This window comes from Phyllobates terribilis, unplaced genomic scaffold (assembly GCF_046119375.1).
Source record: "Phyllobates terribilis strain yellow unplaced genomic scaffold, ASM4611937v1 Scaffold_24__1_contigs__length_18792416, whole genome shotgun sequence".
NCBI lineage: Eukaryota > Metazoa > Chordata > Amphibia > Anura > Dendrobatidae > Phyllobates > Phyllobates terribilis.
Window position 1 is genome coordinate 8309565 of NW_027362784.1, and position 72089 is coordinate 8381653.

The window sequence follows — 72089 nt, forward strand, 5'->3', positions numbered from 1 at the left end:
ATATTCTACCCACAAACATTTGGAATTCTCCTGGGGTACCCTCACACATATTATTCCCTCATTTAGTGGATATTTTCACAAAAAAGTGAAATTTTCAAAAATCCAAAATATTAGCTGAAAACGACTAAATATCAAGGACTCATTGGGTGAATTTATCTGGAACTGAATTCGGAACGCTCACTGACATTTTCCCTATCTGAAAGTCTGATAAACGCCGGAAAAATGACTAAGTCCAAAAAAAATTTTTTTTCAACTTTTTTCAATTTTACCCCCATGGGATAAATATTCTACCCACACACATTTGGAACTCTCCTGGGGTACCCTCACACATATTATTCCCTCATTTAGTCGATATTTTCACAAAAAAGAGAAATTTTCAAAAATCCAAAATATTGGCTGAAAACGACTAAATATCAAGGACTCATTGGGCGAATCGCTCTGGAACTGAAATCGGAATGCTCACTGACATTTGCCCTACATGAAAGTCTGATAAACGCCGGAAAAATGACTAAGTCCAAGAAAAAAATTTTTTCAACTTTTTTCAATTTTACAACCGTGGGATATATATTCTACCCACACACATTTGGAACTCTCCTGGGGTACCCTCACACATATTATTCCCTCATTTAGTGGATATTTTCACAAAAAAGAGAAATTTTCAAAAATGCAAAATATTGGCTGAAAACGACTAAATATCAAGGACTCATTGGGCGAATCGCTCTGGAACTGAAATCGGAACGCTCACTGACATTTGCCCTATCTGAAAGTCTGATAAACGCCGGAAAAATGACTAAGTCCCAAAAAAAATTTTTTTCAACTTTTTTCAATTTTGCCCCCATGGGATAAATATTCTACCCATACACATTTGGAACTCTCCTGGGGTACCCTCACACATATTATTCCCTCATTTAGTGGATATTTTCACAAAAAAGATAAATTTTCAAAAATCCAAAATATTGGCTAAAAACGACTAAATATCAAGGACTCATTGGGCAAATCGCTCTGGAACTCAAATCGGAACGCTCACTGACATTTTCCCTATCTGAAAGTCTGATAAACGCCGGAAAAATGACTAAGTCCAAGAAAAAAAATTTTTCAACTTTTTTCAATTTTACCCCCGTGGGATATATATTCTACCCACACACATTTGGAACTCTCCTGGGGTACCCTCACACATATTATTCCCTCATTTAGTGGATATTTTCACAAAAAAGAGAAATTTTCAAAAATGCAAAATATTGGCTGAAAACGACTAAATATCAAGGACTCATTGGGCGAATCGCTCTGGAACTGAAATCGGAACGCTCACTGACATTTGCCCTATCTGAAAGTCTGATAAACGCCGGAAAAATGACTAAGTCCAAAAAAAATTTTTTTTCAACTTTTTTCAATTTTACCCCCATGGGATAAATATTCTACCCACACACATTTGGAACTCTCCTGGGGTACCCTCACACATATTATTCCCTCATTTAGTCGATATTTTCACAAAAAAGAGAAATTTTCAAAAATCCAAAATATTGGCTGAAAACGACTAAATATCAAGGACTCATTGGGCGAATCGCTCTGGAACTGAAATCGGAATGCTCACTGATATTTGCCCTATCTGAAAGTCTCATAAACGCCGGAAAAATGACTAGGTCCAAAAAAAAATATTTTTCAACTTTTTTCAATTTTACCCATGTGGGATATATATTCTACCCACACACATTTGGAACTCTCCTGGGGAACCGTCACACATATTATTCCCTCATTTAGTGAATATTTTCACAAAAAAGAGAAATTTTCAAAAATGCAAAATATTGGCTAAAAACGACTAAATATCAAGGACTCATTGGGCGAATCGCTCTGGAACTGAAATCGGAACACTCACTGACATTTGCCCTATCTGAAAGTCTGATAAACGCCGGAAAAATGACTAAGTCCAAAAAAAAATTTTTTTCAACTTTTTTCAATTTTACCCCCGTGGGATATATATTCTACCCACACACATTTGGAACTCTCCTGGGGTACCCTCACACATATTATTCCCTCATTTAGTGGATATTTTCACAAACAAGTGAAATTTTCAAAAAATCCAGAAAATTGGCTGAAAACGACTAAATATCAAGGACTCATTGGGCGAATCGCTCTGGAACTGAAATCGGAACGCTCACTGACATTTCTCCTATCTGAAAGTCTAATAAACGCCGGAAAAATGACTAAGTCCAAAAAAAAAATTTTTTCAACTTTTTTCAATTTTACCCCTGTGGGATATATATTCTACCCACACACATTTGGAACTCTCCTGGGGTACCCTCACACATATTATTCCCTCATTTAGTGGATATTTTCACAAAAAAGTGAAATTTTAAAAAATCCAGAAAATTGGCTGAAAACAACAAAATATCAAGGACATAAGTCGAATCGCTATGGAACTGAAATCGGAATGCTCACTGACATTTCCCCTATCTGAAAGTCTGATAAACGGCGGAAAAATGACTAAGTTAAAAAAAATAATTTTTTCAACTTTTTTCAATTTTACCCCCGTGGGATATATATTCTACCGACACACATTTGGAACTCTCCTGGGGTACCCTCACACATATTATTCCCTCATTTAGTGAATCTTTTCACAAAAAAGTGAAATTTTCAAAAATCCAAAATATTGGCTGAAAACGACTAAATATCAAGGACTCATTGGGCGAATCTCTCTGGAACTGAAATCGGAACGCTCGCTGACATTTCCCCTATCTGAAAGTCTGATAAACGGCGGAAAAATGACTAAGTCCAAAAAAAAATTTTTTTCAACTTTTTTCAATTTTACCCCCGTGGGATATATATTCTACCGACACACATTTGGAACTCTCCTGGGGTACCCTCACACATATTATTCCCTCATTTAGTGAATCTTTTCACAAAAAAGTGAAATTTTCAAAAATCCAAAATATTGGCTGAAAATGACTAAATATCAAGGACTCATTGGGCGAATCGCTCTGGAACTGAAACGGAATGCTCACTGACATTTCCCCTATCTGAAAGTCTGATAAAAGCCGGAAAAATGACTAAGTCCAAAAAAAAATTTTTTTCAACTTCTTTCAATTTTACCCCCGTGGGATATATATTCTACCCACACACATTTGGAACTCTCCTGGGGTACCCTCACACATATTATTCCCTCATTTAGTGGATATTTTCACAAAAAAGTGAAATTTTCAAAAATCCAGAAAATTGGCTGAAAACGACTAAAAATCAAGGACTCATTGGGCAAATCGCTCTGGAACTGAATTCGGAACGCTCACTGACATTTTCCCTATCTGAAAGTGTGATAAACGCCGGAAAAATGACTAAGTCCAAAAAAAAACCTTTTTCAACTTTTTTCACTTTTACCACCGTGGGATATATATTCTACCCACACACATTTGGAACTCTCCTGGGGTACCCTCACACATATTATTCCCTCATTTAGTGGATATTTTCACAAAAAAGAGAAATTTTCAAAAATCCTACATATTGGCTGAAAACGACTAAATATCAAGGACTCATTGGGCGAATCGCTCTGGAACTGAAATCGGAACGCTCACTGACATTTGTCCTATCTGAAAGTCTGATGAACGACGGAAAAATGACTAAGTCCAAAAATAAATTTTTTTCAACTTTTTTCAATTTTATCCCCGTGGGATATATATTCTACCCACACACATTTGGAACTCTCCTGGGGTACCCTCACACATATTATTCCCTCATTTAGTGGATATTTTCACAAAAAAGTGAAATTTTCAAAAATCCAAAATATTAGCTGAAAACGACTAAATATCAAGGACTCATTAGGCTAATCTCTCTGGAACTGAAATCAGAACGCTCACTCACATTTCCCCTATCTGAAAGTCTGATAAAAGCCGGAAAAATGACTAAGTCCAAAAAAAATTTTTTTTCAACTTTTTTCAATTTTACCCCCATGGGATAAATATTCTACCCACACACATTTGGAACTCTCCTGGGGTACCCTCACACATATTATTCCCTCATTTAGTCGATATTTTCACAAAAAAGAGAAATTTTCAAAAATCCAAAATATTGGCTGAAAACGACTAAATATCAAGGACTCATTGGGCGAATCGCTCTGGAACTGAAATCGGAATGCTCACTGATATTTGCCCTATCTGAAAGTCTCATAAACGCCGGAAAAATGACTAGGTCCAAAAAAAAATATTTTTCAACTTTTTTCAATTTTACCCATGTGGGATATATATTCTACCCACACACATTTGGAACTCTCCTGGGGAACCGTCACACATATTATTCCCTCATTTAGTGAATATTTTCACAAAAAAGAGAAATTTTCAAAAATGCAAAATATTGGCTAAAAACGACTAAATATCAAGGACTCATTGGGCGAATCGCTCTGGAACTGAAATCGGAACACTCACTGACATTTGCCCTATCTGAAAGTCTGATAAACGCCGGAAAAATGACTAAGTCCAAAAAAAAATTTTTTTCAACTTTTTTCAATTTTACCCCCGTGGGATATATATTCTACCCACACACATTTGGAACTCTCCTGGGGTACCCTCACACATATTATTCCCTCATTTAGTGGATATTTTCACAAACAAGTGAAATTTTCAAAAAATCCAGAAAATTGGCTGAAAACGACTAAATATCAAGGACTCATTGGGCGAATCGCTCTGGAACTGAAATCGGAACGCTCACTGACATTTCTCCTATCTGAAAGTCTAATAAACGCCGGAAAAATGACTAAGTCCAAAAAAAAAATTTTTTCAACTTTTTTCAATTTTACCCCTGTGGGATATATATTCTACCCACACACATTTGGAACTCTCCTGGGGTACCCTCACACATATTATTCCCTCATTTAGTGGATATTTTCACAAAAAAGTGAAATTTTAAAAAATCCAGAAAATTGGCTGAAAACAACAAAATATCAAGGACATAAGTCGAATCGCTATGGAACTGAAATCGGAATGCTCACTGACATTTCCCCTATCTGAAAGTCTGATAAACGGCGGAAAAATGACTAAGTTAAAAAAAATAATTTTTTCAACTTTTTTCAATTTTACCCCCGTGGGATATATATTCTACCGACACACATTTGGAACTCTCCTGGGGTACCCTCACACATATTATTCCCTCATTTAGTGAATCTTTTCACAAAAAAGTGAAATTTTCAAAAATCCAAAATATTGGCTGAAAACGACTAAATATCAAGGACTCATTGGGCGAATCTCTCTGGAACTGAAATCGGAACGCTCGCTGACATTTCCCCTATCTGAAAGTCTGATAAACGGCGGAAAAATGACTAAGTCCAAAAAAAAATTTTTTTCAACTTTTTTCAATTTTACCCCCGTGGGATATATATTCTACCGACACACATTTGGAACTCTCCTGGGGTACCCTCACACATATTATTCCCTCATTTAGTGAATCTTTTCACAAAAAAGTGAAATTTTCAAAAATCCAAAATATTGGCTGAAAATGACTAAATATCAAGGACTCATTGGGCGAATCGCTCTGGAACTGAAACGGAATGCTCACTGACATTTCCCCTATCTGAAAGTCTGATAAAAGCCGGAAAAATGACTAAGTCCAAAAAAAAATTTTTTTCAACTTCTTTCAATTTTACCCCCGTGGGATATATATTCTACCCACACACATTTGGAACTCTCCTGGGGTACCCTCACACATATTATTCCCTCATTTAGTGGATATTTTCACAAAAAAGTGAAATTTTCAAAAATCCAGAAAATTGGCTGAAAACGACTAAAAATCAAGGACTCATTGGGCAAATCGCTCTGGAACTGAATTCGGAACGCTCACTGACATTTTCCCTATCTGAAAGTGTGATAAACGCCGGAAAAATGACTAAGTCCAAAAAAAAACCTTTTTCAACTTTTTTCACTTTTACCACCGTGGGATATATATTCTACCCACACACATTTGGAACTCTCCTGGGGTACCCTCACACATATTATTCCCTCATTTAGTGGATATTTTCACAAAAAAGAGAAATTTTCAAAAATCCTACATATTGGCTGAAAACGACTAAATATCAAGGACTCATTGGGCGAATCGCTCTGGAACTGAAATCGGAACGCTCACTGACATTTGTCCTATCTGAAAGTCTGATGAACGACGGAAAAATGACTAAGTCCAAAAATAAATTTTTTTCAACTTTTTTCAATTTTATCCCCGTGGGATATATATTCTACCCACACACATTTGGAACTCTCCTGGGGTACCCTCACACATATTATTCCCTCATTTAGTGGATATTTTCACAAAAAAGTGAAATTTTCAAAAATCCAAAATATTAGCTGAAAACGACTAAATATCAAGGACTCATTAGGCTAATCTCTCTGGAACTGAAATCAGAACGCTCACTCACATTTCCCCTATCTGAAAGTCTGATAAAAGCCGGAAAAATGACTAAGTCCAAAAAAAAATTTTTTTCAACTTTTTTCAATTTTACCGCCATGGGATATATATTCTACCCACACTTGGAACTCTCCTGGGGTACCCTCACACATATTATTCCCTCATTTAGTGGATATTTTCACAAAAAAGAGAAATTTTCAAAAATCCAAAATATTGGCTGAAAACGACTAAATATCAAGGACTCATTGGGCGAATCGCTCTGGAACTGAAACGGAATGCTCACTGCCATTTGCCCTATCTGAAAGTCTGATAAATGCCAGAAAAATAACTAAGTCCAAAAAAAAATTTTTTTCACCGTTTTTCAATTTTACCCCCGTGGGATATATATTCTACCCACGCACATTTGGAACTCTCCTGGGGTACCCTCACACATATTATTCCCTCATTTAGTGGATATTTTCACAAAAAAGAGAAATTTTCAAAAATCCAAAATATTGGCTAAAAACGACTAAATATCAAGGACTCATTGGGCGAATCGCTCTGGAACTGAAATCGGAACGCTCACTGACATTTGCCCTACATGAAAGTCTGATAAACGCTGGAAAAATGACTAAGTCCAAGAAAAAATTTTTTTCAACTTTTTTCAATTTTACCCCCGTGGGATATATATTCTACCCACACACATTTGGAACTCTCCTGGGGTACCCTCACACATATTATTCCCTCATTTAGTGGATATTTTCACAAAAAAGAGAAATTTTCAAAAATCCAAAATATTGGCTAAAAACGACTAAATATCAAGGACTCATTGGGCGAACCGCCCTGGAACTGAAATCGGAACGCTCAATGACATTTCCCCTATCTGAAAGTCTGATAAATGCCGGAAAAATGACTAAGTCCAAAAAAAATTTTTTTTCAACTTTTTTCAATTTTACCCCCGTGGGATATACATTCTACACACACACATTTGGAACTCTCCTGGGGTACCCTCACACATATTATTCCCTCATTTAGTGGATATTTTCACAAAAAAGTGAAATTTTCAAAAATCCAAAATATTGGCTGAAAACGACTAAATATCAAGGACTCATTGGGCGAATCGCTCTGGAACTGAAATCGGAACACTCACTGACATTTGCCCTATCTGAAAGTCTGATAAACGCCGGAAAAATGACTAAGTCAAAAAAAAAAATTTTTTCAACTATTTTCAATTTTACCCCCATGGGATATATATTCTACCCACACACATTTGGAACTCTCCTGGGGTACCCTCACACATATTATTCCCTCATTTAGTGAATCTTTTCACAGAAAAGTGAAATTTTCAAAAATCCAAAATATTGGCTGAAAATGACTAAATATCAAGGACTCATTGGGCGAATCGCTCTGGAACTGAAACGGAATGCTCACTGCCATTTGCCCTATCTGAAAGTCTGATAAATGCCAGAAAAATAACTAAGTCCAAAAAAAAATTTTTTTCACCGTTTTTCAATTTTACCCCCGTGGGATATATATTCTACCCACGCACATTTGGAACTCTCCTGGGGTACCCTCACACATATTATTCCCTCATTTAGCGGATATTTTCACAAAAAAGTGAAATTTTCAAAAATCCAAAATATTAGCTGAAAACGACTAAATATCAAGGACTCATTGGGCGAATTTATCTGGAACTGAAATCGGTACGCTCACTGACATTTCCCCTATCTGAAAGTCTGATAAAAGCCGGAAAAATGACTAAGTCCAAAAAAAAATTTTTTTCACCGTTTTTCAATTTTACCCCCGTGGGATATATATTCTACCGACGCACATTTGGAACTCTCCTGGGGTACCCTCACACATATTATTCCCTCATTTAGCGGATATTTTCACAAAAAAGTAAAATTTTCAAAAATCCAAAATATTAGCTGAAAACGACTAAATATCAAGGACTCATTGGGCGAATCTCTCTGGAACTGAAATCGGAACGCTCACTGACATTTCCCCTATCTGAAAGTCTGATAAAAGCCGGAAAAATGACTAAGTCCAAAAATAAATTTTTTTCAACTTTTTTCAATTTTATCCCCGTGGGATATATATTCTACCCACACACATTTGGAACTCTCCTGGGGTACCCTCACACATATTATTCCCTCATTTAGTGGTTATTTTCACAAAAAAGTGAAATTTTCAAAAATCCAAAATATTAGCTGAAAACGACTAAATATCAAGGACTCATTAGGCTAATCTCTCTGGAACTGAAATCAGAACGCTCACTCACATTTCCCCTATCTGAAAGTCTGATAAAAGCCGGAAAAATGACTAAGTCCAAAAAAAAATTTTTTTCAACTTTTTTCAATTTTACCGCCATGGGATATATATTCTACCCACACTTGGAACTCTCCTGGGGTACCCTCACACATATTATTCCCTCATTTAGTGGATATTTTCACAAAAAAGAGAAATTTTCAAAAATCCAAAATATTGGCTGAAAACGACTAAATATCAAGGACTCATTGGGCGAATCGCTCTGGAACTGAAACGGAATGCTCACTGCCATTTGCCCTATCTGAAAGTCTGATAAATGCCAGAAAAATAACTAAGTCCAAAAAAAAATTTTTTTCACCGTTTTTCAATTTTACCCCCGTGGGATATATATTCTACCCACGCACATTTGGAACTCTCCTGGGGTACCCTCACACATATTATTCCCTCATTTAGCGGATATTTTCACAAAAAAGTAAAATTTTCAAAAATCCAAAATATTAGCTGAAAACGACTAAATATCAAGGAATCATTGGGCGAATCTCTCTGGAACTGAAATCGGAACGCTCACTGACATTTCCCCTATCTGAAAGTCTGATAAAAGCCGGAAAAATGACTAAGTCCAAAAAAAAAATTTTTTCAACTTCTTTCAATTTTATCCCCGTGGGATATATATTCTACCCATACACATTTGGAACTCTCCTGGGGTACCCTCACACATATTATTCCCTCATTTAGTGGATATTTTCACAAAAAAGAGAAATTTTCAAAAATCCAAAATATTGGCTAAAAACGACTAAATATCAAGGACTCATTGGGCGAATCGCTCTGGAACTGAAATCGGAACGCTCACTGACATTTGCCCTACATGAAAGTCTGATAAACGCTGGAAAAATGACTAAGTCCAAGAAAAAATTTTTTTCAACTTTTTTCAATTTTACCCCCGTGGGATATATATTCTACCCACACACATTTGGAACTCTCCTGGGGTACCCTCACACATATTATTCCCTCATTTAGTGGATATTTTCACAAAAAAGAGAAATTTTCAAAAATCCAAAATATTGGCTAAAAACGACTAAATATCAAGGACTCATTGGGCGAACCGCCCTGGAACTGAAATCGGAACGCTCAATGACATTTCCCCTATCTGAAAGTCTGATAAATGCCGGAAAAATGACTAAGTCCAAAAAAAATTTTTTTTCAACTTTTTTCAATTTTACCCCCGTGGGATATACATTCTACACACACACATTTGGAACTCTCCTGGGGTACCCTCACACATATTATTCCCTCATTTAGTGGATATTTTCACAAAAAAGTGAAATTTTCAAAAATCCAAAATATTGGCTGAAAACGACTAAATATCAAGGACTCATTGGGCGAATCGCTCTGGAACTGAAATCGGAACACTCACTGACATTTGCCCTATCTGAAAGTCTGATAAACGCCGGAAAAATGACTAAGTCAAAAAAAAAAATTTTTTCAACTATTTTCAATTTTACCCCCATGGGATATATATTCTACCCACACACATTTGGAACTCTCCTGGGGTACCCTCACACATATTATTCCCTCATTTAGTGAATCTTTTCACAGAAAAGTGAAATTTTCAAAAATCCAAAATATTGGCTGAAAATGACTAAATATCAAGGACTCATTGGGCGAATCGCTCTGGAACTGAAACGGAATGCTCACTGCCATTTGCCCTATCTGAAAGTCTGATAAATGCCAGAAAAATAACTAAGTCCAAAAAAAAATTTTTTTCACCGTTTTTCAATTTTACCCCCGTGGGATATATATTCTACCCACGCACATTTGGAACTCTCCTGGGGTACCCTCACACATATTATTCCCTCATTTAGCGGATATTTTCACAAAAAAGTGAAATTTTCAAAAATCCAAAATATTAGCTGAAAACGACTAAATATCAAGGACTCATTGGGCGAATTTATCTGGAACTGAAATCGGTACGCTCACTGACATTTCCCCTATCTGAAAGTCTGATAAAAGCCGGAAAAATGACTAAGTCCAAAAAAAAATTTTTTTCACCGTTTTTCAATTTTACCCCCGTGGGATATATATTCTACCGACGCACATTTGGAACTCTCCTGGGGTACCCTCACACATATTATTCCCTCATTTAGCGGATATTTTCACAAAAAAGTAAAATTTTCAAAAATCCAAAATATTAGCTGAAAACGACTAAATATCAAGGACTCATTGGGCGAATCTCTCTGGAACTGAAATCGGAACGCTCACTGACATTTCCCCTATCTGAAAGTCTGATAAAAGCCGGAAAAATGACTAAGTCCAAAAAAAAATTTTTTTCAACTTCTTTCAATTTTACCCCCGTGGGATATACATTCTACCCACACACATTTGGAACTCTCCTGGGGTACCCTCACACATATTATTCCCTCATTTAGTGGATATTTTCACAAAAAAGTGAAATTTTCAAAAATCCAGAAAATTGGCTGAAAACGACTAAATATCAAGGACTCATAGGGCGAATCGCTATGGAACTGAAATCGGAATGCTCACTGACATTTCCCCTATCTGAAAGTCTGATAAACGCCGGAAAAATGACTAAGTCCGAAAAAAAATTTTTTTTTAACTTTTTTCAATTTTACCCACATGGGATATATATTCTACGCACACACATTTGGAACTCTCCTGGGGTACCCTCACACATATTATTCCCTCATTTAGTGGATATTTTCACAAAAAAGAGAAATTTTCAAAAATCCAAAATATTGGCTAAAAACGACTAAATATCAAGGACTCATTGGGCGAATCGCTCTGGAACTGAAATCGGAACGCTCAATGACATTTCCCCTATCTGAAAGTCTGATAAATGCCGGAAAAATGACTAAGTCCAAAAAAAAATTTTTGTCAACTTTTTTCAATTTTACCCCCGTGGGATATACATTCTACACACACACATTTGGAACTCTCCTGGGGTACCCTCACACATATTATTCCCTCATTTAGTGGATATTTTCACAAAAAAGTGAAATTTTCAAAAATCCAAAATATTGGCTGAAAACGTCTAAATATCAAGGACTCATTGGGCGAATCGCTCTGGAACTGAAATCGGAACACTCACTGACATTTGCCCTATCTGAAAGTCTGATAAACGCCGGAAAAATGACTAAGTCAAAAAAAAAAATTTTTTCAACTATTTTGAATTTTACCCCCATGGGATATATATTCTACCCACACACATTTGGAACTCTCCTGGGGTACCCTCACACATATTATTCCCTCATTTAGTGAATCTTTTCACAAAAAAGTGAAATTTTCAAAAATCCAAAATATTGGCTGAAAATGACTAAATATCAAGGACTCATTGGGCGAATCGCTCTGGAACTGAAACGGAATGCTCACTGCCATTTGCCCTATCTGAAAGTCTGATAAATGCCAGAAAAATAACTAAGTCCAAAAAAAAATTTTTTTCACCGTTTTTCAATTTTACCCCCGTGGGATATATATTCTACCCACGCACATTTGGAACTCTCCTGGGGTACCCTCACACATATTATTCCCTCCTTTAGCGGATATTTTCACAAAAAAGTGAAATTTTCAAAAATCCAAAATATTAGCTGAAAACGACTAAATATCAAGGACTCATTGGGCGAATTTATCTGGAACTGAAATCGGAACGCTCACTGACATTTCCCCTATCTGAAAGTCTGATAAAAGCCGGAAAAATGACTAAGTCCAAAAAAAACTTTTTTTCAACTTCTTTCAATTTTACCCCCGTGGGATATATATTCTACCCACACACATTTGGAACTCTCCTGGGGTACCCTCACACATATTATTCCCTCAATTAGTGGATATTTTCACAAAAAAGTGAAATTTTCAAAAATCCAAGGACTCATTGGGCGAATCGCTCTGGAACTGAAATCGGAACGGTCACTGACATTTCCCTTATCTGAAAGTCTGATAAACGCAGGAAAAATGACTAAGTCCAAAAAAAAAATGTTTTCAACTTTTTTAAATTTTACCCTCGTGGCATATATATTCTACCCACACACATTTGGAACTCTCCTGGGGTACCCTCACACATATTATTCCCTCATTTAGTGGATATCTTCACAAAAAAGTGAAATTTTCAAAAATCCAGAAAATTGGCTGAAAACGACTAAATATCAAGGACTCATTGGGCGAATTGCTCTGGAACTGAAATCGGAACGCTCACTGACATTTCCCCTATCTGAAAGTCTGATAAACGCCGGAAAAATGACTAAGTCCAAAAAAAAAATTTTCAACTTTTTTCAATTTTACCCCCTTGGGATATATATCCTACCCACACACATTTGGAACTCTCCTGGGGTACCCTCACACATATTATTCCCTCATTTAGTGGATATTTTCACAAAAAAGTGAAATTTTCAAAAATCCAAAATATTAGCTGAAAACGACTAAATATCGAGGACTCATTAGGCTAATCTCTCTGGAACTGAAATCGGAACGCTCACTGACATTTCCCCTATCTGAAAGTCTGATAAAAGCCGGAAAAATGACTAAGTCCAAAAAAAAATTTTTTTCAACTTTTTTCAATTTTACCGCCATGGGATATATATTCTACCCATACACATTTGGAACTCTCCTGGGGTACCCTCACACATATTATTCCCTCATTTAGTGGATATTTTCACAAAAAAGAGAAATTTTCAAAAATCCAAAATATTGGCTAAAAACGACTAAATATCAAGGACTCATTGGGCGAATCGCTCTGGAACTGAAATCGGAACGCTCACTGACATTTGCCCTACATGAAAGTCTGATAAACGCCGGAAAAATGACTAAGTCCAAGAAAAAATTTTTTTCAACTTTTTTCAATTTTACCCCCGTGGGATATATATTCTACCCACACACATTTGGAACTCTCCTGGGGTACCCTCACACATATTATTCCCTCATTTAGTGGATATTTTCACAAAAAAGAGAAATTTTCAAAAATGCAAAATATTGGCTAAAAACGACTAAATATCAAGGACTCATTGGGCGAATCGCTCTGGAACTGAAATCGGAACGCTCACTGACATTTGCCCTACATGAAAGTCTGATAAACGCCGGAAAAATGACTAAGTCCAAGAAAAAAATTTTTTCAACTTTTTTCAATTTTACCCCCGTGGGATATATATTCTACCCACACACATTTGGAACTCTCCTGGGGTACCCTCACACATATTATTCCCTCATTTAGTGGATATTTTCACAAAAAAGAGAAATTTTCAAAAATGCAAAATATTGGCTGAAAACGACTAAATATCATGGACTCATTGGGCGAATCGCTCTGGAACTGAAATCGGAACGCTCACTGACATTTGCCCTATCTGAAAGTCTGATAAACGCCGGAAAAATGACTAGGTCCAAAAAAAAATATTTTTCAACTTTTTTCAATTTTACCCCCGTGGGATATATATTCTACCCACACACATTTGGAACTCTCCTGGGGTACCCTCACACATATTATTCCCTCATTTAGTGGATATTTTCACAAAAAAGAGAAATTTTCAAAAATCCAAAATATTGGCTGAAAACGACTAAATATCAAGGACTCATTGGGCGAATCGCTCTGGTACTGAAATCGGAACGCTCACTGACATTTGCCCTATCTGAAAGTCTGATAAACGCCGGAAAAATGACTAAGTCCAAGAAAAAAATTTTTTCAACTTTTTTCAATTTTACCCCCGTGGGATATATATTCTACCCACACACATTTGGAACTCTCCTGGGGTACCCTCACACATATTATTCCCTCATTTAGTGGATATTTTCACAAAAAAGTGAAATTTTCAAAAATCCAGAAAATTGGCTGAAAACGACTAAATATCAAGGACTCATTGGGCGAATCGCTCTGGAACTGAAACGGAATGCTCACTGCCATTTGCCCTATCTGAAAGTCTGATAAATGCCAGAAAAATGACTAATTCCCCAAAATTTTTTTTTTAAACTTTTTTCAATTTTACCGCCATGGGATATATATTCTACCCACACTTGGAACTCTCCTAGGGTACCCTCACACATATTATTCCCTCATTTAGTGGATATTTTCACAAAAAAGAGAAATTTTCAAAAATCCAAAATATTGGCTGAAAACGACTAAATATCAAGGTCTCATTGGGCGAATCGCTCTGGAACTGAAATCGGAATGCTCAATGACATTTCCCCTATCTGAAAGTCTGATAAACGCCGGAAAAATGACTAAATCCATAAAAAAATTTTTTTCAACTTTTTTCAATTTTACCCCCATGGGATAAATATTCTACCCACACACATTTGGAACTCTCCTGGGGTACCCTCACACATATTATTCCCTCATTTAGTGGATATTTTCACAAAAAAGAGAAATTTTCAAAAATCCAAAATATTGGCTGAAAACGACTAAATATCAAGGACTCATTGGGCGAATCGCTCTGGAACTGAAATCGGAACGCTGAATGACATTTCCCCTATCTGAAAGTCTGATAAACGCCGGAAAAATGACTAAATCCATAAAAAAAATTTTTTCAACTTTTTTCAATTTTACCCCCATGGGATAAATATTCTACCCACACACATTTGGAACTCTCCTGGGGTACCCTCACACATATTATTCCCTCATTTAGTGGATATTTTCACAAAAAAGAGAAATTTTCAAAAATCCAAAATATTGGCTGAAAACGACTAAATATCAAAGACTTATTGGGCGAATCGCTCTGGAACTGAAATCGGAACGCTCACTGACATTTGCCCTATCTGAAAGTCTGATAAACGCCGGAAAAATTACTAGGTCCAAAAAAAAATATTTTTCAACTTTTTTCAATTTTACCCCCGTGGGATATATATTCTACCCACACACATTTGGAACTCTCCTGTGGTACCCTCACACATATTATTCCCTCATTTAGTGGATATTTTCACAAAAAAAGAGAAATTTTCAAAAATCCAAAATATTGGCTGAAAACGACTAAATATCAAGGACTCATTGGGCGAATCGCTCTGGAACTGAAATCGGAACGCTCACTGACATTTGCCCTACATGAAAGTCTGATAAACGCCGGAAAAATGACTAAGTCCAAGAAAAAAATTTTTTCAACTTTTTTCAATTTTACCCCCGTGGGATATATATTCTACCCACACACATTTGGAACTCTCCTGGGGTACCCTCACACATATTATTCCCTCATTTAGTGGATATTTTCACAAAAAAGAGAAATTTTCAAAAATGCAAAATATTGGCTAAAAACGACTAAATATCAAGGACTCATTGGGCGAATCGCTCTGGAACTGAAATCGGAACGCTCACTGACATTTGCCCTACATGAAAGTCTGATAAACGCCGGAAAAATGACTAAGTCCAAGAAAAAAATTTTTTCAACTTTTTTCAATTTTACCCCCGTGGGATATATATTCTACCCACACACATTTGGAACTCTCCTGGGGTATCCTCACACATATTATTCCCTCATTTAGTGGATATTTTCACAAAAAAGAGAAATTTTCAAAAATGCAAAATATTGGCTGAAAACGACTAAATATCAAGGACTCATTGGGCGAATCGCTCTGGAACTGAAATCGGAACGCTCACTGACATTTGCCCTATCTGAAAGTCTGATAAACGCCGGAAAAATGACTAAGTCCAAAAAAAAAATGTTTTCAACTTTTTTAAATTTTACCCTCGTGGCATATATATTCTACCCACACACATTTGGAACTCTCCTGGGGTACCCTCACACATATTATTCCCTCATTTAGTGGATATCTTCACAAAAAAGTGAAATTTTCAAAAATCCAGAAAATTGGCTGAAAACGACTAAATATCAAGGACTCATTGGGCGAATTGCTCTGGAACTGAAATCGGAACGCTCACTGACATTTCCCCTATCTGAAAGTCTGATAAACGCCGGAAAAATGACTAAGTCCAAAAAAAAAATTTTCAACTTTTTTCAATTTTACCCCCTTGGGATATATATCCTACCCACACACATTTGGAACTCTCCTGGGGTACCCTCACACATATTATTCCCTCATTTAGTGGATATTTTCACAAAAAAGTGAAATTTTCAAAAATCCAAAATATTAGCTGAAAACGACTAAATATCGAGGACTCATTAGGCTAATCTCTCTGGAACTGAAATCGGAACGCTCACTGACATTTCCCCTATCTGAAAGTCTGATAAAAGCCGGAAAAATGACTAAGTCCAAAAAAAAATTTTTTTCAACTTTTTTCAATTTTACCGCCATGGGATATATATTCTACCCATACACATTTGGAACTCTCCTGGGGTACCCTCACACATATTATTCCCTCATTTAGTGGATATTTTCACAAAAAAGAGAAATTTTCAAAAATCCAAAATATTGGCTAAAAACGACTAAATATCAAGGACTCATTGGGCGAATCGCTCTGGAACTGAAATCGGAACGCTCACTGACATTTGCCCTACATGAAAGTCTGATAAACGCCGGAAAAATGACTAAGTCCAAGAAAAAATTTTTTTCAACTTTTTTCAATTTTACCCCCGTGGGATATATATTCTACCCACACACATTTGGAACTCTCCTGGGGTACCCTCACACATATTATTCCCTCATTTAGTGGATATTTTCACAAAAAAGAGAAATTTTCAAAAATGCAAAATATTGGCTAAAAACGACTAAATATCAAGGACTCATTGCGCGAATCGCTCTGGAACTGAAATCGGAACGCTCACTGACATTTGCCCTACATGAAAGTCTGATAAACGCCGGAAAAATGACTAAGTCCAAGAAAAAAATTTTTTCAACTTTTTTCAATTTTACCCCCGTGGGATATATATTCTACCCACACACATTTGGAACTCTCCTGGGGTACCCTCACACATATTATTCCCTCATTTAGTGGATATTTTCACAAAAAAGAGAAATTTTCAAAAATGCAAAATATTGGCTGAAAACGACTAAATATCATGGACTCATTGGGCGAATCGCTCTGGAACTGAAATCGGAACGCTCACTGACATTTGCCCTATCTGAAAGTCTGATAAACGCCGGAAAAATGACTAGGTCCAAAAAAAAATATTTTTCAACTTTTTTCAATTTTACCCCCGTGGGATATATATTCTACCCACACACATTTGGAACTCTCCTGGGGTACCCTCACACATATTATTCCCTCATTTAGTGGATATTTTCACAAAAAAGAGAAATTTTCAAAAATCCAAAATATTGGCTGAAAACGACTAAATATCAAGGACTCATTGGGCGAATCGCTCTGGTACTGAAATCGGAACGCTCACTGACATTTGCCCTATCTGAAAGTCTGATAAACGCCGGAAAAATGACTAAGTCCAAGAAAAAAATTTTTTCAACTTTTTTCAATTTTACCCCCGTGGGATATATATTCTACCCACACACATTTGGAACTCTCCTGGGGTACCCTCACACATATTATTCCCTCATTTAGTGGATATTTTCACAAAAAAGTGAAATTTTCAAAAATCCAGAAAATTGGCTGAAAACGACTAAATATCAAGGACTCATTGGGCGAATCGCTCTGGAACTGAAACGGAATGCTCACTGCCATTTGCCCTATCTGAAAGTCTGATAAATGCCAGAAAAATGACTAATTCCCCAAAATTTTTTTTTTAAACTTTTTTCAATTTTACCGCCATGGGATATATATTCTACCCACACTTGGAACTCTCCTAGGGTACCCTCACACATATTATTCCCTCATTTAGTGGATATTTTCACAAAAAAGAGAAATTTTCAAAAATCCAAAATATTGGCTGAAAACGACTAAATATCAAGGTCTCATTGGGCGAATCGCTCTGGAACTGAAATCGGAATGCTCAATGACATTTCCCCTATCTGAAAGTCTGATAAACGCCGGAAAAATGACTAAATCCATAAAAAAATTTTTTTCAACTTTTTTCAATTTTACCCCCATGGGATATATATTCTACCCACACACATTTGGAGCTCTCCTAGGGTACCGTCACACATATTTTTCACTCATTTAGTGGATATTTTCACAAAAAAGTGAAATTTTCAAAAATCCAAAATATTGGCTGAAAACGACTAAATATCAAGGACTCATTGGGCGAATCGCACTGGAACTGAAATCGGAACACTCACTGTCATTTGCACTATCTGAAAGTCTGCTAAACGCCGGAAAAATGACTAAGTCCAAGAAAAAATTTTTTTTTCAACTTTTTTCAATTTTACCACCGTGGGATATATATTCTACCCACACACATTTGGAACTCTCCTGGGGTACCCTCACACATATTATTCCCTCATTTAGTAGATATTTTCACAAAAAAGCGAAATTTTCAAAAATCCAAAATATTGGCTGAAAACGACGAAATATCAAGGAATCATTGGGCGAATCCCTCTGGAACTGAAATCGGAACGCTCACTGACATTTCCCCTATCTGAAAGTCTGATAAATGCCTGAAAAATGACTAAGTCCAAAAAAAAAAATTTTCAACTTTTTTCAATTTTACCCCCATGGGATATATATTCTACCCACACACATTTGGAACTCTCCTGGGGTACCCTCACACATATTATTCCCTCATTTAGTGGATATTTTCACAAAAAAGAGAAATTTTGAAAAATCCTACATATTGGCTGAAAACGACTAAATATCAAGGACTCATTGGGCGAATCGCTCTGGAACTGAAATCGGAACGCTCACTGACATTTGCCCTATCTGAAAGTCTGATGAACGACGGAAAAATGACTAAGTCCAAAAATAATTTTTTTTCAACTTTTTTCAATTTTATCCCCGTGGGATATATATTCTACCCACACACATTTGGAACTCTCCTGGGGTACCCTCACACATATTATTCCCTCATTTAGTGGATATTTTCCCAAAAAAGTGAAATTTTCAAAAATCCAAGGACTCATTGGGCGAATCGCTCTGGAACTGAAATCGGAACGGTCACTGACATTTCCCTTATCTGAAAGTCTGATAAACGCAGGAAAAATGACTAAGTCCAAAAAAAAAATTTTTTCAACTTTTTTCAATTTTACCCCCGTGGGATATACATTCTACGCACACACATTTGGAACTCTCCTGGGGTACCCTCACACATATTATTCCCTCATTTAGTGGATATTTTCACAAAAAAGTGAAATTTTCAAAAATCCAGAAAATTGGCTGAAAACGACAAAATATCAAGGACTCATAGGGCGAATCGCTATGGAACTGAAATCGGAATGCTCACTGACATTTCCCCTATCTGAAAGTCTGATAAACGCCGGAAAAATGACTAAGTCCGAAAAAAAATTTTTTTTTAACTTTTTTCAATTTTACCCCCATGGGATATATATTCTACGCACACACATTTGGAACTCTCCTGGGGTACCCTCACACTTATTATTCCCTCATTTAGTGAATATTTTCACAAAAAATTGAAATTTTCAAAAATCCAAAATATTGGCTGAAAACGACTAAATATCAAGGACTCATTGGGCGAATCGCTCTGGAACTGAAACGGAATGCTCACTGCCATTTGCCCTATCTGAAAGTCTGATAAATGCCAGAAAAATGACAGAAAAATGACTAAGTCCAAAAAAAAAATTTTTTCACCGTTTTTCAATTTTACCCCGTGGGATATATATTCTGCCCACACTTGGAACTCTCCTGGGGTACCCTCACACATATTATTCCCTCATTTAGTGGATATTTTCACAAAAAAGAGAAATTTTCAAAAATCCAAAATATTGGCTGACAACGACTAAATATCAAGGACTCATTGGGCGAATCGCTCTGGAACTGAAATCGGAATGCTCACTGCCATTTGCCCTATCTGAAAGTCTGATAAATGCCAGAAAAATGACTAATTCCAAAAAAAAAATTTTTCACCGTTTTTCAATTTTACCCCCGTGGGATATATATTCTACCCACGCACATTTGGAACTCTCCTGGGGTACCCTCACACATATTATTCCCTCATTTAGTGGATATTTTCACAAAAAAGTGAAATTTTCAAAAATCCAAAATATTAGCTGAAAACGACTAAATATCAAGGACTCATTGGGCGAATCTCTCTGGAACTGAAATCGGAACGTTCACTGACATTTCCCCTATCTGAAAGTCTGATAAAAGCCGGAAAAATGACTAAGTCCAGAAAAAAAATTTTTTCAACTTTTTTCAATTTTACCCCCGTGGGATATATATTCTACCCACAAACATTTGGAACTCTCCTGGGGTACCCTCACACATATTATTCCCTCATTTAGTGGATATTTTCACAAAAAAGAGAAATTTTCAAAAATCCAAAATATTGGCTGAAAACGACTAAATATCAAGGACTCATTGTGCGAATCGCTCTGGAACTGAAATCGGAACGCTCGCTGACATTTCTCCTATCTGAAAGTCTGATAAACGCCGGAAAAATGACTAAGTCCAAGAAAAAATTTTTTTCAACTTTTTTCAATTTTACCCACGTGGGATATATATTCTACTCACACACATTTGGAACTCTCCTGGGGTACCCTCACACATATTATTCCCTCATTTAGTGAATATTTTCACAAAAAATTGAAATTTTCAAAAATCCAAAATATTGGCTGAAAACGACTAAATATCAAGGACTCATTGGGCGAATCGCTCTGGAACTGAAACGCAATGCTCACTGCCATTTGCCCTATCTGAAAGTCTGATAAATGCCAGAAAAATGACTAAGTCCAAAAAAAAATTTTTTTCAACTTTTTTCAATTTTACCCCCGTGGGATATACATTCTACGCACACACATTTGGAACTCTCCTGGGGTACCCTCACACATATTATTCCCTCATTTAGTGGATATTTTCACAAAAAAGTGAAATTTTCAAAAATCCAGAAAATTGGCTGAAAACGACAAAATATCAAGGACTCATAGGGCGAATCGCTATGGAACTGAAATCGGAATGCTCACTGACATTTCCCCTATCTGAAAGTCTGATAAACGCCGGAAAAATGACTAAGTCCGAAAAAAAAATTTTTTTTAACTTTTTTCAATTTTACCCCCATGGGATATATATTCTACGCACACACATTTGGAACCCTCCTGGGGTACCCTCACACATATTATTCCCTCATTTAGTGAATATTTTCACAAAAAATTGAAATTTTCAAAAATCCAAAATATTGGCTGAAAACGACTAAATATCAAGGACTCATTGGGCGAATCGCTCTGGAACTGAAACGGAATGCTCACTGCCATTTGCCCTATCTGAAAGTCTGATAAATGCCAGAAAAATGACAGAAAAATGACTAAGTCCAAAATAAAAATTTTTTCACCGTTTTTCAATTTTACCCCGTGGGATATATATTCTGCCCACACTTGGAACTCTCCTGGGGTACCCTCACACATATTATTCCCTCATTTAGTGGATATTTTCACAAAAAAGAGAAATTTTCAAAAATCCAAAATATTGGCTGACAACGACTAAATATCAAGGACTCATTGGGCGAATCGCTCTGGAACTGAAATCGGAATGCTCACTGCCATTTGCCCTATCTGAAAGTCTGATAAATGCCAGAAAAATGACTAATTCCAAAAAAAAAATTTTTCACCGTTTTTCAATTTTACCCCCGTGGGATATATATTCTACCCACGCACATTTGGAACTCTCCTGGGGTACCCTCACACATATTATTCCCTCATTTAGTGGATATTTTCACAAAAAAGTGAAATTTTCAAAAATCCAAAATATTAGCTGAAAACGACTAAATATCAAGGACTCATTGGGCGAATCTCTCTGGAACTGAAATCGGAACGTTCACTGACATTTCCCCTATCTGAAAGTCTGATAAAAGCCGGAAAAATGACTAAGTCCAAAAAAAAAATTTTTTCAACTTTTTTCAATTTTACCCCCGTGGGATATATATTCTACCCACAAACATTTGGAACTCTCCTGGGGTACCCTCACACATATTATTCCCTCATTTAGTGGATATTTTCACAAAAAAGAGAAATTTTCAAAAATCCAAAATATTGGCTGAAAACGACTAAATATCAAGGACTCATTGTGCGAATCGCTCTGGAACTGAAATCGGAACGCTCGCTGACATTTCTCCTATCTGAAAGTCTGATAAACGCCGGAAAAATGACTAAGTCCAAGAAAAAATTTTTTTCAACTTTTTTCAATTTTACCCACGTGGGATATATATTCTACTCACACACATTTGGAACTCTCCTGGGGTACCCTCACACATATTATTCCCTCATTTAGTGAATATTTTCACAAAAAATTGAAATTTTCAAAAATCCAAAATATTGGCTGAAAACGACTAAATATCAAGGACTCATTGGGCGAATCGCTCTGGAACTGAAACGCAATGCTCACTGCCATTTGCCCTATCTGAAAGTCTGATAAATGCCAGAAAAATGACTAAGTCCAAAAAAAAATTTTTTTCAACTTTTTTCAATTTTACCCCCGTGGGATATACATTCTACGCACACACATTTGGAACTCTCCTGGGGTACCCTCACACATATTATTCCCTCATTTAGTGGATATTTTCACAAAAAAGTGAAATTTTCAAAAATCCAGAAAATTGGCTGAAAACGACAAAATATCAAGGACTCATAGGGCGAATCGCTATGGAACTGAAATCGGAATGCTCACTGACATTTCCCCTATCTGAAAGTCTGATAAACGCCGGAAAAATGACTAAGTCCGAAAAAAAATTTTTTTTTAACTTTTTTCAATTTTACCCCCATGGGATATATATTCTACGCACACACATTTGGAACCCTCCTGGGGTACCCTCACACATATTATTCCCTCATTTAGTGAATATTTTCACAAAAAATTGAAATTTTCAAAAATCCAAAATATTGGCTGAAAACGACTAAATATCAAGGACTCATTGGGCGAATCGCTCTGGAACTGAAACGGAATGCTCACTGCCATTTGCCCTATCTGAAAGTCTGATAAATGCCAGAAAAATGACGAAGTCCAAAAAAAAATTTTTTTCAACTTTTTTCAATTTTACCCCCGTGGGATATAAATTCTACACAAACACATTTGGAACTCTCCTGGGGTACCCTCACACATATTATTCCCTCATTTAGTGAATATTTTCACAAAAAATTTAAATTTTCAAAAATCCAAAATATTGGCTGAAAACGACTAAATAGCAAGGACTCATTGGGCAAATCGCTCTGGAACTGAAACGGAATGCTCACTGCCATTTTCCCTATCTGAAAGTCTGATAAATGTCCGATAAATGCCAGAAAAATGACTAAGTCCAAAAAAAAAATTTTTTCACCGTTTTTCAATTTTACCCCGTGGGATATATATTCTGCCCACACTTGGAACTCTCCTGGGGTACCCTCACACATATTATTCCCTCATTTAGTGGATATTTTCACAAAAAAGAGAAATTTTCAAAAATCCAAAATATTGGCTGAAAACGACTAAATATCAAGGACTCATTGGGCGAATCGCTCTGGAACTGAAATCGGAATGCTCACTGCCATTTGCCCTATCTGAAAGTCTGATAAATGCCAGAAAAATGACTAATTCCAAAAAAAAAAATTTTCACCGTTTTTCAATTTTACCCCCGTGGGATATATATTCTACCCACGCACATTTGGAACTCTCCTGGGGTACCCTCACACATATTATTCCCTCATTTAGTGGATATTTTCACAAAAAAGTGAAATTTTCAAAAATCCAAAATATTAGCTGAAAACGACTAAATATCAAGGACTCATTGGGCGAATCTCTCTGGAACTGAAATCGGAACGTTCACTGACATTTCCCCTATCTGAAAGTCTGATAAAAGCCGGAAAAATGACTAAGTCCAAAAAAAAAATTTTTTCACCGTTTTTCAATTTTACCCAGTGGGATATATATTCTGCCCACACTTGGAACTCTCCTGGGGTACCCTCACACATATTATTCCCTCATTTAGTGGATATTTTCACAAAAAATTGAAATTTTCAAAAATCCAAAATATTGGCTGAAAACGACTAAATATCAAGGACTCATTGGGCGAATCGCACTGGAACTGAAATCGGAACACTCACTGACATTTGCCCTATCTGAAAGTCTGCTAAACGCCGGAAAAATGACTAAGTCCAAGAAAAAAATTTTTTTTCAACTTTTTTCAATTTTACCACCGTGGGATATATATTCTACCCACACACATTTGGAACTCTCCTGGGGTACCCTCACACATATTATTCCCTCATTTAGTGGATATTTTCACAAAAAAGCGAAATTTTCAAAAATCCAAAATATTGGCTGAAAACGACGAAATATCAAGGAATCATTGGGCGAATCCCTCTGGAACTGAAATCGGAACGCTCACTGACATTTCCATAATCTGAAAGTCTGATAAATGCCGGAAAAATGACTAAGTCCAAAAAAAAATTTTTTTCAACTTTTTTCAATTTTACCCCCGTGGGATATATATTCTACCCACACACATTTGGAGCTCTCCTAGGGTACCGTCACACATATTTTTCACTCATTTAGTGGATATTTTCACAAAAAAGTGAAATTTTCAAAAATCCAAAATATTGGCTGAAAACGACTAAATATCAAGGACTCATTGGGCGAGTCGCACTGGAACTGAAATCGGAACACTCACTGTCATTTGCCCTATCTGAAAGTCTGCTAAACGCCGGAAAAATGACTAAGTCCAAGAAAAAATTTTTTTTTCAACTTTTTTCAATTTTACCACCGTGGGATATATATTCTACCCACACACATTTGGAACTCTCCTGGGGTACCCTCACACATATTATTCCCTCATTTAGTGGATATTTTCACAAAAAAGCGAAATTTTCAAAAATCCAAAATATTGGCTGAAAACGACGAAATATCAAGGAATCATTGGGCGAATCCCTCTGGAACTGAAATCGGAACGCTCACTGACATTTCCCCTATCTGAAAGTCTGATAAATGCCTGAAAAATGACTAAGTCCAAAAAAAAAAATTTTCAACTTTTTTCAATTTTACCCCCATGGGATATATATTCTACCCACACACATTTGGAACTCTCCTGGGGTACCCTCACACATATTATTCCCTCATTTAGTGGATATTTTCACAAAAAAGAGAAATTTTGAAAAATCCTACATATTGGCTGAAAACGACTAAATATCAAGGACTCATTGGGCGAATCGCTCTGGAACTGAAATCGGAACGCTCACTGACATTTGCCCTATCTGAAAGTCTGATGAACGACGGAAAAATGACTAAGTCCAAAAATAATTTTTTTTCAACTTTTTTCAATTTTATCCCCGTGGGATATATATTCTACCCACACACATTTGGAACTCTCCTGGGGTACCCTCACACATATTATTCCCTCATTTAGTGGATATTTTCACAAAAAAGTGAAATTTTCAAAAATCCAAGGACTCATTGGGCGAATCGCTCTGGAACTGAAATCGGAACGGTCACTGACATTTCCCTTATCTGAAAGTCTGATAAACGCAGGAAAAATGACTAAGTCCAAAAAAAAAATTTTTTCAACTTTTTTCAATTTTACCCCCGTGGGATATATATTCTACCCACAAACATTTGGAACTCTCCTGGGGTACCCTCACACATATTATTCCCTCATTTAGTGGATATTTTCACAAAAAAGAGAAATTTTCAAAAATCCAAAATATTGGCTGAAAACAACTAAATATCAAGGACTCATTGTGCGAATCGCTCTGGAACTGAAATCGGAACGCTCGCTGACATTTCTCCTATCTGAAAGTCTGATAAACGCCGGAAAAATGACTAAGTCCAAGAAAAAATTTTTTTCAACTTTTTTCAATTTTACCCCCATGGGATATATATTCTACGCACACACATTTGGAACTCTCCTGGGGTACCCTCACACATATTATTCCCTCATTTAGTGAATATTTTCACAAAAAATTGAAATTTTCAAAAATCCAAAATATTGGCTGAAAACGACTAAATATCAAGGACTCATTGGGCGAATCGCTCTGGAACTGAAACGGAATGCTCACTGCCATTTGCCCTATCTGAAAGTCTGATAAATGCCAGAAAAATGACGAAGTCCAAAAAAAAATTTTTTTCAACTTTTTTCAATTTTACCCCCGTGGGATATAAATTCTACACACACACATTTGGAACTCTCCTGGGGTACCCTCACACATATTATTCCCTCATTTAGTGAATATTTTCACAAAAAATTTAAATTTTCAAAAATCCAAAATATTGGCTGAAAACGACTAAATAGCAAGGACTCATTGGGCAAATCGCTCTGGAACTGAAACGGAATGCTCACTGTCATTTTCCCTATCTGAAAGTCTGATAAATGTCCGATAAATGCCAGAAAAATGACTAAGTCCAAAAAAAAAATTTTTTCACCGTTTTTCAATTTTACCCCGTGGGATATATATTCTGCCCACACTTGGAACTCTCCTGGGGTACCCTCACACATATTATTCCCTCATTTAGTGGATATTTTCACAAAAAAGAGAAATTTTCAAAAATCCAAAATATTGGCTGAAAACGACTAAATATCAAGGACTCATTGGGCGAATCGCTCTGGAACTGAAATCGGAATGCTCACTGCCATTTGCCCTATCTGAAAGTCTGATAAATGCCAGAAAAATGACTAATTCCAAAAAAAAAATTTTTCACCGTTTTTCAATTTTACCCCCGTGGGATATATATTCTACCCACGCACATTTGGAACTCTCCTGGGGTACCCTCACACATATTATTCCCTCATTTAGTGGATATTTTCACAAAAAAGTGAAATTTTCAAAAATCCAAAATATTAGCTGAAAACGACTAAATATCAAGGACTCATTGGGCGAATCTCTCTGGAACTGAAATCGGAACGTTCACTGACATTTCCCCTATCTGAAAATCTGATAAAAGCCGGAAAAATGACTAAGTCCAAATAAATTTTTTTTTAAACTTTTTTCAATTTTACCGCCATGGGATATATATTCTACCCACACTTGGAACTCTCCTGGGGTACCCTCACACATATTATTCCCTCATTTAGTGGATATTTTAACAAAAAAGAGAAATTTTCAAAAATCCAAAATATTGGCTGAAAACGACTAAATATCAAGTACTCATTGGGCGAATCACACTGGAACTGAAATCGGAACACTCACTGACATTTGCCCTATCTGAAAGTCTGCTAAACGCCGGAAAAATGACTAAGTCCAAGAAAAAAATTTTTTTTCAACTTTTTTCAATTTTACCCCCGTGGGATATATATTCTACCCACACACATTTGGAACTCTCCTAGGGTACCCTCACACATATTTTTCACTCATTTAGTGGATATTTTCACAAAAAAGTGAAATTTTCAAAAATCCAGAAAATTGGCTGAAAACGACTAAATATCAAGGACTCATTGCGCAAATCGCTCTGGAACTGAAATCGGAACGCTCGCTGACATTTCCCCTATCTGAAAGTCTGATAAACGGCGGAAAAATGACTAATTTAAAAAAAAAATTTTTTTCAACTTTTTTCAATTTTACCCCCATGGGATATATATTCTACCGACACACATTTGGAACTCTCCTGGGGTACCCTCACACATATTATTCCCTCATTTAGTGGATATTTTCACAAAAAAGAGAAATTTTCAAAAATCCAAAATATTGGCTGAAAACGACTAAATATCAAGGACTCATTGGGCGAATCGCACTGGAACTGAAATCGGAACACTCACTGACATTTGCCCTATCTGAAAGTCTGCTAAACGCCGGAAAAATGACTAAGTCCAAAAAAAAATTTTTTTCAACTTTTTTCAATTTTACCGCCATGGGATATATATTCTACCCACACTTGGAACTCTCCTGGGGTACCCTCACACATATTATTCCCTCATTTAGTGGATATTTTCACAAAAAAGAGAAATTTTCAAAAATGCAAAATATTGGCTGAAAACGACTAAATATCAAGGACTCATTGTGCGAATCGCTCTGGAACTGAAATCGGAACGCTCGCTGACATTTCTCCTATCTGAAAGTCTGATAAACGCCGGAAAAATGACTAAGTCCAAAAAAAATTTTTTTTCAACTTTTTTCAATTTTACCCCCGTGGGATATATATTCTACCCACACACATTTGGAACTCTCCTAGGGTACCATCACACATATTTTTCACTCATTTAGTGGATATTTTCACAAAAAAGTGAAATTTTCAAAAATCCAAAATATTGGCTGAAAACGACTAAATATCAAGGACTCATTGGGCGAATCGCACTGGAACTGAAATCGGAACACTCACTGACATTTGCCCTATCTGAAAGTCTGCTAAACGCCGGAAAAATGACTAAGTCCAAGAAAAAAAATTTTTTTCAACTTTTTTCAATTTTACCCCCGTGGGATATATATTCTACCCACACACATTTGGAACTCTCCTGGGGTACCCTCACACATATTATTCCCTCATTTAGTGGATATTTTCACAAAAAAGTGAAATTTTCAAAAATCCAAGGACTCATTGGGCGAATCGCTCTGGAACAGAAATCGGAACGGTCACTGACATTTCCCTTATCTGAAAGTCTGATAAACGCAGGAAAAATGACTAAGTCCAAAAAAAAAATTTTTTCAACTTTTTTCAATTTTACCCCCGTGGGATATATATTCTACCCACAAACATTTGGAACTCTCCTGGGGTACCCTCACACATATTATTCCCTCATTTAGTGGATATTTTCACAAAAAAGAGAAATTTTCAAAAATCCAAAATATTGGCTGAAAACGACTAAATATCAAGGACTCATTGCGCGAATTGCTCTGGAACTGAAATCGGAACGCTCGCTGACATTTCCCCTATCTGAAAGTCTGATAAACGGCGGAAAAATGAGTAAGTTAAAAAAAAATTTTTTTCAACTTTTTTCAATTTTACCCCCATGGGATATATATTCTACCGACACACATTTGGAACTCTCCTGGGGTACCCTCACACATATTATTCCCTCATTTAGTGGATATTTTCACAAAAAAGTGAAATTTTCAAAAATCCAAAATATTGGCTGAAAACGACTAAATATCAAGGACTCATTTGGCGAATCGCTCTGGAACTGAAATCGGAACGCTCACTGACATTTCCCCTATCTGAAAGTCTGATAAACGCCGGAAAAATGACTAAGCCCCAAAAAAAAATTTTTTTAACTTTTTTAAATTTTACCCCCGTGGGATATATATTCTACACACACATATTTGGAACTCTCCTGGGGTACCCTCACACATATTATTCCCTCATTTAGTGGATATTTTCACAAAAAAGTGAAATTTTCAAAAATCCAGAAAATTGGCTGAAAACGACTAAATATCACGGACTCATTGCGCGAATCGCTCTGGAACTGAAATCGGAATGCTCACTGACATTTCCCCTATCTGAAAGTCTGATAAACGCCGGAAAAATGACTAAGTCCAAAAAAAATTTTTTTCAACTTTTTTCAATTTTATCCCAGTGGGATATATATTCTACCCAGACACATTTGGAACTATCCTTGGGTACCTTCACACATATTATTCCCTCATTTAGTGGATATTTTCACAAAAAAGAGAAATTTTCAAAAATCCCAAATATTGGCTGAAAACGACTAAATATCAAGGACTCATTGGGCGAATCGCACTGGAACTGAAATCGGAACACTCACTGACATATGCCCTATCTGAAAGTTTGATAAACGCCGGAAAAATGACTAAGTCCAAGAAAAAAAAATTTTCAACTTTTTTCAATTTTACCCCCGTGGGATATATATTCTACCCACACACATTTGGAACTCTCCTGGGGTACCCTCACACATATTATTCCCTCATTTAGTGGATATTTTCACAAAAAAGTGAAATTTTCAAAAAATCCTGAAAATTAGCTGAAAACGACTAAATATCAAGGAATCATTGCGCGAATCGCTCTGGAACTGAAATCGGAACGCTCGCTGACATTTCCCCTATCTGAAAGTCTGATGAACGACGGAAAAATGACTAAGTCCAAAAATAAAATTTTTTCAACTTTTTTCAATTTTACCCTCGTGGGATATATATTCTACCCACACACATTTGGTACTCTCCTGGGGTACCCTCACACATATTATTCCCTCATTTAGTGGATATTTTCACAAAAAAGAGAAATTTTCAAAAATCCAAAATATTGGCTGAAAATGACTAAATATCAAGGACTCATTGGGCGAATCGCTCTGGTACTGAAACGGAATGCTTACTGCCATTTGCCCTATCTGAAAGTCTGATAAATGCCAGAAAAATGACTAAGTCCAAAAAAAAATTTATTTCAACTTTTTTAAATTTTACCCCCGTGGGATATATATTCTACCCACACACATTTGGAACTCTCCTGGGGTACCCTCACACATATTATTCCCTCATTTAGTGGATATTTTCACAAAAAAGGGAAATTTTCAAAAATCCAAAATATTAGCTGAAAACGACTAAATATCAAGGACTCATTCTGCGAATCTCTCTGGAACTGAAATCAGAACGCTCACTGACATTTCCCCTATCTGAAAGTCTGATAAAAGCTGGAAAAATGACTAAGTCCAAAAAAAATTTTTTTTCAACTTTTTTCAATTTTACCACCATGGGATATATATTCTAAACACACTTGAAACTCTCCTGGGGTACCCTCACACATATTATTCCCTCATTTGGTGGATATTTTCACAAAAAAGAGAAATTTTCAAAAATCCAAAATATTGGCTGAAAATGACTAAATATCAAGGACTCATTGGGCGAATCGCACTGGAACTGAAATTGGAACGCTCACTGACATTTGCCCTATCTGAAAGTCTGATAAGTGCCGGAAAAATGACTAAGTCCAAAAAAAAATTTTTTCAACTTTTTTCAATTTTACCCCTGTGGGATATATATTCTACCCACACACATTTGGAACTCTCCTGGGGTACCCTCACACATATTATTCCCTTATTTAGTGGATATTTTCACAAAAAAGAGAAATTTTCAAAAATCCTAAATATTGGATGAAAACGACTAAATATCAAGGACTCATTGGGCGAATCGCTCTGGAACTGAAATCGGAACGCTCACTGACATTTGCCCTATCTGAAAGTCTGATGAACGACGGAAAAATGACTAAGTCCAAAAATAATTTTTTTTCAACTTTTTTATATTTTAACCCCGTGGGATATATATTCTACCCACACTCATTTGGAACTCTCCTGGGGTACCCTCACACATATTTTTCACTCATTTAGTGAATATTTTCACAAAAAAGTGAAATTTTCAAAAATCCAAAATATTGGCTGAAAACGACTAAATATCATGGACTCATTGGGCACATCGCTCTGGAACTGAAACGGAATGCTCACTGCCATTTGCCCTATCTGAAAGTCTGATTAATGCCAGAAAAATGACTAAGTCCAAAAAAAATTTTTTTTCAACTTTTTTCAATTTTACCGCCATGGGATATATATTCTACCCACACTTGGAACTCTCCTGGGGTACCCTCACACATATTATTCCCTCATTTAGTGGATATTTTCACAAAAAAGAGAAATTTTCAAAAATCCAAAATATTGGCTGAAAACGACTAAATATCAAGGACTCATTGGGCGAATCGCACTGGAACTGAAATCGGAACACTCACTGACATATGCCCTATCTGAAAGTTTGATAAACGCCGGAAAAATGACTAAGTCCAAGAAAAAAAAATTTTAAACTTTTTTCAATTTTACCCCCGTGGGATATATATTCTACCCACACACATTTGGAACTCTCCTGGGGTACCCTCACACATATTATTCCCTCATTTAGTGGATATTTTCACAAAAAAGTGAAATTTTCAAAAAATCCAGAAAATTAGCTGAAAACGACTAAATATCAAGGACTCATTGCGCGAATCGCTCTGGAACTGAAATCGGAACGCTCGCTGACATTTCCCCTATCTGAAAGTCTGATAAATGGCAGAAAAATGACTAAGTCCAAAAAAAAATTTTTTTCACCGTTTTTCAATTTTACCCCCGTGGGATATATATTCTACCCACGCACATTTGGAACTCTCCTGGGGTACCCTCACACATATTATTCCCTCATTTAGTGGATATTTTCACAAAAAAGTGAAATTTTCAAAAATCCAAAATATTAGCTGAAAACGACTAAATATCAAGGACTCATTGGGCGAATCTCTCTGGAACTGAAATCAGAACGCTCACTGACATTTCCCCTATCTGAAAGTCTGATAAAAGCTGGAAAAATGACTAAGTCCAAAAAAAATTTTTTTTCAACTTTTTTCAATTTTACCACCATGGGATATATATTCTAAACACACTTGAAACTCTCCTGGGGTACCCTCACACATATTATTCCCTCATTTGGTGGATATTTTCACAAAAAAGAGAAATTTTCAAAAATCCAAAATATTGGCTGAAAACGACTAAATATCAAGGACTCATTGGGCGAATCGCACTGGAACTGAAATTGGAACGCTCACTGACATTTGCCCTATCTGAAAGTCTGATAAGTGCCGGAAAAATGACTAAGTCCAAAAAAAAATTTTTTTCAACTTTTTTCAATTTTACCCCTGTGGGATATATATTCTACCCACACACATTTGGAACTCTCCTGGGGTACCCTCACACATATTATTCCCTTATTTAGTGGATATTTTCACAAAAAAGAGAAATTTTCAAAAATCCTAAATATTGGATGAAATCGACTAAATATCAAGGACTCATTGGGCGAATCGCTCTGGAACTGAAATCGGAACGCTCACTGACATTTGCTCTATCTGAAAGTCTGATGAACGACGGAAAAATGACTAAGTCCAAAAATAATTTTTTTTCAACTTTTTTATATTTTAACCCCGTGGGATATATATTCTACCCACACTCATTTGGAACTCTCCTGGGGTACCCTCACACATATTTTTCACTCATTTAGTGAATATTTTCACAAAAAAGTGAAATTTTCAAAAATCCAAAATATTGGCTGAAAACGACTAAATAGCAAGGACTCATTGGGCAAATCGCTCTGGAACTGAAACGGAATGCTCACTGCCATTTGCCCTATCTGAAAGTCTGATTAATGCCAGAAAAATGACTAAGTCCAAAAAAAATTTTTTTTCAACTTTTTTCAATTTTACCGCCATGGGATATATATTCTACCCACACTTGGAAATCTCCTGGGGTACCCTCACACATATTATTCCCTCATTTAGTGGATATTTTCACAAAAAAGAGAAATTTTCAAAAATCCAAAATATTGGCTGAAAACGACTAAATATCAAGGACTCATTGGGCGAATCGCACTGGAACTGAAATCGGAACACTCACTGACATATGCCCTATCTGAAAGTTTGATAAACGCCGGAAAAATGACTAAGTCCAAGAAAAAAAAATTTTAAACTTTTTTCAATTTTACCCCCGTGGGATATATATTCTACCCACACACATTTGGAACTCTCCTGGGGTACCCTCACACATATTATTCCCTCATTTAGTGGATATTTTCACAAAAAAGTGAAATTTTCAAAAAATCCAGAAAATTAGCTGAAAACGACTAAATATCAAGGACTCATTGCGTGAATCGCTCTGGAACTGAAATCGGAACGCTCGCTGACATTTCCCCTATCTGAAAGTCTGATAAATGGCAGAAAAATGACTAAGTCCAAAAAAAAATTTTTTTCACCGTTTTTCAATTTTACCCCCGTGGGATATATATTCTACCCACGCACATTTGGAACTCTCCTGGGGTACCCTCACACATATTATTCCCTCATTTAGTGGATATTTTCACAAAAAAGTGAAATTTTCAAAAATCCAAAATATTAGCTGAAAACGACTAAATATCAAGGACTCATTGGGCGAATCTCTCTGGAACTGAAATCAGAACGCTCACTGACATTTCCCCTATCTGAAAGTCTGATAAAAGCTGGAAAAATGACTAAGTCCAAAAAAAATTTTTTTTCAACTTTTTTCAATTTTACCACCATGGGATATATATTCTAAACACACTTGAAACTCTCCTGGGGTACCCTCACACATATTATTCCCTCATTTGGTGGATATTTTCACAAAAAAGAGAAATTTTCAAAAATCCAAAATATTGGCTGAAAACGACTAAATATCAAGGACTCATTGGGCGAATCGCACTGGAACTGAAATTGGAACGCTCACTGACATTTGCCCTATCTGAAAGTCTGATAAGTGCCGGAAAAATGACTAAGTCCAAAAAAAAATTTTTTTCAACTTTTTTCAATTTTACCCCTGTGGGATATATATTCTACCCACACACATTTGGAACTCTCCTGGGGTACCCTCACACATATTATTCCCTTATTTAGTGGATATTTTCACAAAAAAGAGAAATTTTCAAAAATCCTAAATATTGGATGAAAACGACTAAATTTCAAGGACTCATTGGGCGAATCGCTCTGGAACTGAAATCGGAACGCTCACTGACATTTGCCCTATCTGAAAGTCTGATGAACGACGGAAAAATGACTAAGTCCAAAAATAATTTTTTTTCAACTTTTTTATATTTTAACCCCGTGGGATATATATTCTACCCACACACATTTGGAACTCTCCTGGGGTACCCTCACACATATTTTTCACTCATTTAGTGAATATTTTCACAAAAAAGTGAAATTTTCAAAAATCCAAAATATTGGCTGAAAACGACTAAATAGCAAGTACTCATTGGGCAAATCGCTCTGGAACTGAAACGGAATGCTCACTGCCATTTGCCCTATCTGAAAGTCTGATTAATGCCAGAAAAATGACTAAGTCCAAAAAAAATTTTTTTTCAACTTTTTTCAATTTTACCGCCATGGGATATATATTCTACCCACACTTGGAACTCTCCTGGGGTACCCTCACACATATTATTCCCTCATTTAGTGGATATTTTCACAAAAAAGAGAAATTTTCAAAAATCCAAAATATTGGCTGAAAACGACTAAATATCAAGGACTCATTGGGCGAATCGCACTGGAACTGAAATCGGAACACTCACTGACATATGCCCTATCTGAAAGTTTGATAAACGCCGGAAAAATGACTAAGTCCAAGAAAAAAAAATTTTAAACTTTTTTCAATTTTACCCCCGTGGGATATATATTCTACCCACACACATTTGGAACTCTCCTGGGGTACCCTCACACATATTATTCCCTCATTTAGTGGATATTTTCACAAAAAAGTGAAATTTTCAAAAAATCCAGAAAATTAGCTGAAAACGACTAAATATCAAGGACTCATTGCGCGAATCGCTCTGGAACTGAAATCGGAACGCTCGCTGACATTTCCCCTATCTGAAAGTCTGATAAATGGCAGAAAAATGACTAAGTCCAAAAAAAAATTTTTTTCACCGTTTTTCAATTTTACCCCCGTGGGATATATATTCTACCCACGCACATTTGGAACTCTCCTGGGGTACCCTCACACATATTATTCCCTCATTTAGTGGATATTTTCACAAAAAAGTGAAATTTTCAAAAATCCAAAATATTAGCTGAAAACGACTAAATATCAAGGACTCATTGGGCGAATCTCTCTGGAACTGAAATCGGAACGCTCACTGACATTTCCCCTATCTGAAAGTCTGATAAACGCTGGAAAAATGACTAAGTCCAAAAAAAATAATTGTTCAACTTTTTTTAATGGAACTCTCCTGGGGTACCCTCACACATATTATTCCCTCATTTAGTGGATATTTTCACAAAAAAGTGAAATTTTCAAAAATCCAGAAAATTGGTTGAAAACGACTAAATATCAAGGACTCATTGGGCGAATCGCTCTGGAACTGAAATCATAACGCTCACTGACATTTCCCCTATCTCAAAGTCTGATAAGCGCCGGAAAAATGACTAAGTCCAAAAACTAATTTTTTAAACTTTTTTCAATTTTACCCCCGTGGGATATATATTCTACCCACACACATTTTTAACTCTCCTGGGGTACCCTCACACATATTGTTCCCTCATTTAGTGGATATTTTCACAAAAAAAATGAAATTTTCAAAAATCCAGAAAATTGGCTGAAAACGACTAAATGTCAAGGACTCATTGGGCGAATCGCTCTGGAACTGAAATCGGAACGCTCACTGACATTTCACCTATCTGAAAGTCTGATAAACGCCGGAAAAATGACTAAGTCCCCAAAAAAAATGTTTCAACTTTTTTCAATTTTACCCCCGTGGGATATATATTCTACCCACACACGTTTGGAACTCTCCTGGGGTACCCTCACACATATTATTCCCACATTTAGTGGATATTTTCACAAAAACGTGAAATTTTCAAAAATCCAGTAAATTGGCTGAAAACGACTTAATATCAAGGACTCATTGGGCGAATCGCTCTGGAACTGAAAGCGGAACGATCACTGACATTTCCCCCATCTGAAAGTCGGATAAACGCCGGAAAAATGACTAAGTACAAAAAAAAAAATTTTCAACTGTTTTCAATTTTACGCCCGTGGGATATATATTCTACCCACACACATTTGGAACTCTCCTGGGGTACCCTCACACATATTATTCCCTCATTTAGTGGATATTTTCACAAAAAAGTGAAATTTTCAAAAATCCAGAAAATTGGCTGAAAACGACTAAATATCATGGACTCATTGGGCAATCGCTCTGGAACTGAAATCGGAATGCTCACTGACATTTCCCCTATCTGAAAGTCTGATAAACGCATGAAAAATTACAAAGTCCAAAAAAAAAATTTTTCAACCTTTTTCAATTTTATCCCCGTGGGATATATATTCTACCCACACACATTTGGAACTCTCCTGGGGTACCCTCACACATATTATTCCCTCATTTAGTGGATATTTTCACAAAAAAGTGAAATTTTCAAAAATCCAGAAAATTGGCCGAAAACGACTAAATATCAGGGACTCATTGGGCGAATCGCTCTGGAACTGAAATCGGAATGCTCACTGACAGTTCCCCTATCTGAATGTCTGATAAACGCTGGAAAAATGACTAAGTCCAAAAAAACACCTTTTTCAACTTTTTTCACTTTTAACCCCGTGGGATATATATTCTACCCACACACATTTGGAACTCTCCTGGGGTACCCTCACACATATTATTCCCTCATTTTGTGGATATTTTCACAAAAAAGTGAAATTTTCAAAAATCCAAAATATTGGCTGAAAACGACTAAATATCAAGGACTAATTGGGCGAATCGCTCTGGTACTGAAATCGGAATGCTCACTGACATTTCCCCTATCTGAAAGTCTGATAAACGCCGGAAAAATGACTATGTCCAAAAAAAAAATGTTTTAAACTTTTTTCAATTTTACCCCCGTGGGATATATATTCTACCCACACACATTTGGAACTCTCCTGGGGTACCCTCACACATATTATTCCCTCATTTAGTGGATATTTTCACAAAAAAGTGAAATTTTCAAAACTCCAGAAAATTGGCTGAAAACGACTAAATATCAAGGACTCATTGGGCGAATCGCTCTGGAACTGAAATCGGAATGCTCACTGACATTTCCCCTATCTGAAAGTCTGATAAACGCTGGAAAAATGACTAAGTCTGCAAAAAAAAATTTTTTCAACTTTTTTCAATTTTACCCCCGTGGGATATATATTCTACCCACACACATTTGGAACTCTCCTGGGGTACCCTCACACATAGTATTCCCTCATTTAGTGGATATTTTCACAAAAAAAGTGAAATTTTCAAAAATCCAGAAAATTGGCTGAAATCGACTAAATATCAAGGATTCATCCGCCGAATCGCTCTGGAACTGAAATCGGAATGCTCACTGACATTTCCCCTATCTGAAAGTCTGATAAATGCCGGAAAAATGACTAAGTCCAAAAAAAGAAATTTTTTCGACTTTTTTCAATTTTACCCCCGTGGGATATATATTCTACCCACACACATTTTTAACTCTCCTGGGGTACCCTCACACATATTATTCCCTCATTTAGTGGATATTTTCACAAAAAAGTGAAATTTTCAAAAATCAAGAAAATTGGCTGAAAACGACTAAATATCAAGGACTCATTGGGCGAATCGCTCTGGAACTGAAATTGGAACGCTCACTGACATTTCCCCTATCTGAAAGTCTGATAAATACCGGAAAAATGACTAAGTCCAAAAAAAGAAATTTTTTTGACTTTTTTCAATTTTACCCCCGAGGGTTATATATTCTACCCACACACATTTTTAACTCTCCTGGGGTACCCTCACACATATTATTTTCTCATTTAGTGGATATTTTCACAAAAAAGTGAAATTTTCAAAAATCCCGAAAATTGGCTGAAAACGACTAAATATCAAGGACTCATTGGGCGAATCTCTCTGGAACTGAAATCGGAACGCTCACTGACATTTCCCCTATCTGAAAGTCTGATAAAAGCCGGAAAAATGACTAAGTCCAAAAAAAATTTTTTTTTCAACTTTTTTCAATTTTACTGCCACGGGATATATATTCTACCCACACTTGGAACTCTCCTGGGGTACCTTCACACATATTATTCCCTCATTTAGTGGATATTTTCACAAAAAAGAGAAATTTTCAAAAATCCAAAATATTGGCTGAAAACGACTAAATGTCAAATACTCATTTGGCTAATCGCTCTGGAACTGAAATCGGAATGCTCACTGACAATTCCCATATCTGAAAGTCTGATAAACGCTGGAAAAATGACTAAGTCCAAAAAAAATAATTGTTCAACTTTTTTTAATGGAACTCTCCTGGGGTACCCTCACACATATTATTCCCTCATTTAGTGGATATTTTCACAAAAAATTGAAATTTTCAAAAATCCAAGGACTCATTGGGCGAATCGCTCTGGAACTGAAATTGGAACGCTCACTGACATTTCCCCTATCTGAAAGTCTGATAAATACCGGAAAAATGACTAAGTCCAAAAAAAGAAATTTTTTCGACTTTTTTCAATTTTACCCCCGTGGGTTATATATTCTACCCACACACATTTTTAACTCTCCTGGGGTACCCTCACACATATTATTTTCTCATTTAGTGGATATTTTCACAAAAAAGTGAAATTTTCAAAAATCCCGAAAATTGGCTGAAAACGACTAAATATCAAGGACTCATTGGGCGAATCGCTCTGGAACTGAAATTGGAACTCTCTCTGACATTTCCCATATCTGAAAGTCGGATAAACGCCGGAAAAATGACTAAGTAGAAAAAAAATTTTTTTTCAACTTTTTTCAATTTTACCCCCATGGGATATATATTCTACCCACACACATTTGGAACTCTCCTGGGGTACCCTCAGACATATTATTCCCTCATTTAGTGGATATTTTCACAAAAAAGTGAAATTTTCAAAAATCCAGAAAATTGGCTGAAAACGACTTAATATCAAGGACTCATTGGGCGAATCGCTCTGGAACTGAAATCGGAACGATCACTGACATTTCCCCTATCTGAAAGTCTGATAAACGCTGGAAAAATGACTAAGTACATAAAAAAAATGTTCAACTTTTTTCAATTTTACCCCCGTGGGATATATATTCTACCCACACACATTTGGAACTCTCCTGGGGTACCCTCACACATATTATTCCCTCATTTAGTGGATATTTTCACAAAAAAGTGAAATTTTCAAAAATTCTGAAAATTGGCTGAAAACGACTAAATATCAAGGACTCATTGGGCCAAATGCTCTGGAACTGAAATCGGAACGCTCACTGACATTTCCCCCATCTGAAAGTCGGATAAACGCCGGAAAAATGACTAAGTACAAAAAAAAAAATTTTCAACTGTTTTCAATTTTACGCCCGTGGGATATATATTCTACCCACACACATTTGGAACTCTCCTGGGGTACCCTCACACATATTATTCCCTCATTTAGTGGATATTTTCACAAAAAAGTGAAATTTTCAAAAATCCAGAAAATTGGCTGAAAACGACTAAATATTATGGACTCATTGGGCAATCGCTCTGGAACTGAAATCGGAACGCTCACTGACATTTCCCCTATCTGAAAGTCTGATAAACGCATGAAAAATTACAAAGTCCAAAAAAAAAATTTTTCAACCTTTTTCAATTTTATCCCCGTGGGATATATATTCTACCCACACACATTTGGAACTCTCCTGGGGTACCCTCACACATATTATTCCCTCAGTTAGTGGATATTTTCACAAAAAAGTGAAATTTTCAAAAATCCAGAAAATTGGCCGAAAACGACTAAATTTCAAGGACTCATTGGGCGAATCGCTCTGGAACTGAAATCGGAATGCTCACTGACAGTTCCCCTATCTGAAAGTCTGATAAACGCCGGAAAAATGACTAAGTACAAAAAAAAATTTTCAACTTTTTTCAATTTTACCCCCGTGGGATATATATTCTACCCACACACATTTGGAACTCTCCTGGGGTACCCTCACACATATTATTCCCTCATTTAGTGGATATTTTCACAAAAAAGTGAAATTTTTAAAAATCCACAAAATTGGCTGAAAACGACTAAATATCAAGGACTCATTGGGCGAATCGCTCTGGAACTGAAATCGGAATGCTCACTGACAGTTCCCCTATCTGAAAGTCTGATAAACGCCGGAAAAATGACTAAGTACATAAAAAAAAATTTCAACTTTTTTCAATTTTACCCCCGTGGGATATATATTCTACCCACACACATTTGGAACTCTCCTGGGGTACCCTCACACATATTATTCCCTCATTTAGTGGATATTTTCACAAAAAAGTGAAATTTTCAAAAATTCTGAAAATTGGCTGAAAACGACTAAATATCAAGGACTCATTGGGCCAAATGCTCTGGAACTGAAATCGGAACGCTCACTGACATTTCCCCCATCTGAAAGTCGGATAAACGCCGGAAAAATGACTAAGTACAAAAAAAAAAATTTTCAACTGTTTTCAATTTTACGCCCGTGGGATATATATTCTACCCACACACATTTGGAACTCTCCTGGGGTACCCTCACACATATTATTCCCTCATTTAGTGGATATTTTCACAAAAAAGTGAAATTTTCAAAAATCCAGAAAATTGGCTGAAAACGACTAAATATCAAGGACTCATTGGGCGAATCGCTCTGGAACTGAAATCGGAATGCTCACTGACAGTTCCCCTATCTCAAAGTCTGATAAACGCAGGAAAAATGACTAAAGTCCAAAATAAAAATTTTCAATTTTTTTCAATTTTACCCCTGTGGGATATATATTCTACCCACACACATTTGGAACTCTCCTGGGGTACCCTCACACATATTATTCCCTCATTTAGTGGATATTTTCACAAAAAAGTGAAATTTTCAAAAATTCTGAAAATTGGCTGAAAACGACTAAATATCAAGGACTCATTGGGCGAATCGCTCTGGAACTGAAATCGGAATGCTCACTGACATTTCCCCTATCTGAAAGTCTGATAAACGCCGGAAAAATGACTAAGTACAAAAAAAAAATTTTCAACTTTTTTCAATTTTACCCCCGTGGGATATATATTCTACCCACACACATTTGGAACTCTCCTGGGGTACCCTCAAACATATTATTCCCTCATTTAGTGGATATTTTCACAAAAAAGTGAAATTTTTAAAAATCCACAAAATTGGCTGAAAACAACTAAATATCAAGGACTCATTGGGCGAATCGCTCTGGAACTGAAATCGGAATGCTCACTGACAGTTCCCCTACCTGAAAGTCTGATAAACGCCGGAAAAATGACTAAGTACAAAAAAAAAATTTTTCAACTTTTTTCAATTTTACCCCCGTGGGATATATATTCTACCCACATACATTTGGAACTCTCCTGGGGTACCCTCACACATATTATTCCGTCATTTAGTGGATATTTTCACAAAAAAGTGACATTTTCAAAAATCCAGAAAATTGGCTGAAAACGACTAAATATCATGGACTCATTAGCGAATCGCTCTGGAACTGAAATCGGAATGCTCACTGACAGTTCCCCTATCTGAAAGTCTGATAAACGTAGGAAAAATTACAAAGTCCCCCAAAAAAATTTTTCATCTTTTTTCAATTTTACCCCCATGGGATATAAATTCTATCCACACACATTTGGAACTCTCCTGGGGTACCCTCACACATATTATTTCCTCATTTAGTGGATATTTTCACAAAAAAGTGAAATTTTCAAAAATCCAGAAAATTGGCTGAAAACGACTAAATATCAAGGACTCAATGGGTGAATGACTCTGGAACTGAAATTGGAATGCTCACTGACATTTCCTCTATCTGAAAGTCTGATAAAGGTCGGAAGAATGACAAAGTCCAAAAAAAAAAATTTTCAACTTTTTTCACTTTTAACCCCGTGGGATATATATTCTACCCACACACATTTGGAACTCTCCTTCGGTACCCTCACACATATTATTCCCTCATTTAGTGGATATTTTCACAAAAAAGTGAAATTTTCAAAAATCCAGAAAATTGGCTGAAAACGCCTAAATATCAAGGACTCATTGGGTGAATTGCTCTGGAACTGAAATCGAAATGCTCACTGACAGTTCCCCTATCTGAAAGTCTGATAAACGCCGGAAAAATGACTAAGTACAAAAAAAATAATTGTTCAACTTTTTTTAATTTTACCCCCGTGGGATATATATTCTACCCACACACATTTGGAACTCTCCTGGGGTACCCTCACACATATTATTCCCTCATTTAGTGGATATTTTCACAAAAAAGTGAAATTTTCAAAAATCCAGAAAATTGGCTGAAAACGCCTAAATATCAAGGACTCATTGGGTGAATTGCTCTGGAACTGAAATCGAAATGCTCACTGACAGTTCCCCTATCTGAAAGTCTGATAAACGCCGGAAAAATGACTAAGTACAAAAAAAATAATTGTTCAACTTTTTTTAATTTTACCCCCGTGGGATATATATTCTACCCACACACATTTGGAACTCTCCTGGGGTACCCTCACACATATTATTCCCTCATTTAGTGGATATTTTCACAAAAAAGTGAAATTTTCAAAAATTCTGAAAATTGGCTGAAAACGACTAAATATCAAGGACTCATTGGGCCAAATGCTCTGGAACTGAAATCGGAACGCTCACTGACATTTCCCCCATCTGAAAGTCGGATAAACGCCGGAAAAATGACTAAGTACAAAAAAAAAAATTTTCAACTGTTTTCAATTTTACGCCCGTGGGATATATATTCTACCCACACACATTTGGAACTCTCCTGGGGTACCCTCACACATATTATTCCCTCATTTAGTGGATATTTTCACAAAAAAGTGAAATTTTCAAAAATCCAGAAAATTGGCTGAAAACGACTAAATATCAAGGACTCATTGGGCGAATCGCTCTGGAACTGAAATCGGAATGCTCACTGACAGTTCCCCTATCTCAAAGTCTGATAAACGCAGGAAAAATGACTAAAGTCCAAAATAAAAATTTTCAATTTTTTTCAATTTTACCCCTGTGGGATATATATTCTACCCACACACATTTGGAACTCTCCTGGGGTACCCTCACACATATTATTCCCTCATTTAGTGGATATTTTCACAAAAAAGTGAAATTTTCAAAAATTCTGAAAATTGGCTGAAAACGACTAAATATCAAGGACTCATTGGGCGAATCGCTCTGGAACTGAAATCGGAATGCTCACTGACATTTCCCCTATCTGAAAGTCTGATAAACGCCGGAAAAATGACTAAGTACAAAAAAAAAATTTTCAACTTTTTTCAATTTTACCCCCGTGGGATATATATTCTACCCACACACATTTGGAACTCTCCTGGGGTACCCTCACACATATTATTCCCTCATTTAGTGGATATTTTCACAAAAAAGTGAAATTTTTAAAAATCCACAAAATTGGCTGAAAACGACTAAATATCAAGGACTCATTGGGCGAATCGCTCTGGAACTGAAATCGGAATGCTCACTGACAGTTCCCCTATCTGAAAGTCTGATAAACGCCGGAAAAATGACTAAGTAGAAAAAAAAAATTTTTCAACTTTTTTCAATTTTACCCCCGTGGGATATATATTCTACCCACATACATTTGGAACTCTCCTGGGGTACCCTCACACATATTATTCCGTCATTTAGTGGATATTTTCACAAAAAAGTGACATTTTCAAAAATCCAGAAAATTGGCTGAAAACGACTAAATATCATGGACTCATTAGCGAATCGCTCTGGAACTGAAATCGGAATGCTCACTGACAGTTCCCCTATCTGAAAGTCTGATAAACGTAGGAAAAATTACAAAGTCCCCCAAAAAAATTTTTCATCTTTTTTCAATTTTACCCCCATGGGATATAAATTCTATCCACACACATTTGGAACTCTCCTGGGGTACCCTCACACATATTATTCCCTCATTTAGTGGATATTTTCACAAAAAAGTGAAATTTTCAAAAATCCAGAAAATTGGCTGAAAACGACTAAATATCAAGGACTCAATGGGTGAATGACTCTGGAACTGAAATTGGAATGCTCACTGACATTTCCTCTATCTGAAAGTCTGATAAACGTCGGAAGAATGACAAAGTCCAAAAAAAAAAATTTTCAACTTTTTTCACTTTTAACCCCGTGGGATATATATTCTACCCACACACATTTGGAACTCTCCTTCGGTACCCTCACACATATTATTCCCTCATTTAGTGGATATTTTCACAAAAAAGTGAAATTTTCAAAAATCCAGAAAATTGGCTGAAAACGCCTAAATATCAAGGACTCATTGGGTGAATTGCTCTGGAACTGAAATCGAAATGCTCACTGACAGTTCCCCTATCTGAAAGTCTGATAAACGCCGGAAAAATGACTAAGTACAAAAAAAATAATTGTTCAACTTTTTTTAATTTTACCCCCGTGGGATATATATTCTACCCACACACATTTGGAACTCTCCTGGGGTACCCTCACACATATTATTCCCTCATTTAGTGGATATTTTCACAAAAAAGTGAAATTTTCAAAAATCCAAGGACTCATTGGGCGAATCGCTCTGGAACTGAAATTGGAACGGTCACTGACATTTCCCTTATCTGAAAGTCAGATAAACGCAGGAAAAATGACTAAGTCCAAAAAAAAAAGTTTTTCAACTTTTTTCAATTTTACCCCCGTGGGATATATATTCTACCCACAAACATTTGGAACTCTCCTGGGGTACCCCCACACATATTATTTCCTCATTTATTGGATATTTTCACAAAAAAGTGAAATTTTCAAGAATCCAGAAAATTCTCTGAAAACGCCTAAATATCAAGGACTCATTGGGCGAATCGCTCTGGAACTGAACTCGGAACGCTCACTGACATTTGCCCTATCTGAAAGTCTGATAAACGCCGGAAAAATGACTAAGTCCAAAAAAAATTTTTTTTCACCGTTTTTCAATTTTACCCCTGTGGGATATATATCCTACCCACACACAGTTGGAACTCTCCTGAGGTACCCTCACACATAGTATTCCCTCATTTAGTGGATATTTTCACAAAAAAGTGAAATTTTCAAAAATCCAGAAAATTGGCTGAAAACGACTAAATATCAAGGACTCATTGGGCGAATCGCTCTGGAACTGAAATCGGAACGCTCACTGACATTTCCCCTATCTGAAAGTCTGATAAACGCCGGAAAAATGACTATGTCCAAAAAAAAAATGTTTTAAACTTTATTCAATTTTACCCCCGTGGGATATATATTCTACCCACACACATTTGGAACTCTCCTGGGGTACCCTCACACATATTATTCCCTCATTTAGTGGATATTTTGACAAAAAAGTGAAATTTTCAAAAATCCAGAAAATTGGCTGAAAACGACTAAATATCAAGGACTCATTTGGCGAATCGCTCTGGAACTGAAATCGGAATGCTCACTGACATTTCCCCTATCTGAAAGTCTGATAAACGCCGAAAAAATGACTAAGCCCACAAAAAAATTTTTTTCAACTTTTTTAAATTTTACCCCCGTGGGATATATATTCTACCCACACACATTTGGAACTCTCCTGGGGTACCCTCACACATAGTATTCCCTCATTTAGTGGATATTTTCACAAAAAAAGTGAAATTTTCAAAAATCCAGAAAATTGGCTGAAAACGACAAAATATCAAGGACTCAATGGGCGAATCGCTCTGGAACTGAAATCAGAATGCTCACTGACAATTCCCATATCTGAAAGTCTGATAAACGCTGGAAAAATGACTAAGTCCAAAAAAAATAATTGTTCAACTTTTTTTAATTTTACCCCCGTGGGATATATATTCTACCCACACACATTTGGAACTCTCCTGGGGTACCCTCACACATATTATTCCCTCATTTAGTGGATATTTTCACAAAAAATTGAAATTTTCAAAAATCCAAGGACTCATTGGGCGAATCGCTCTGGAACTGAAATTGGAACGCTCACTGACATTTGCCCTATCTGAAAGTCTGATAAATACCGGAAAAATGACTAAGTCCAAAAAAAGAAATTTTTTCGACTTTTTTCAATTTTACCCCCGTGGGTTATATATTCTACCCACACACATTTTTAACTCTCCTGGGGTACCCTCACACATATTATTTTCTCATTTAGTGGATATTTTCACAAAAAAGTGAAATTTTCAAAAATCCCGAAAATTGGCTGAAAACGACTAAATGTCAAATACTCATTTGGCTAATCGCTCTGGAACTGAAATCGGAACGCTCACTGACATTTCCCCTATCTGAAAGTCTGATAAACGCCAGATAAATGACTAAGTCCAAAAAAAAAAATTTTTCCAACTTTTTTCAATTTTACCCCCGTGGGATATATTTTCTAACCACACACATTTGAAACTCTCCTGGGGTACCCTCACACATATTATTCCCTCATTTAGTGGATATTTTCACAAAAAAGTGAAATTTTCAAAAATCCAGAAAATTGGTTGAAAACGACTAAATATCAAGGACTCATTGGGCGAATCGCTCTGGAACTGAAATCATAACGCTCACTGACATTTCCCCTATCTCAAAGTCTGATAAGCGCCGGAAAAATGACTAAGTCCAAAAACAAATTTTTTAAACTTTTTTCAATTTTACCCCCGTGGGATATATATTCTACCCACACACATTTTTAACTCTCCTGGGGTACCCTCACACATATTGTTCCCTCATTTAGTTGATATTTTCACAAAAAAAATGAAATTTTCAAAAATCCAGAAAATTGGCTGAAAACGACTAAATATCAAGGACTCATTGGGCGAATTGCTCTGGAACTGAAATTGGAACGCTCACTGACATTTCCCCTATCTGAAAGTCTGATAAACGCCGGAAAAATGACTAAGTCCCCAAAAAGAATGTTTCAACTTTTTTCAATTTTACCCCCGTGGGATATATATTCTACCCACACACGTTTGGAACTCTCCTGGGGTACCCTCACACATATTATTCCCACATTTAGTGGATATTTTCACAAAAACGTGAAATTTTCAAAAATCCAGAAAATTGGCTGAAAACGACTAAATATCAAGGACTCATTGGGCGAATCGCTCTGGAAATGAAATTGGAACTCTCTCTGACATTTCCCCTATCTGAAAGTCTGATAAACGCTGGAAAAATGACTAAGTCCAAAAAAAAATTTTTCAACTTTTTTCAATTTTACCCCCGTGGGATATATATGCTACCCACACACATTTGGAACTCTCCTGGTGTACCCTCAGACATATTATTCCCTCATTTAGTGGATATTTTCACAAAAAAGTGAAATTTTCAAAAATCCAGAAAATTGGCTGAAAACGACTTAATATCAAGGACTCATTGGGCGAATCGCTCTGGAACTGAAAGCGGAACGATCACTGACATTTCCCCTATCTGAAAGTCTGATAAACGCTGGAAAAATGACTAAGTACATAAAAAAAATTTCAACTTTTTTCAATTTTACCCCCGTGGGATATATATTCTACCCACACACATTTGGAACTCTCCTGGGGTACCCTCACACATAGTATTCCCTCATTTAGTGGATATTTTCACAAAAAAAGTGAAATTTTCAAAAATCCAGAAAATTGGCTGAAATCGACTAAATATCAAGGATTCATCCGCCGAATCGCTCTGGAACTGAAATCGGAATGCTCACTGACATTTCCCCTATCTGAAAGTCTGATAAATGCCGGAAAAATGACTAAGTCCAAAAAAAGAAATTTTTTCGACTTTTTTCAATTTTACCCCCGTGGGATATATATTCTACCCACACACATTTTTAACTCTCCTGGGGTACCCTCACACATATTATTCCCTCATTTAGTGGATATTTTCACAAAAAAGTGAAATTTTCAAAAATCAAGAAAATTGGCTGAAAACGACTAAATGTCAAGGACTCATTGGGCGAATCGCTCTGGAACTGAAATCGGAACGCTCACTGACATTTCCCCTATCTGAAAGTCTGATAAACGCCAGAAAAATGACTAAGTCCAAAAAAAGAAATTTTTCCAACTTTTTTCAATTTTACCCCCGTGGGATATATATTCTACCCACACATGTTTGGAACTCTCCTGGGGTACCCTCACACATATTATTCCCTCATTTAGTGGATATTTTCACAAAAAAGTGAAATTTTCAAAAATCCAAAATATTGGCTGAAAACGACTAAATATCAAGAACTCATTGAGCGAATCGCTCTGGAACTGAAAAGGAATGCTCACTGCCATTTGCCCTATCTGAAAGTCTGATGAACGCCGGAAAAATGACTAAGTCCAAAAAAAAAATTTTTTCAACTTTTTTCAATTTTACCCCCGTGGGATATATATTCTACCCACACACATTTGGAACTCTCCTGGGGTACCCTCACACATAGTATTCCCTCATTTAGTTGATATTTTCACAAAAAAAGTGAAATTTTCAAAAATCCAGAACATTGGCTGAAAACGACAAAATATCAAGGACTCAATGGGCGAATCGCTCTGGAACTGAAATCAGAATGCTCACTGACAATTCCCATATCTGAAAGTCTGATAAACGCTGGAAAAATGACTAAGTCCAAAAAAAATAATTGTTCAACTTTTTTTAATTTTACCCCCGTGGGATATATATTCTACCCACACACATTTGGAACTCTCCTGGGGTACCCTCACACATATTATTCCCTCATTTAGTGGATATTTTCACAAAAAATTGAAATTTTCAAAAATCCAAGGACTCATTGGGCGAATCCCTCTGGAACTGAAATTGGAACGCTCACTGACATTTCCCCTATCTGAAAGTCTGCTAAACGCTGGAAAAATGACTAAGTCCAAAAAAAATAATTGTTCAACTTTTTTCAATTTTACCCCCGTTGGATATATATTCTACCCACACACATTTTTAACTCTCCTGGGGTACCCTCACACATATTATTCCCTCATTTAGTGAATATTTTCACAAAAAAAGTGAAATTTTCAAAAATCCAGAAAATTGGCTGAAAACGACTAAATATAAAGGACTCATTGGGCGAATCGCTCTGGAACTGAAATCATAACGCTCACTGACATTTCCCCTATCTCAAAGTCTGATAAACGCCGGAAAAATGACTAAGTCCAAAAAAAAATTTTTTTCAACTTTTTTCAATTTTACCCCCGTGGGATATATATTCTACCCACACACATTTGGAACTCTCCTGGGGTACCCTCACACATATTATTCCCTCATTTAGTGAATATTTTCACAAAAAAGTAAAATTTTCAAAAATCCAGAAAATTGGCTGAAAACGACTAAATATCAAGGACTCTTTGGGCGAATCGCTCTGGAACTGAAATCGGAACGCTCACTGACATTTCCCCTATCTGAAAGTTTGATAAACGCCGGAAAAATGACTAAGTCCAAAAAAATAATTTTTTAAACTTTTTTCAATTTTACCCCCGTGGGATATATATTCTACCCACACACATTTTTAACTCTCCTGGGGTACCCTCACACATATTATTCCCTCATTTAGTGGATATTTTCACAAAAAAGTGAAATTTTCAAAAATCCAGAAAATTGGCTGAAAATGACTAAATATCAAGGACTCATTGGGCGAATCGCTCTGGAACTGAAATTGGAACGCTCACTGACATTTCCCCTATCTGAAAGTCTGATAAATACCGGAAAAATGACTAAGTCCAAAAAAAGAAATTTTTTCGACTTTTTTCAATTTTACCCCCGTGGGTTATATATTCTACCCACACACATTTTTAACTCTCCTGGGGTACCCTCACACATATTATTTTCTCATTTAGTGGATATTTTCACAAAAAAGTGAAATTTTCAAAAATCCCGAAAATTGGCTGAAAACGACTAAATGTCAAATACTCATTTGGCTAATCGCTCTGGAACTGAAATCGGAACGCTCACTGACATTTCCCCTATCTGAAAGTCTGATAAACGCCAGAAAAATGACTAAGTCCAAAAAAAAAATTTTTCCAACTTTTTTCAATTTTACCCCCGTGGGATATATATTCTAACCACACACATTTGAAACTCTCCTGGGGTACCCTCACACATATTATTCCCTCATTTAGTGGATATTTTCACAAAAAAGTGAAATTTTCAAAAATCCAGAAAATTGGCTGAAAACGACTAAATATCAAGGACTCAATGGGTGAATGACTCTGGAACTGAAATTGGAATGCTCACTGACATTTCCTCTATCTGAAAGTCTGATAAACGTCGGAAGAATGACAAAGTCCAAAAAAACAAATTTTCAACTTTTTTCAGTTTTAACCCCGTGGGATATATATTCTACCCACACACATTTGGAACTCTCCTGGGGTACCCTCACACATATTATTCCCTCATTTAGTGGATATTTTCACAAAAAAGTGAAATTTTCAAAAATCCAGAAAATTGGCTGAAAACGACTAAATATCAAGGACTCATTGGGTGAATCGCTCTGGAACTGAAATTGTAACGCTCACTGACATTTCCCCTATCTGAAAGTCTGATAAATGCTGGAAAAATGACTAAGTCCAAAAAAAAATTTTTCAACTTTTTTCAATTTTACCCCCGTGGGATATATATTCTACCCACACACATTTGGAACTCTCCTGGTGTACCAGCAGACATATTATTCCCTCATTTAGTGGATATTTTCACAAAAAAGTGAAATTTTCAAAAATCCAGAAAATTGGCTGAAAACGACTTAATATCAAGGACTCATTGGGCGAATCGCTCTGGAACTGAAATCGGAACGATCACTGACATTTCCCCTATCTGAAAGTCTGATAAACGCTGGAAAAATGACTAAGTACATAAAAAAAATTTTCAACTTTTTTCAATTTTACCCCCGTGGGATATATATTCTACCCACACACATTTGGAACTCTCCTGGGGTACCCTCACACATATTATTCCCTCATTTAGTGGATATTTTCACAAAAAAGTGAAATTTTCAAAAATTCTGAAAATTGGCTGAAAACGACTAAATATCAAGGACTCATTGGGCCAAATGCTCTGGAACTGAAATCGGAACGCTCACTGACATTTCCCCCATCTGAAAGTCGGATAAACGCCGGAAAAATGACTAAGTACAAAAAAAAAAATTTTCAACTGTTTTCAATTTTACGCCCGTGGGATATATATTCTACCCACACACATTTGGAACTCTCCTGGGGTACCCTCACACATATTATTCCCTCATTTAGTGGATATTTTCACAAAAAAGTGAAATTTTCAAAAATCCAGAAAATTGGCTGAAAACGACTAAATATCAAGGACTCATTGGGCGAATCGCTCTGGAACTGAAATCGGAATGCTCACTGACAGTTCCCCTATCTCAAAGTCTGATAAACGCAGGAAAAATGACTAAAGTCCAAAATAAAAATTTTCAATTTTTTTCAATTTTACCCCTGTGGGATATATATTCTACCCACACACTCCTGGGTACCCTCACACATATTATTCCCTCATTTAGTGGATATTTTCACAAAAAAGTGAAATTTTCAAAAATTCTGAAAATTGGCTGAAAACGACTAAATATCAAGGACTCATTGGGCGAATCGCTCTGGAACTGAAATCGGAATGCTCACTGACATTTCCCCTATCTGAAAGTCTGATAAACGCCGGAAAAATGACTAAGTACAAAAAAAAAATTTTCAACTTTTTTCAATTTTACCCCCGTGGGATATATATTCTACCCACACACATTTGGAACTCTCCTGGGGTACCCTCACACATATTATTCCCTCATTTAGTGGATATTTTCACAAAAAAGTGAAATTTTTAAAAATCCACAAAATTGGCTGAAAACGACTAAATATCAAGGACTCATTGGGCGAATCACTCTGGAACTGAAATCGGAATGCTCACTGACAGTTCCCCTATCTGAAAGTCTGATAAACGCCGGAAAAATGACTAAGTACAAAAAAAAAAATTTTCAACTTTTTTCAATTTTACCCCCGTGGGATATATATTCTACCCACATACATTTGGAACTCTCCTGGGGTACCCTCACACATATTATTCCGTCATTTAGTGGATATTTTCACAAAAAAGTGACATTTTCAAAAATCCAGAAAATTGGCTGAAAACGACTAAATATCATGGACTCATTAGCGAATCGCTCTGGAACTGAAATCGGAATGCTCAATGACTGTTCCCCTATCTGAAAGTCTGATAAACGTAGGAAAAATTACAAAGTCCCCCAAAAAAATTTTTCATCTTTTTTCAATTTTACCCCCATGGGATATAAATTCTATCCACACACATTTGGAACTCTCCTGGGGTACCCTCACACATATTATTCCCTCATTTAGTGGATATTTTCACAAAAAAGTGAAATTTTCAAAAATCCAGAAAATTGGCTGAAAACGACTAAATATCAAGGACTCAATGGGTGAATGACTCTGGAACTGAAATTGGAATGCTCACTGACATTTCCTCTATCTGAAAGTCTGATAAACGTTGGAAGAATGACAAAGTCCAAAAAAAAAAATTTTCAACTTTTTTCACTTTTAACCCCGTGGGATATATATTCTACCCACACACATTTGGAACTCTCCTGGGGTACCCTCACACATATTATTCCCTCATTTAGTGGATATTTTCACAAAAAAGTGAAATTTTCAAAAATCCAGAAAATTGGCTGAAAACGCCTAAATATCAAGGACTCATTGGGTGAATTGCTCTGGAACTGAAATCGAAATGCTCACTGACAGTTCCCCTATCTGAAAGTCTGATAAACCCTGGAAAAATGACTGAGTTCCAAAATAAATTTTTCAATTTTTTTCAATTTTACCCCCGTGAGATATATATTCTACCCACACACATTTGGAACTCTCCTGGGGTACCCTCACACATATTATTCCCTCATTTAGTGGATATTTTCACAAAAACGTGAAATTTTCAAAAATCCAGAAAATTGGCTGAAAACGACTAAATATCAAGGACTCATTGGGCGAATCGCTCTGGAACTGAAATTGGAACTCTCTCTGACATTTCCCATATCTGAAAGTCGGATAAACACCGGAAAAATGACTAAGTAGAAAAAAAAATTTTTTCAACTTTTTTCAATTTTACCCCCGTGGGATATATATTCTATACCCACACACATTTGGAACTCTCCTGGGGTACCCTCACACATATTATTCCCTCATTTAGTGGATATTTTCATAAAAAAGTGAAATTTTTAAAAATCCAGAAAATTGGCTGAAAACGACTAAATATCAAGGACTCATTCGGCGAATCGCTCTGGAACTGAAATCGAAATGCTCACTGACATTTCCCCTATCTGAAAGTCTGATAAACGCCGGAAAAATGACTAAGTCCAAAAAAAAATTTTTTTCAACTTTTTTCAATTTTACCCCCGTGGGATATATATTCTATACCCACACACATTTGGAACTCTCCTGGGGTACCCTCACACATATTATTCCCTCATTTAGTGGATATTTTCACAAAAAAGTGAAATTTTTAAATATCCAGAAAAATGGCTGAAAACGACTAAATATCAAGGAACCATTGGCCAAACGATCTGGAACTGTGATAGGAACGCTCACTGACATTTCCCCTATCTGAAAGTCTGATAAACGCCGGAAAAATGACTAAGTCCCCAAAAAAAATTTTTCTACTTTTTTCAATTTTACCCCCGTGGGATATATATTCTAACCACACACATTTGGAACTCTCCTGGGGTACCCTCACACATATTATTCCCTCATTTAGTGGATATTTTCACAAAAAAGTGAAATTTTTAAAAATCCAGAAAATTGGCTGAAAACGACTAAATATCAAGGACTCATTGGGCGAAACACTCTGGAACTGAAATCAGAACGCTCACTGACATTTCCCCTATCTGAAAGTCTGATAAACGCCGGAAAAATGACTAAGTCCAAAAAAAAAATTTTTTCACATTTTTTCAATTTTACCCCCGTGGGATATATATTCTACCCACACACATTTAGAACTCTGCTGGGTTACCCTCACACATATTATTCCCTCATTTAGTGGATATTTTCACAAAAAAGTGAAATTTTTAAAAATCCAGAAAATTGGCTGAAAACGACTAAATATCAAGGACTCATTTGGCGAATCGCTCTGGAACTGAAATCGGAACGCTCACTGACATTTCCCCTATCTGAAAGTCTGACAAACGCCGGAAAAATGACTAAGTCCCAAAAAAAAATTTTTCTACTTTTTTCAATTTTACCCCGTGGGATATATATTCTACCCACACACATTTTTAACTCTCCTGGGGTACCCTCACACATATTATTCCCTCATTTAGTGGATATTTTCACAAAAAAGTGAAATTTTTAAAAATCCAGAAAATTGGCTGAAAACGACTAAATATCAAGGACTCATTGGGCGAAATGCACTGGAACTGAAATCGGAACGCTCACTGACATTTCCCCTATCTGAAAGTCTGATAAACGCCGGAAAAATGGCTAAGTCCAAAAAAAAATTTTTTTCAACTTTTTTAATTTTACCCTCGTGGGATATATATTCTACCCACACACATTTGGAACTCTCCTGGGGTACCCTCACACATATTATTCCCTCATTTAGTGGATATTTTCACAAAAAAAGTAAAATTTCAAAAATCCAGAAAATTGGCTGAAAATGACTAAATATCAAGGACTCATTCGGCGAATCGCTCTGGAACTGAAATCGGAACGCTCACTGACATTTCCCCTATCTGAAAGTCCGATAAACGCAGGAAAAATGACTAAGTCCAAAAAAAAAAATTTTTTTTCAACTTTTTTCAATTTTACCCCCGTGGGATATATATTCTATACCCACACACATTTGGAACTCTCCTGGGGTACCCTCACACATATTATTCCCTCATTTAGTGGATATTTTCACAAAAAAGTGAAATTTTCAAAAATCCAGAGAATTGGCTGAAAACGACTAAATATCAAGGACTCATTGGGCGAATCACCATGGAACTGAAATCGGAACGCTCACTGACATTTCCCCTATCTGAAAGTCTGATAAACGCCGGAAAAATGACTAAGTCCCAAAAAATTTTTTTTAAACTTTTTTCAATTTTACACCCGTGGGATATATATTCTACCCACACACATTTGGAACTCTCCTGGGGTACCCTCACACATATTATTACCTCATTTAGTGGATATTTTCACAAAAAAGAGAAATTTTCAATAATCCAGAAAATTGGCTGAAAACGACTAAATATCAAGGACTCATTGGACGAATCGCTCTGGAACTGAAATCGGAACGCTCACTGACATTTCCCCTATCTGAAAGTCTGATAAACACCGGAAAAATGACAGTCCAAAAAAATTTTTTTCAACTTTATTCAATTTTACCCCCGTGGGATATATATTCTACCCACACACATTTGGAACTCTCCTGAAGTACCCTCACACATATTATTCCCTCATTTAGTGGATATTTTCACAAAAAAGTGAAATTTTCAAAAATCCAGAAATTGGCTGAAAACGACTAAATATCAAGGACTCATTGGGCGAATCGCTCTGGAACTGAAATCGGAACTCTCACAGACATTTCCCCTATCTGAAAGTCTGATAAACACCGGAAAAATGACAGTCCAAAAAAATTTTTTTTTTTAATTTTTTCAATTTTTACCCCCGTGGTATATATATTCTACCCACACACATTTGGAACTCTCCTGAAGTACCCTCACACATATTATACCCTCATTTAGTGGATATTTTCACAAAAAAGTGAAATTTTTAAAAATCCAGAAAATTGGCTGAAAACGACTAAATATCAAGGACTCATTGGGCGAAATGCTCTGGAACTGAAATCGGAACGCTCACTGACATTTCCCCTATCTGAAATTCTGATAAACGCCGGAAAAATGACTAAGTCCAAAAAAAAATTTTTTTCAACTTTTTTAAATTTTACCCCCGTGGGATATATATTCTACCCACACACATTTGGAACTCTCCTGGGGTACCCTCATTCATATTATTCCCTCATTTAGTGGATATTTTCACAAAAAAGTGAAATTTTTAAAAATCCAGAAAATTGGGTGAAAACGACTAAATATCAAGGACTCATTCGGCGAATCGCTCTGGAACTGAAATCGGAACGCTCACTGACATTTCCCCTATCTGAAAGTCCGATAAACGCAGGAAAAATGACTAAGTCCAAAAAAAAATTTTTTTCAACTTTTTTCAATTTTACCCCCGTGGGATATATATTCTACCCACACACATTTTTAACTCTCCTGGGGTACCCTCACACATATTATTCCCTCATTTAGTGGATATTTTCACAAAAAAGTGAAATTTTCAAAAATCCAGAAATTGGCTGAAAACGACTAAATATCAAGGACTCATTGGGCGAATCGCTCTGGAACTGAAATCGGAACTCTCACTGACATTTCCCCTATCTGAAAGTCTGATAAACACCGGAAAAATGACAGTCCAAAAAAAATTTTTTTTTAAATTTTTTCAATTTTACCCCCGTGGTATAAATATTCTACCCACACACATTTGGAACTCTCCTGAAGTACCCTCACACATATTATACCCTCATTTAGTGGATATTTTCACAAAAAAGTGAAATTTTCAAAAATCCAGAAAATTGGCTGAAAACGACTAAATATTAAGGACTCATAGGGCGAATCGCTCTGGAACTGAAATCAGAACGCTCACTGACATTTGCCCTATCTGAAAGTCTGATAAATGCCGGAAAAATGACTAAGTCCAAAAAAAAAAATGCTTCAACTTTTTTTAATTTTACCCCCATGGTATGTATATTCTACCCACACACATTTGGAAATCTCCTGGGGTACCCTCACACATATTATTCCCTCATTTAGTGGTATTTTAACAAAAAAGTGAAATTTTCAAAAATCCAAAATATTGGCTGAAAACTACTAAATATCAAGGACTCATTGGGCGAATAGCTCTGGAACTGAAATCAGAACGCTCACTGACATTTGCCCTATCTGAAAGTCTGATAAACGCCGGAAAAATGACTAAGTCCAAAAAAAATAATTTTTCAACTTTTTTCAATTTTACCCCCGTGGGATATATATTCTACCCACACACATTTGGAACTCTCCTGGGGTACCCTCACACATATTATTCCCTCATTTAGTGGATATTTTCACAAAAAAGAGAAATTTTCAAAAATCCAAAATATTGGCTGAAAACGACTAAATATCAAGGACACATTGGGCGAATCGCTCTGGAACTGAAATCAGAACGCTCACTGACATTTCCCCTATCTGAAAGTCTGATAAACGCCGGAAAAATGACTAAGTCCAAAAAAAAAATGCTTCAACTTTTTTCAATTTTACCCCCGTGGGATATATATTCTACCCACACACATTTGGAACTCTCCTGGGGTACCCTCACACATATTATTACCTCATTTAGTGGATATTTTAACAAAAAAGTGAAATTTTCAAAAATCCAAAATATTGGCTGAAAACGACTAAATATCAAGGACACATTGGGCGAATCGCTCTGGAACTGAAATCAGAATGCTCACTGACATTTGCCCTATCTGAAAGTCTGATAAACGCCGGAAAAATTACTAAGTCCAAAAAAATTTTTTTTTAAACTTTTTTCAAATTTACCCCGTGGGATATATATTCTACCCACACACATTTGGAACTCTCCTGGGGTACCCTCACACATATTGTTCCCTCATATAGAGGATATTTTCACAAAAAAGTGAAATTTTTGAAAAATCCAAAATATTGACTGAAAACGACTAAATATCAAGGACTCATTGGGCGAATCGCTCTGGAACTGAAATCGGAATGCTCACTGACATTTCCCCTATCTGAAAGTCTGATAAACGCCGGAAAAATGACTAAGTCCAAAAAATTTTTTTTTTCAATTTTACCCCGCGGGATATATATTCTACCCACACACATTTGGAACTCTCCTGGGGTACCCTCACACATATTATTCCCTCATTTAGTGGATATTTTCACAAAATAGTGAAATTTTCAAAAATCCAGAAAATTGGCTGAAAACGACTAAATATTAAGGACTCATAGGGCGAATCGCTCTGGAACTGAAATCGGAATGCTCACTGACATTTGCCCTATCTGAAAGTCTGATAAACGCAGGAAAAATGACTAAGTCCAGAAAAAAAAAATTTTTCAACTTTTTTCAATTTTACCCCCGTGGGATATATATTCTACCCACACACATTTGGAACTCTCCTGGGGTACCCTCACACATATTATTCCCTCATTTAGTGGATATTTTCACAAAAAAGTGAAATTTAAAAAAAAAATACAGAAAATTGGCTGAAAACGACTAAATATCAAGGACTCATTGGGGGAATTGCTCTGGAACTGAAAACCGAATGCTCACTGACATTTCCCCTATCTGAAAGTCTGATAAACGCCGGAAAAATGACTAAGTCCAAAAAAAAAATGTTTTCAACTTTTTTCCATTTTACCCCTGTGGGATAGATATTCTACCCACCCACATTTTTAACTCTCCTGGGGTACCCTCACACATATTATTCCCTCAATTAGTGGATATTTTCACAAAAAAGAGAAATTTTCAATAATCCAGAAAATTGGCTGAAAACGACTAAATATCAAGGACTCATTGGACGAATCGCTCTGGAACTGAAATCGGAACGCTCACTGACATTTCCCCTATCTGAAAGTCTGATAAACACCGGAAAAATGACAGTCCAAAAAAATTTTTTTCAACTTTTTTCAATTTTACCCCCGTGGGATATATATTCTACCCACACACATTTGGAACTCTCCTGAAGTACCCTCACACATATTATTCCCTCATTTAGTGGATATTTTCACAAAAAAAGTGAAATTTTCAAAAATCCAGAAATTGGCTGAAAACGACTAAATATCAAGGACTCATTGGGCGAATCGCTCTGGAACTGAAATCGGAACGCTCACTGACATTTCCTCTATCTGAAAGTCTGATAAACACCGGAAAAATGACAGTCCAAAAAAAATTTTTTCAACTTTTTTCAATTTTACCCCTGTGGGATAGATATTCTACCCACACACATTTTTAACTCTCCTGGGGTACCCTCACACATATTATTCCCTCAATTAGTGGATATTTTCACAAAAAAGAGAAATTTTCAATAATCCAGAAAATTGGCTGAAAACGACTAAATATCAAGGACTCATTGGACGAATCGCTCGGGAACTGAAATCGGAATGCTTACTAATAATTGCCAAATCTGAAAGTCTGATAAACACCAGAAAAATGACTAAGTCCAAAAAAAAAATGTTTTCAACTTTTTTCAATTTTACCCCCGTGGGATATATATTCTACCCACACACATTCGGAACTCTCCTAAAGTACCCGCACACATATTATTCCCTCATTTAGTGGATATTTTCCCAAAAAAGTGAAATTTTCAAAAATCCAGAAAATTGTCTGAAAACGACTAAATATCATGGACTCATTGGGCCAATCGCTCTGGAACTGAAATCAGAACGCTCACTGACATTTCCCCTATTTGAAAGTCTGATCAACGCCGGAAAAATGACTAAGTCCAAAAAAAATTTTTTTTCAACTTTTTTCAATTTTACCCCCGTGGGATATATATTCTACCCACACACATTTGGAACTCTCCTGGGGTACCCTCACACATATTATTCCCTCATTTAGTGGATATTTTCACAAAAAAAGTGAAATTTTCAAAAATCCAGAAAATTGGCTGAAAACGACTAAATATCAAGGACTCATTGGGCGAATCGCTCTGGAACTGAAATCGGAACGCTCACTGACATTTCCCCTATCTGAAAGTCTGATAAACACCGGAAAAATGACAGTCCAAAAAAATTTTTTTCAACTTTTTTCAATTTTACCCCCGTGGGATATATATTCTACCCACACACATTTGGAACTCTCCTGGGGTACGCTCACACATATTATTCCCTCATTTAGTGGATATTTTCACAAAAAAAGTGAAATTTTCAAAAATCCAGAAAATTGGCTGAAAACGACTAAATATCAAGGACTCATTGGGCGAATCGCTCTGGAACTGAAATCGGAACGCTCACTGACATTTCCCCTATCTGAAAGTCTGATAAACACCGGAAAAATGACAGTCCAAAAAAAATTTTTTCAACTTTTTTCAATTTTACCCCCGTGGGATATATATTCTACCCACACACATTTGGAACTCTCCTGAAGTACCCTCACACATATTATTCCCTCATTTAGTGGATATTTTCCCAAAAAAGTGAAATTTTCAAAAATCGAGAAAATTGGCTGAAAACGACTAAATATCATGGACTCATTGGGCAAATCGCTCTGGAACTGAAATCAGAACGCTCACTGACATTTCCCCTATCTGAAAGTCTGATAAACGCCGGAAAAATGACTAAGTCCAAAAAAAAAATGCTTCAACTTTTTTCAATTTTACCCCCGTGGTATATATATTCTACCCACACACATTTGGAACTCTCCTGAAGTACCCTCACACATATTATTCAATCATTTAGTGGATATTTTAACAAAAAAGTGAAATTTTCAAAAATCCAAAATATTGGCTGAAAACGACTAAATATCAAGGAAACATTGGGCAAATCGCTTTGGAAATGAAATCAGAACGCTCACTGACATTTCCCCTATCTGTAAGTCTGATAAACGCCGGAAAAATGACTAAGTCCAAAAAAAAAATGTTTTCAACTTTTTTCCATTTTACCCCTGTGGGATAGATATTCTACCCACACACATTTTTAACTCTCCTGGGGTACCCTCACACATATTATTCCCTCATTTAATGGATATTTTCACAAAAAAGAGAAATTTTCAATAATCCAGAAAATTGGCTGAAAACGACCAAATATCAAGGACTCATTGGACGAATCGCTCTGGAACTGAAATCGGAATGCTCACTGACATTTACCCTATCTGAAAGTCTGATAAACGCAGGAAAAATTACTAAGTCCGAAAAAAAAAAAATTTTCAACTTTTTTCATTTTTACCACCGTGGGATATATATTCTACCCACACACATTTGGAACTCTCCTGGGGTACCCTCACATATATTATTCCGTCATTTAGTGGATATTTTCACAAAAAAGTGAAATTTAAAAAAAAAATCCAGAAAATTGGCTGAAAACGACTAAATATCAAGGACTCATTGGGCGCATCGCTCTGGAACTGAAATCAGAACGCTCACTGATATTTTCCCTATCTGAAAGTCTGATAAATGCCGGAAAAATGACTAACTCCCAAAAAATTTTTTTTTTTACTTTTTTCAATTTTACCCCGTGGGATATATATTCTACCCAAACATATTTTTAACTCTCCTGGGGTACCCTCACACATATTATTCCCTCATTTAGAGGATATTTTCACAAAAAAGTGAAATTTTTGAAAAATCCAAAATATTGGCTGAAAACGACTAAATATCAAGGACTCATTGGGCGAATCGCTCTGGAACTGAAATCGGAATGCTCACTGACATTTCCCCTATCTGAAAGTCTGATAAACGCCGGAAAAATGACTAAGTCCAAAAAAAATTTTTTTTCAATTTTACCCCGTGGGATAGATATTCTACCCACACACATTTGGAACTCTCCTGGGGTACCCTCACACATATTATTCCCTCAATTAGTGGATATTTTCACAAAAAAGAGAAATTTTCAATAATCCAGAAAATTGGCTGAAAACGACTAAAAATCAAGGACTCATTGGGCGAATCGCTCTGGAACTGAAATCGGAACGATCACTGACATTTCCCCTATCTGAAAGTCTGATAAACACCGGAAAAATGACAGTCCAAAAAAATTTTTTTCAACTTTTTTCAATTTTACCCCCGTGGGATATATATTCTACCCACACACATTTGGAACTCTCCTGGGGTACCCTCACACATATTATTCCCTCATTTAGTGGATATTTTCACAAAAAAAGTGAAATTTTCAAAAATCCAGAAAATTGGCTGAAAACGACTAAATATCAAGGACTCATTGGGCGAATCGCTCTGGAACTGAAATCGGAACGCTCACTGACATTTCCCCTATCTGAAAGTCTGATAAACACCGGAAAAATGACAGTCCAAAAAAATTTTTTTCAACTTTTTTCAATTTTACCCCCGTGGGATATATATTCTACCCAAACACATTTGGAACTCTCCTGAAGTACCCTCACACATATTATTCCCTCATTTAGTGGATATTTTCCCAAAAAAGTGAAATTTTCAAAAATCCAGAAAATTGGCTGAAAACGACTAAATATCATGGACTCATTGGGCGAATCGCTCTGGAACTGAAATCAGAACGCTCACTGACATTTCCCCTATCTGAAAGTCTGATAAACACCGGAAAAATGACTAAGTCCAAAAAAAAAATGCTTCAACTTTTTTCAATTTTACCCCCGTGGTATATATATTCTACCCACACACATTTGGAACTCTCCTGAAGTACCCTCACACATATTATTCAATCATTTAGTGGATATTTTAACAAAAAAGTGAAATTTTCAAAAATCCAAAATATTGGCTGAAAACGACTAAATATCAAGGAAACATTGGGCAAATCGCTCTGGAAATGAAATCAGAACGCTCACTGACATTTCCCCTATCTGTAAGTCTGATAAACGCCGGAAAAATGACTAAGTCCAAAAAAAAAATGTTTTCAACTTTTTTCCATTTTACCCCTGTGGGATAGATATTCTACCCACACACATTTTTAACTCTCCTGGGGTACCCTCACACATATTATTCCCTCATTTAATGGATATTTTCACAAAAAAGAGAAATTTTCAATAATCCAGAAAATTGGCTGAAAACGACCAAATATCAAGGACTCATTGGACGAATCGCTCGGGAACTGAAATCGGAATGCTCACTAATATTTGCCGAATCTGAAAGTCTGATAAACACCAGAAAAATGACTAAGTCCAAAAAAAAAAATTTTTCAACTTTTTTCAATTTTACCCCGTGGGATAAATATTCTACCCACACACATTTGGAACTCTCCTGGGGTACCCTCACACATATTATACCCTCATTTAGTGGATATTTTCACAAAAAAGTGAAATTTTCAAAAATCCAGAAAATTGGCTGAAAACGACTAAATATTAAGGACTCATAGGGCGAATCGCTCTGGAACAGAAATCGGAATGCTCACTGACATTTGCCCTATCTGAAAGTCTGATAAACGCAGGAAAAATTACTAAGTCCGAAAAAAAAAAAATGTTCAACTTTTTTCATTTTTACCACCGTGGGATATATATTCTACCCACACACATTTGGAACTCTCCTGGGGTACCCTCACATATATTATTCCCTCATTTAGTGGATATTTTCACAAAAAAGTGAAATTTAAAAAAAAAATCCAGAAAATTGGCTGAAAACGACTAAATATCAAGGACTCATTGGGCGAATCGCTCTGGAACTGAAATCGGAATGCTCACTGACAGTTCCCCTATCTGAAAGTCTGATAAACGCCGGAAAAATGACTAAGTCCGAAAAAAAATTTTTTTCAACTTTTTTCAATTTTACCCCGTGGGATAAATATTCTACCCACACACATTTGGAACTCTGCTGGGGTACCCGCACAGATATTATTCCCTCATTTAGTGAATATTTTCACAAAAAAGTGAAATTTTCAAAAATCCAGAAAATTGGCTGAAAACGACTAAATATCAAGGACTCATTGGGCGAATCGCTCTGGAAATGAAATCAGAACGCTCACTGACATTTCCCCTATCTTAAAGTCTGATAAACGCCGGAAAAATGACTAAGTCCAAAAAAATATTTTTATTCAATTTTACCCCGCGGGATATATATTCTACCCACACACATTTGGAACTCTCCTGGGGTACCCTCACACATATTATTCCCTCATTTAGAGGATATTTTCACAAAAAAGTGAAATTTTCAAAAATCCAGAAAATTGGCTGAAAACTACTAAATATCAAGGACTCATTGGGCGAAAAGCTCTGGAACTGAAATCAGAACGCTCACTGACATTTCCCCTATCTGAAAGTCAGATAAACGTCGGAAAAATGACTAAGTAGAAAAAAAAAAAAAATGTCAACTTTTTTCAATTTTACCCCCGTGGGATATATATTCTACGACACACATTTGGAACTCTCCTGGGGTACTCTCACACATATTATTCCCTCATTTAGTGGATAATTTCACAAAAAAGAGAAATTTTCAAAAATCCAAAATATTGGCTGAAAACGACTAAATATCAAGGACACATTGGGCGAATCGCTCTGGAACTGAAATCAGGACGCTCACTGACATTTCCCCTATCTGAAAGTCTGATAAACGCCAGAAAAATGACTAACTCCAAAAAAAAATTTTTTTCAACTTTTTTCAATTTTACCCCCGTGGGATATATATTCTACCCACACACATTTGGAACTCTCCTGGGGTACCCTCACACATATTATTCCCTCATTTAGTGGATATTTTCACAAAAAAGTGAAATTTTCAAAAATCCAGAAAATTAGCTGTAAACGACTAAATATTAAGGACTCATAGGGCGAATCGCTCTGGAACTGAAATCGGAATGCTCACTGACATTTGCCCTATCTGAAAGTCTGATAAACGCAGGAAAAATGACTAAGTCCAGAAACAAAAATTTTTTCAACTTTTTTCAATTTTACCCCCGTGGGATATATATTCTACCCACACACATTTGGAACTCTCCTGGGGTACCCTCACACATATTATTCCCTCATTTAGTGGATATTTTCACAAAAAAGTGAAATTTAAAAAAAAATACAGAAAATTGGCTGAAAACGACTAAATATCAAGGACTCATTGGGCGAATTGCTCTGGAACTGAAAACAGAACGCTCACTGACATTTCCCATATCTGAAAGTCTGATAAACGCCGGAAAAATGACTAAGTCCAAAAAAAAAATGTTTTCAACTTTTTTCCATTTTAACCCTGTGGGATAGATATTCTACCCACACACATTTTTAACTCTCCTGGGGTACCCTCACACATATTATTCCCTCAATTAGTGGATACTTTCACAAAAAAGAGAAATTTTCAATAATCCAGAAAATTGGCTGAAAATGACTAAATATCAACGACTCATTGGACGAATCGCTCGGGAACTGAAATCGGAATGCTCACTAATAATTGCCAAATCTGAAAGTCTGATAAACACCAGAAAAATGACTAAGTCCAAAAAAAAAATGTTTTCAACTTTTTTCAATTTTACCCCCGTGGGATATATATTCTACCCACACACATTCGGAACTCTCCTGAAGTACCCTCACACATATTATTCCCTCATTTAGTGGATATAATCATGAAAAAGTGAAATTTACAAAAATCCAGAAAATTGGCTGAAAACGACTAAATATCAAGGACTCATTTGGCGAATCGCTCTGGAACTGAAATCAGAACACTCACTGACATTTCCCCTATCTGAAAGTCTGATAAACGCCGGAAAAATGACTAAGTCCAAAAAAAAATTTTTTTCAACTTTTTTCTATTTTACCCCATGGGATAAATATTCTACCCACACACATTTTTAACTCTGCTGGGTACCCACACACATATTATTCCCTCATTTAGTGGATATTTTCACAAAAAAGTGAAATTTTCAAAAATCCAGAAAATTGGCTGAAAACGACTAAATATCAAGGACTCATTGTGCGAATCGCTCTGGAACTGAAATCAGAACGCTCACTGACATTTTCCCTATCTGAAAGTCTGATAAACGCCGGAAAAATGACTAAGTCCAAAAAAAAAATGTTTTCAACTTTTTTCCATTTTACCCCTGTGGGATAGATATTCTACCCACACACATTTGGAACTCTGCTGGGGTACCCTCACACATATTATTCCCTCATTTAGTGGATATTTTCACAATAAAGTGAAATTTTCAAAAATCCAGAAAATTGGCTGAAAATGACTAAATATCAAGGACTCATTGGGCGAATCGCTCTGGAACTGAAATCGGAACGCTCACTGACATTTCCCCTATCTGAAAGTCTGATAAACGCCGGAAAAATAACTAAGTACAAAAAAAAATTTTTTCAACTTTTTTCAATTTTACCCCCGTGGGATATATATTCTACCCACACACATTTGGAACTCTCCTGGGGTACCCTCACACATATTATTCCTTCATTCAGTGGATATTTTCACAAAAAAGTGAAATTTTCAAAAATCCAGAAAATTGGCTGAAAACAACTAAATATCAAGGACTCATTGGGCGAATCGCTCTGGAACTGAAAGCGGAATGCTCACTGACATTTTCCTTATCTGAAAGTCTGATAAATGCCGGAAAAATGACTAAGTACAAAAAAAAATGTCAACTTTTTTCAATTTTACCCCGTGGGATATGTATTCTACCCACACACATTTTTAACTCTCCCCGGGTACACTCACACATATTATTCCCTCATTTAGTGGATATTTTCACAAAAAAAGTGAAATTTTCAAAAATCCAGAAAATTGGCTGAAAATGACTCAATATCAAGGACTCATTGGACGAATCGCTCTGGAACTGAAATCGGAATGCTCACTCACATTTCCCCTATCTGAAAGTCTGATAAACGCCCGAAAAATGACTAAGTCCGAAAAAAAAAATTTTTCAACTTTTTTCAATTTTACCCCGTGGGATATGTATTCTACCCACACACATTTTTAACTCTCCCCGGGTACACTCACACATATTATTCCCTCATTTAGTGGATATTTTCACAAAAAAAGTGAAATTTTCAAAAATCCAGAAAATTGGCTGAAAACGACTAAATATCAAGGACTCATTGGGCGAATCGCTCTGGAACTGAAATCGGAATGCTCACTCACATTTCCCCTATCTGAAAGTCTGATAAACGCCAGAAAAATGACTAAGTCCAAAAAAAAATTTTTTTAACTTTTTTCAATTTTACCCCGTGGGATATATATTCTACCCACACATATTTTTAACTCTCCTGGTGTACCCTCACACATATTATTCCCTCATTTAGTGGATATTTTCACAAAACAGTGAAATTTTCAAAAATCCAGAAAATTGGCTGAAAACGACTAAATATCAAGGACTCATTGGGAGAATCGCTCTGGAACTGAAATCACAATGCTCACTGATATTTCCCCTATCTGAAATTCTGATAAACGCCAGAAAAATGACTAAGTCCAAAACAATTTTTTTTTAACTTTTTTCAATTTTACCCCGTGGGATATATATTCTACCCACACATATTTTTAACTCTCCTGGGGTACCCTCACACATATTATTCCCTCATTTAGTGGATATTTTCACAAAAAAAGAGAAATTTTCAAAAATCCAGAAAATTGGCTGAAAATGACTAAATATCAAGGACTCATTGGGTGAATCGCTCTGGAACTGAAATCGGAACGCTCACTGACATTTGCCCTATCTGAAAGTCTGATAAACGCCAGAAAAATGACTAAGTCCAAAAAAAAATTTGTTTCAACTTTTTTCAATTTTACCCCGTGGGATATATATTCTACCCACACACATTTGGAACTGTGCTGGGGTGCCCTCACACATATTATTCCCTCATTTAGTGGATATAATCACAAAAAAGTGAAATTTACAAAAATCCAGAAAATTGGCTGAAAATGACTAAATATCAAGGACTCATTGGACGAATCGCTCTGGAACTGAAATCGGAATGCTCACTCACATTTCCCCTATCTGAAAGTCTGAAAAACGCCCGAAAAATGACTAAGTCCGAAAAAAAAAAATTTTCAACTTTTTTCAATTTTACCCCGTGGGATATGTATTCTACCCACACACATTTTTAACTCTCCCCGGGTACACTCACACATATTATTCCCTCATTTAGTGGATATTTTCACAAAAAAAGTGAAATTTTCAAAAATCCAGAAAATTGGCTGAAAACGACTAAATATCAAGGACTCATTGGGAGAATCGCTCTGGAACTGAAATCAGAATGCTCACTGATATTTCCCCTATCTGAAAGTCTGATAAACGCCAGAAAAATGACTAAGTCCAAAAAAAATTTTTTTTAACTTTTTTCAATTTTACCCCGTGGGATATATATTCTACCCACACATATTTTTAACTCTCCTGGTGTACCCTCACACATATTATTCCCTCATTTAGTGGATATTTTCACAAAACAGTGAAATTTTCAAAAATCCAGAAAATTGGCTGAAAACGACTAAATATCAAGGACTCATTGGGCGAATCGCTCTGGAACTGAAATCGGAATGCTCACTGACATTTCCCCTATCTGAAAGTCTGATAAACGCCAGAAAAATGACTAAGTCCAAAAAAATTTTTTTTTAACTGTTTTCAATTTTACCCCGTGGGATATATATTCTACCCACACATATTTTTAACTCTCCTGGGGTACCCTCACACATATTATTCCCTCATTTAGTGGATATTTTCACAAAAAAAGAGAAATTTTCAAAAATCCAGAAAATTGGCTGAAAATGACTAAATATCAAGGACTCATTGGGTGAATCGCTCTGGAACTGAAATCGGAACGCTCACTGACATTTGCCCTATCTGAAAGTCTGATAAACGCCAGAAAAATGACTAAGTCCAAAACAATTTTTTTTTAACTTTTTTCAATTTTACCCCGTGGGATATATATTCTACCCACACATATTTTTAACTCTCCTGGGGTACCCTCACACATATTATTCCCTCATTTAGTGGATATTTTCACAAAAAAAGAGAAATTTTCAAAAATCCAGAAAATTGGCTGAAAATGACTAAATATCAAGGACTCATTGGGTGAATCGCTCTGGAACTGAAATCGGAACGCTCACTGACATTTGCCCTATCTGAAAGTCTGATAAACGCCAGAAAAATGACTAAGTCCAAAAAAAAATTTGTTTCAACTTTTTTCAATTTTACCCCGTGGGATATATATTCTACCCACACACATTTGGAACTGTGCTGGGGTGCCCTCACACATATTATTCCCTCATTTAGTGGATATAATCACAAAAAAGTGAAATTTACAAAAATCCAGAAAATTGGCTGAAAATGACTAAATATCAAGGACTCATTGGACGAATCGCTCTGGAACTGAAATCGGAATGCTCACTCACATTTCCCCTATCTGAAAGTCTGAAAAACGCCCGAAAAAAGACTAAGTCCGAAAAAAAAAAATTTTCAACTTTTTTCAATTTTACCCCGTGGGATATGTATTCTACCCACACACATTTTTAACTCTCCCCGGGTACACTCACACATATTATTCCCTCATTTAGTGGATATTTTCACAAAAAAAGTGAAATTTTCAAAAATCCAGAAAATTGGCTGAAAACGACTAAATATCAAGGACTCATTGGGAGAATCGCTCTGGAACTGAAATCAGAATGCTCACTGATATTTCCCCTATCTGAAAGTCTGATAAACGCCAGAAAAATGACTAAGTCCAAAAAAAATTTTTTTTAACTTTTTTCAATTTTACCCCGTGGGATATATATTCTACCCACACATATTTTTAACTCTCCTGGTGTACCCTCACACATATTATTCCCTCATTTAGTGGATATTTTCACAAAAAAAGAGAAATTTTCAAAAATCCAGAAAATTGGCTGAAAATGACTAAATATCAAGGACTCATTGGGTGAATCGCTCTGGAACTGAAATCGGAACGCTCACTGACATTTGCCCTATCTGAAAGTCTGATAAACGCCGGTAAAATGACTAAGTCCAAAAAAAAATTTGTTTCAATTTTACCCCGTGGGATATATATTCTACCCACACACATTTGGAACTGTGCTGGGGTGCCCTCACACATATTATTCCCTCATTTAGTGGATATAATCACAAAAAAGTGAAATTTACAAAAATCCAGAAAATTGGCTGAAAATGACTAAATATCAAGGACTCATTGGGCGAATCGCTCTGGAACTGAAATCAGAACGCTCACTTACATTTCCCCTATCTGCAAGTCTGATAAACGCCGGAAAAATAACTAAGTACAAAAAAAAAATTTTTTTCAACTTTTTTCAATTTTACCCCCGTGGGATATATATTCTACCCACACACATTTGGAACTCTTCTGGGGTACCCTCACACATATTATTCCTTCATTCAGTGGATATTTTCACAAAAAAGTGAAATTTTCAAAAATCCAGAAAATTGGCTGAAAACGACTAAATATCAAGGACTCATTGGGCGAATTGCTCTGGAACTGAAATCGGAACGCTCACTGACATTTCCCCTATCTGAAAGTCTGATAAACGCCGGAAAAATGACTAAGTACAAAAAAAAAGTCAACTTTTTTCAATTTTACCCCCGTGGGATATATATTCTACCCACACACATTTGGAACTCTCCTGGGGTACCCTCACACATATTATTCCCTCATTTAGTGGATATTTTCACAAAACAGTGAAATTTTCAAAAATCCACAAAATTGGCTGAAAACGACTAAATATCAAGGACTCATTGGGCGAATCGCTCTGGAACTGAAATCGGAACGCTCACTGACATTTCCCCTATCTGAAAGTCTGATAAACGCCGGTAAAATGACTAAGTCCAAAAAAAAATTTGTTTCAACTTTTTTCAATTTTACCCCCGTGGGATATATATTCTACCCACACACATTTGGAACTCTGCTGGGGTACCCTCACACATATTATTCCCTCATTTAGTGGATATTTTCACGAAAAAGTGAAATTTTCAAAAATCCAGAAAATTGGCTGAAAACGACTAAATATCAAGGACTCATTTGGCGAATCGCTCTGGAACTGAAATCGGAATGCTCACTGACATTTCTCCTATCTGAAAGTCTGATAAACGCCGGAAAAATGACTAAGTACAAAAAAAAAAATTTTTTCAACTTTTTTCAATTTTACCCCGTGGGATATGTATTCTACCCACACACATTTTTAACTCTCCTGGGGTACACTCACACATATTATTCCCTCATTTAGTGGATATTTTCACAATAAAAGTGAAATTTTCAAAAATCCACAATATTGGCTGAAAACGTCTAAATATCAAGGACTCATTGGGCGAATCGCTTTGGAACTGAAATCGGAACGCTCACTGACATTTCCCCTATCTGAAAGTCTGATAAACGCCGGTAAAATGACTAAGTCCAAAAAAAATTTGTTTCAACTTTTTTCAATTTTACCCCCGTGGGATATATATTCTACCCACACACATTTGGAACTCTCCTGGGGTACCCTCACACATATTATTCCCTCATTTAGTGGATATTTTCACAAAAAAGTGAAATTTTCAAAAATCCAGA